Source organism: Amblyomma americanum, chromosome 10 (genome assembly GCF_052857255.1).
Source record: "Amblyomma americanum isolate KBUSLIRL-KWMA chromosome 10, ASM5285725v1, whole genome shotgun sequence".
Taxonomy (NCBI): Eukaryota; Metazoa; Arthropoda; class Arachnida; order Ixodida; family Ixodidae; genus Amblyomma; species Amblyomma americanum.
The window spans coordinates 74,233,288-74,305,376 of NC_135506.1; the positions used below are offsets into that span (position 1 = coordinate 74,233,288).

Genomic DNA, 72,089 nt, shown 5'->3' on the forward strand with positions numbered 1-72,089 from the left:
TGTTTCAATCCCAACGCCAGCGATTGAGAAATTCCTCACGCTTGCCGATCTTTGCATTCCTACAGTGCATTTTGAAGGCGAACATTCTGTACTAAAAATTCGCTTGCGAAGATTAGAAGCAGTGTGAGGTGGTCCTATTTCACCGTATGCTATTTCCACCGAATATTCATTCTCATCCAACTAACTGCTCTATATTAGAAAAAAAAAGAAAATGCTGTATATTTTCACTACTACCTTTGGAACAATTTTGCTTGAAACACAACAGCTCAATACAATCCTGCACGCGTGTCGGCGCAACCACCAGCACGCAGTCGGATAAAGTAAGAAGAGAAGAAAAACGTTAAAAATCTAAACCGGGAGTAAAATTCAAGTTATTGCTTTTTCCTTCCCTTCGATAAAATGTTGAGAAGAAGCCTGTTTCGGCAGCGGGCAAATTCGATAACTCGAGTTATTGATTCTAAATAACACGACATTCTTGGACATATTGACAAGAATAAAATAAAATCTCTGCAATGAACAGCACATAGGGGGTGTACTCGAAACGCTTTAAAATGTTCATCTTTCGTTGCTTTTAACTTTTACCCCGTGCGCCACATTATCTGGGAGTAAAAATAGGAACGCGCCCGCGTTGGAGCATTCCTAGCATCAGTAAATTGCGCTTAATGCGCCCGCGCGCTATATACCTGTGCGTGTCGTGCCAGGCCATACCAGAGTTTATTCGCTGCGATGTGGCATCGCTGCCCCAAAGCTATATGCTTAAATATTTAGGGTGACATTCACCGTGCGTCACGGGCTTTGCTCCGTGGCGCCCCGCTTGCTAACTGGGGGAAGCGCGTGAACGACCAGGCAAGCCTGCCAAGAATGGCGAAAAGGAAAAGCCCATAATCAGTGCGTCGAAGATAACCCAATGTCAGAAGGAGTCCGGCTAACGGGATTGGTCGGTCCGCATTTGTTTCATAAATTCTATCGCATGTGCACAGAAGTGAGGCTCGATCTTCTGCAATCGCTTAACAGCATAAGAGTGTTCAGGCTACTTTTTCATTGCCGAGTAATGGGATGTATCAATGCCAAAAGCAAAAATGTGAGATGTACCACATTAACCCGCATCTAAGCCCTCCGCGATTACGGACGCGGCTCACCTACTTGACACGTGTACCTGAGAAAAAAGGTGGTGTTTCGCAATGGGCGGCATTTCGAGCATAAGTAGTCAGAACAATGGCTCAAAATTTAGGCACAGCTCTGACAAATGCGACAAACCTCTCATTGATGAAAATACGGAGGGTAGTTAAAACAGCTTACGGGCTCTGATAGCGAAAGCATTGTCTCATCGTGAGCTCTTTGGCGAGGTTAATTAAAGATTCCTTCTCTTCCAATCACACACCAGTCATCTGCACACAGCCTTAAAGAAACGTATAAACTAGGTCCACCTTTATTTGCCTAGAATTGAATTAACGCTGTTTCGTAATACATACCAAGTTTAAAAATAAATAACAGCGAATTGGTGGTCTATCGGGTGCGTGCTCACCTTGCAGTTTGAAGTTATTTGGTTGAATTCCCGGCACCATGAGAAGAAATTTCATTATTTCTTCTTTGTTCTTGACGTCACTATATATCTTATGGACTACTGCTGACGTCACGTGAGGGCATGGTAACGTCACTGAGGAATTTCGGGCCATAGACGGCGACGAAAGCGGGCTTCTGGGCGGAATGCGTTCACATTTAAAAAAAAACGAGAACTGCCAGAATGTAAACAGAAGCTCTGCTGGTAGGTGCATAGCAAAGAATGTGAGATTCAACACGAGAACGAAAAAAAAAATCCTAGAGCTAAGCTTGCCGGCTAGTGCATTAATCAGCGACAGCTGAAGCTTGGTCTGGCCAATTAGGTTAATCAAGCCCTCCCATCCTGCCCGCCCTCTGTTTCTCTTCGAGTTCGTAGTTTTCCTCCCCCACCTGCTCCTCTATAGGTGGAGAGGGGAATTTTCTTCTCCTCACTTTTCCACCTAGCGATCATGACCGGTGGCGGCCATTGAATGGAGTGAAGTTCAATAAATGAAATTAGTGTATATTTAAAAATATTCAATTAATAAAGCTAGATTAAATTATTTCATCAAGTGCGTAGGTGTTACGTATGACGTAGTAGATATTTTTAGAAGTACTTCTCGTTAGGCGAGATAGAGTGAACACAAAAAAAAGAGCAGACGAGGGTGATGCGACGGGCGGGCAGCAAGAAGTGCTTTGATCAAATGTTTACGGTAATCCGCCAAATGGAGCAAATTTGTAATAAGTGAGCATTCACTCATTGGCATCTACCCGAGCGCAGCTATACGGCTACAAAAGAAAGCCATACAGCTTGTCGCCCAGTTAACCTCCCTGCCTTTCCGTTCGTATTTATCAATCTCTCTATATGCAGCTTGTGTGGACGCCGGTGAGTACTTACTCTATTATTACAAATTTACTTCACATTGGAGGATTCCCCTACACATCTGATCAACACTGTTACAACTTCGAGTTATTGATCAGTTCGGTTTCGCCCTACCATAGCCGTGCCGCGCCGGTTAGCTCAGTTGCTAGAGCGACTACTCCGGTAAATCGGTGGTCCCGGGTTGGAAGCCCGGACCAGGGCGAATTTTTCTTAAACTGCAAAGTTTGTGAGAGAGACGTATAGATTTCCTTTGTAGCTGTACGGCTCAACTTGGGTAGAGGCGAACGAGCAATTACTCCCTTATTAGGAAATTCTGTGCGCCCTTCCCGTCAACCTCGTCTCCTGTCTCGGTCTTTTGTGCAAGCTTTAAACGTTGTAGATTCCACAGTAGAACGCAGGGGAATATGGCTAATCCGAAACTATAATAGCTTTCGGTGTACAACACGAAGGAACTGAATGCGCCAAAGAGCTCAGCAACGGTCCTTCTGGAGCGATTTCACAGTTCAAACCAATAGACTTATTGCTGGCCGCAACGGCCAGTGTCAAAAACCAAAAGCAAGGCGGTGTATTCTAATAGCTCAAGAACATCATCTTCCTGTGTTTTACGTGAAGGCACTGCATGCCTGGACTACCGGGCGCACGCATTGACGAAGAAATTAGAAACAGTATTTCTCAGTGCAGGTTTACATCCGCACGAGTAGCAGTGTCTCTACTCATGGAATATTCTCCGTTACTGTGCGGTTCGATTCAAAACATCCTTTATTATTCTCTCATTTCTGTCGCTATGGTAAGAAACACAGAAAGAGAAAGAGAGTGGGCAAAGAAGAAATAGGGCGAGAAAAAGAGAGTAAGACAGAGAAAGAAAGAAAAAGGAAAGAAGGAAGAAAATCTGGGAAGCATAGAAAAGAGAAGACGAAAGAAAAAGAATGCATTTTAAAAAAGAAGGGAAGGAAGAAAAAAAGACAAGAAAGAATTAAAACCCACCGCGGTGGCTCAGCGGTTAGCGCGCCGCACTACTGAGCTGTAGTACTTAGGTTCGGACCCGGCCTTGGCGGCCGCGTTTCGATGGAGGCGAAACGCAAAGGAGCCTGTGTGCTGTGCGATATCAGCCCGCGTTAAAGATCCCCAGGCGGTCGAAATTTTTTCGAAGCCCTCCATTACGACACCTCTTTCTCTTTATCTTACACTCGCACGTTCTTTCCTTCCCTTGCGGCACGGTTCGGGTGTCCGCAGATATATGAGAAAAAAGTAGTAAGTAGTACGTGTTTATACAAAAATCAAAAATATAAAAAAGGAAGTTAAAAGATTTTTGCTCACCCCGGCATCTGCCATCACTTTATTGGCGGCAGCAGAAAAAAAAAACCAATTTTCAATTTTTAAAGAAAAAAAGAAAAAAGAAAGAAGGAAAGAAAGGAAGAAAAGAAGGAAAGAAAGAAGGAATGAATGAAAGAAAAGGAATAAAGAAAAGAAAGAAGGAAAGGAAAGGAATGAAAGGAAGGAAGAAAGAGAGAAAGAAAGAAAGAAAGAAGGAAAGAAGGAAGGAAAATATGTGTACCTTTCTCTGTACAGAACCATAATTTTCTGCTTCCCTCTATTCTTCTTGCTACGTCGTTTCGCAGTCGGGCGGGCGGGGTGTTAGACACCGCAATTTCTTATCGTCGCCGGCCACAGGCCTCATTGCGTGACGTGGCCGCCACGCATTTCTGTAGCGGAGCGCTGCTCACCACTTAAGGCAACGCTCTTAAACGTTGACCGCGACAAGTGGCCAAATCTTCGCGTCTAGACTCGAGCACGAAAGTGCAATTAAATGCTTCTCGACATAAACGCGGTCAAGTCTCCACGTCTCTTCACTTTTTGAGTTAGCGAGTTGGGCGTCGCACAACACAGAGGGTTAGTGGAAAGGCTACTCGGCGAGAGGCTAACTTCTCTAAAAACGACTCCTCTTGAGAGTTTCAAGCTCAAATATGAAGCTATGAAGCGTTACCGATTATCGACTTCGGCCGCATAAACTGTTCAGGATATTTTTGCGTATTTACTGCTCCAAAAATTTTGAATCAGAAATTTTTCTGCCACTCAATTCAGACTATGACGCCTACATTGAAGAGAACTCCGTGACCGACGCGTAATCACTAGCGATGTAATCTCTTTGATCCATGCGCATAAATATGTGCCAACGCGCCCAGAGTACAAAAGAAATGTGCTGGTGATGGTGACACCGGTATTTCATTTTTTGTTGTTCTCTAGCTTATGAAAGGTCATTTTTAGGCGAGAATGGTCTCTTTGCAGTTAGAATGCGGTATCCGATCGAAACAAGTGAACTTAAAGGTGTTCTCAGTGCACACATACCCAGAAAATTACCGACAAGCTCCTTTTTCAAAGAGAAAGTGTTAATGAACCGAATTTTTCGCATATCATAAGACCGCGCCATTAACAAAGAATATAATCTGCGCATCCGTCCTCGAGGCGCTTATAATTTTGTGCTATGTGTTGTTAAAAATCATCGCATTGTTTTTCTACGGCAGTCTTATTTACTCGCTGCAAGAGTAGGACAAACCTCAAAAGAAAAATTTCGCTACACATTAGAGGATTAATACATTCCCATCATTATTGCCATAACATGATCTTGCAATGCTGCACAGTTGCAGCGCAGTTAACGCTATGTCCAAGAAGGCTGGATCAGCTTAACGCCACGGTGCAATTTGCCTGTCAAGCTTCGCATACTTAGGATTTAAGTGACAGTCTTCTTTTTACAAAGAAGATTATGAAGTTGTTTAAATATTGAAGGATATAATTGCGCCTCAGCACTCTGTCCTAGCCATTCTCGTAATCAGGGACACCCCACTTCTTTTTGTAACAGTGGTGGAAGTAAAGCATGCTGGGCCTTCATTGAATCCGAGTGGGCTGGCAACAGACGCCCAGAGGAAACACTTATACCACCAAACGGACTGAAACAGACAGGTCGTCGTGCTCTATTGGGTCGCCAGCGACCAATGTCTGGAGATTTGTGGACCGCCGACGGAGTCGTTCGAGTCTGGAGCAAAAAGACGAAAAGAAGACAGCACACTGTTCAAGGCACCTCCTCGTCGAATACGTCTACGATCCCCTAGGAGCGAGATCCCGAAGCATATGCGGTCATTTCTGTGCCACCGACCCCAAGGACAATCTTAACCACCTCAACAGGCAAGCCAGGTGTGTGTCCTATGAGGTTCGCGTTCCGGCTCCACCAGTGACGTCTCGGACGAATGCGTGCGTAAAAGTTTGCGCAGCATCGAAACGCTTGTTGACACCAGCGTTCACTTGCATGTCTCTCAGACAGTGGCTCCACAGCCAGTGTCTTTATGACATATTCATGAGCATCTGTGGCAGAAAACGGCGTTACAGTACTAAAAACCCAGCCCTTTGGTAGAACAAAGTGCGTTAAATCAGCTTTTCTGAACGACTGTACTTCCTCTAGCGCACATGGAGGGTGGACACTTCCAACACATGGTTGGGCCTTTCATCACAATACTTCTTTATTGCCCAAAGTGAATAGAAATCGGTCGCGTGAATGGCGTGTGCAATTACTACATCGTGTGCCTAAGGCGTTGAGCTAAACAACGGCAACCCCTGTCGGACGAGTGTTTCAAGTTGAGCCCTTATGATGGTGTCTCGAAGAACTACCAGCGTCTAAAGAGAGCACAGGCAGTAATGAAAGAAATGGTGGGACACTATTAAACACGCAGGAAGGCCGCCACTACAGTGCAGACCTCATTATCAAGGGCGCAGCCGTCAAAGAAAGGTGGCGCCATCTGGTGTCTAGGCTGGCAACAACCGCCTGTTTGGAATATGCGGTCTCATTCGAGTAAGAGGACGCAAGTGGCACCAATCGGCATTGCTAAGCTTCCGTACACCATTTTTGAGTTATTAAAGTCCCTGACAGAGAGAAAAACCTTTGCAAGCAAAATTGAAGCGACTCGGTTGAAAAACGATAGCAAATTCGGCGGATGACGAGGCCAGATATGCCTCCTATGACTGACATAAGGACGAAAAAACACACTAGAGGAGTTGTGTGTTACCTATATATGCGGTGCAGAGCAGCGGTGCCGTAACCGCAGGCCTCGACGGAGATTAAGCGAGAAGTACAGAGCATGCTGTTAATCTGCTTTTCATGGTAGTTGACCAAGATCTAGAGATAGGCTCGCATAACGGTTCGTACGATTGGTAGTTAGCTATGGTGCATTTTTAGTCGTGCTACATTTGAGTAAAAGGATGGCGAGGTGGACTAGTCGGTATAAATCTATACTGAAGAAAAGCCGGCACACAAAACGGGACAAAAAAAAAGAAGCGACCCACCCATCGATTATGCACACACGATCAGTTTATGGTTCGACCCGCTGTGGCGTGGATTCTCCCGATACATCTCGTGCCAGTTATACCCTTAGTGGAAGTGGCTTTTATGAAGGCTTATATTTTAGTTAATGTGATGTGCATGAATTCGGGAATATTTCGGAATGGCTGCTGTTCACACAATTACATTATTACCTAGTATCGGTAGGAAAAAATTACGGGATGTGTCTTCACGAAAAAAAAACTGCGCTGCTTCCCTAAATAATAAGTATAAAATCACAAATTAGGTACTGTTACCAACGGGTAGATCGTGCATGTTCGTTCATACTTTCATGAACTTCAGGTGATTGTGCTAAAACAATTTTTTTCCGTCAAAAGGCACTTCGTGCAATTTTACTGCCGTTAGAACCTTCCACTCATTACCCAACTTAAGCATCCATGGGTATTACATTTTTGACCGCTCGTTCTCCACAAACCAAGTGGTCAGAGCACGCACGAAACGCTGCGGGTAGGACAGAACACCACTTAAGAATAACGGCCTGAGGGGCGAGTTGGCGCATGATGAAACGAACGGCGGCGCAATCAAGGACAAAAGAGACAGACACCACATGCGCAGAGTTGGCGTGTTGGTAGTGTGCGCATGTGGTGTATCTTTCTTGTTAGTGTCCTTGTTTGTGCCGCCATTCATTTCAGGACGGAACACTTTGGGTGGTGCTTACAACCCAAAAACGGCGCATGTCTTCGTCCGATGGAAAGCGTTGCAACTGAAACAAATTTTACCGGCACAAGCAGCGGTGGTGGTGGCTTCCGCTGCCGCCATAGCTCGTCCGACCATCGCCTTTTGGGCTTTCAGGTCGCAACAGGTGAGTAGGGTCGCCTCCCAGTCCTCCCGGGTGGGGTTTGGGTTTGGAGTAAAAGCAGGGTTGGAGGGGCACGCCCACACCATGTGGTAGAGGTCCGAGGACCTCTCCCCACAGTGCGGGCACTCCCCGGAGAAGGCAGGGTCAAAGTGCTTTAGCGAGGCCGGGCACATCATGGTGTTCGTGACAAGGCGGAGGAACAGGCGTTCCTCCGCTCTCGTTAATCCTTTACACGGGTGGTGGTACAGTTTATGTCTATCTTTGTATAATTGCGTTATTTCCTTGTAAGTGTAGGTCGGCGTGGCTTCCGCTACTTCTTCAGAGGAGGCGGGGGACGAGGTTGCCCGGTTAGAGAGCACGCGGGCGGCTGCATCTGCTGCCTCGTTTCCTCCTAGCCCCGAGTGGGCCGGAGCCCAGACTATGAAGCGGTGGGATGGACCTCCTACGTAGGAGCTGTTTTGCAGTAGCCGGTAGGCCAGGTACGGGACCCAGCCCTGTTGGACGTTCCGACACGCCCCTCGCGAGTCGGTTATGATTGTCTTGGAATCGGAGTGTGTTGCCGCTAATGCGATGGCGACTTCCTCTGCTTGAGTGACGCTTCGGGCTTTGAAGGTGAGCCCGTTCACCGTTTTGGACTCGTGGATCACTGCCGCCGTGTACCACCCGCCTTGGTGCGGGCCGGATGCGTCCACGTAGTATACCCCGGGTTTCCTTCCGTAGTGGTGAGCTAAGGCCTCTGCGCTGGCCCTGCGTCTACCCTCGTGGTCGTCCCTGGACATCTTAATTGGGAGTGGTCTTACGTGCAGGGCGTAACGCCACTCCTGAGAGAGTCTTACTCTCTCCTCGGTTAGAGTCGTGTGTTCTATGTGCAGACGGGCTAAAAGGCGGCGTCCTGACGGCGTCTGCGATAATCGCGTGTATTGACCTGTGAGGTGGGCTTCTCTAAGTTCATCGAAGGAGTTCGTCATACCCAGACCTTGGAGTCTCAGGTTAGACGTGGTTATCGGGAGGTCGAGGGCCTTCTTCGCCATTTTGCGTATTATCACCTCGATGATGTTCTGGTCGTGTTTGTTGAGGCGGAGATAGGGGGTCGAGTACAGGATTCTGCTTGTTACAAAGGCATTGGCCAGCCGCAAGGCGTCTTTGCTTCGCAATCCCCCTTTCTTGTTCGAGACTCTGTGGACCATTCGGCCCACCTGATCTCCCACCTTCTTTAGTTTGTCGAGCGTGGTCGTCGCCAGCCGACGCTGGTGGATGAAAAGACCTGGGACTCTAATTTCTTTTCTTTCGGGTATCGGTTCCGATCCAAGTCTCAATTCTATCTTGTTTGTGAATTTTTTGTTGTGGCGAATGTGCACGAATTCGGATTTTTGAAGGGAGCAATGAAGGCCACATCTTTTCGCGTACTCGTTCACCGCGGTGGCCGCCTCCTGCAGGCTGGCCTCCATTTCACCGAGAGAGCCCGGCGTGGCCCAAATGGAGATGTCGTCCGCGTACAGCGCGTGCTGCACACCCGGGACTTTCTCCAGGTGGACCGGCAGGTTCTTCATTGCCAAGTTGAAAAGCAAGGGGGATAGCACCGCTCCCTGTGGCGTCCCTCTCGTGCCTAATAGAAAGGGGCCGTGTTCCGCGTTCTGGATCCTAACGCAGGCCAGTCTGTCCGTGAGGAAGCGTTTTATGTACTCGAAAGCGTTCCTGCCGCATCCCGTCTCTGATAGGTGTGTGAGGATCGCCTCGTGTGTCACATTATCGAAGGCTCTCTTCAGATCTAGGGCCAGCACTATCTTATCCCCGTTCGGATGTTCGATCGGGTTTAGTACCTCCCTGCTGAGCTGCAGCAGGATGTCCTGAGCCGATTTATTTGGCCTGAAGCCGTACATCGAGTCGGCGAAGACTCGCTTGTTTTCTAGGTACTCAGATAGTCTATCTCTGTCCATAGCTTCCATCAGTTTGCCCACGCACAAGGTGAGAGAAATAGGTCTTAGGTTATCCGTATCTATGGCCTTGCCCGCCTTGGGAATGAAAGTTATCAGCGCCGTCTTCCACTCCGTGGGAAGTGGAGCTTCGCCCATCCAAACCGAATTAAAGTGTTTTAGGAGGGATTCGTATGCGCGGTCCGGCAGATTGGCTAGGAGTTTTACCGAGATCCCGTCCCTTCCTGGCGCGGTCCCGCGTTTCATCCTCGCTAGAGCGGCCTTGAGTTCGTATATTTTGAAAGGTTCGTTCAGCTCAGCATTTTGGGCTCCACTGTATCTGTAAGCTTCTCCCCTTGGATCTTGGGTCGTGCTCAGGTACTGGTCCCGAAGCTTCAGTGCGAGCTGTGCCGTATTTCCTTAAAATGCATGTACCGCTCTCTGCAGGTGCTTCTGCGTCTCGGTGCGCGTCTGGTTGGGATCTATGAGCGCCCGGAAGAGGCGCCACGTGTTTTTGCTAGACATCTGCCTAGCGGCCGCGTTGCACCTATCTACCCAGTTCGCGTCCGCGAGTTGCGCCACGTACGCCGCCGCTTCTTTAATGATTGCCGCGACCCGAGCTTTTAGCTTTCGGTTATGCTTCTGTCTATGCTATCTTTTGACCATGATGCGTCTGGCTGCCCAGAGGTGGAGGAGGTGGGTGTCCACGTCCGTCACCGCCTCTGAGAGCTTTACCTGCGTCTCCGTCGAACGCAGGTTGATCAGCAGCTGTTTTGTCCAGGCTTGATAACGCTGCTCATGGATGGAGCTTACCTCGTATTCCTTTCTAAATTTCGTCCAGTCCGGCAGCTTAGTGTGCCCCGTAGGCCTGGTAAGGGATTTCGTACGGATCGTTATGGTGATCAGGCAGTGGTCACTACCGAGAGTTTCCTCCGTATTCGTCCACTCCACTCGCCTCGCGTTTTTCGAGAAGGTTAAGTCGGGACACGAGTCCCTCTGCACCGAGTTCCCTATCCGCGTGGGGCACGCCGGGTCAGTGTGTAGGGTTAGACCTAACGCGGACGCCGCCTCCGCTAGCTTCCGTCCTTTTATGTCTTCTCGATGATAGCCCCATGAGGGACTCTGCGCATTGAAATCTCCCATTACTAGTAGCGGGTCTCGTCCTGCTTCCCTGATAGCTCTGCTCAGGAGTGTGGAGAAGGTTACGTTTTTTGCTTTAGGTGGGCAGTATACGTTAAGGATGTGTAGCGGCGAATCCTCCTTTTTCAGTGGCAGAAGAGTCCCCATCACGTACGAAAAGCTGGTTTGTAATTCCAGATCTACCAAATTTGCAGTGAAATTTTTGTGCACAAAGATGCACGTTAGGGGGTCGAGTTGGAACGTTTTGTAGTTTGTGAGGCTCACGTTCCCGCCAGGTTCCTGTACGGCCACTACTGCCGGAGTATGCTCGTACGTAGACAGGTGCATCCTAAGATCCGCTCTCTTAGTCCTCGATTTCAAGCCTCGACTATTCCACTGCGTTAATGTTATGGGACTCTCTTTAGTTTGTCTCGCCATGTTGTGTCTGGAGATTGTTGTTATTCTGGAGGGGAAATTGCTCCTGGTGGTCTTCCTCCTCGTCCTCGCTCAGCACCCTACGCATCCTGTAGGCTCGGGGATTCTGGAGTCTCCTCGTGTTAGCGTATTTGCGAACCGTCATCGCTTTCGCTATCTGTTGTGAGACTATGGTGGGAATGGATTCCTGGACCCTTCTCATCATAGCTTCTAGTTTATTTTCAAGACTAGGTTCTGTGTCGCTTTCCATCGCCTCCTCTTGCTGAGGTGGCTGGGGTTTAGCTAGCGCACTTTCTAGTTTGCTCGTTAGCACCGCGATCTGCGCTTTTAGGGCTGATATCTGGTTTCGTAACTCGGTTTCTACTGGGTTGGGTGTGGGTGGAGAGGAAGGTTTGGGAGGAGGAGGAGGAGGAGGAGGAGAGGCGGTCCCACTCACCTGCCGCTTCCCGGTCTGGACTATGCTGGCCCAGGTCCTCTTTTGCTTGGGTTGATCAGAAGTCGACTCCCTGCTAGGTGGAGGGGGCGGGAGATTCCCGCTTCCTCCCTTCTTCTTCTTGTTTTTTTTCTTCTTTTTCCTCCTCTTTTTCTCCTGATTGCTGGGTTGCTGCTGCGCGTTCGTGCGGAATTTCGCCGTGCAGTCTCTGGAGTTCGTGGCGTGTTCGCCGCAAAACACCGCACATTTTGGTTTGCACACGTGAGGGGACCGCACCCCCTCCACAAACGGGGCTAGCGTTCCGCAGAGTCAGCAGTTTTTTTTGTCTCGGTGTCGGGCAGGTATCTGGCCTATGTCCCACCGTGCCGCACAAGTTACACGCTGGTATGGTGCGGCGGTACGTTGCTACCGGTATGACTTGCGCGTTGTACAATACAGCTCTGGGCTTGTACATGCCTTCGAAGGTGATTCTGGCTTTGCTCGAAGTTCCGAACTTTCGGATCTCCAGGATGGTGCTTTCTCCGTGAAAGCTTTTCACCTTCCCTCGCAGGGACTCGGTGGTTTCCAGATTGGCCACTGTGATGACTCCGTGAACCACGTTGTCTTCGCTCTGTTTTACGTGCCCGTGCAAATGGAGGTCTGCTCCTTCTTGGATTTTTATCGCAACGTCCCCGACCAGTTTGTCTGCCGCGTGGATGCTCGACGTGCCCACAATGATCAGGGTTTGGTCCGGGGATATTGTGAAGTAAAAGTTGTCCGCTTCGGCCTCCCCGACTCGTTGTCGTAGGGCTAGGCCTAGCTCACCGTGTTGTAAGTTCTTCAAGCTTGTCGCCGTCAATGGTTTGATGATTAGCACCACATCGTCTGGTCTAAATCTGCAGAGAAACTTGGGTTTTCATGCAGCTTTGACTTGCCTTGGGCCTCCGGCTGCGCGCTCATCGGATGCCTTGTCGGGTTGCGCATGGTGGCCTCCGTGGGCTGACGTGGCCTTCCCTTGCGCGCAGGCTTGGAGTTTCTGGGCTCTTTCTTCAAAAGCCAGGATCACATTAGCGTTGCAGGCTTGGTCCCGACTGGTCTGCGGCACAGTTGACCATGCCATGCCTTCCGGGTCGTAGCCGCGTTGCTGGTTTGCGCTTGCCATGTTGGCCTGGAGCGGCCTCCCCGCCGCCGAACGCCGGCGTTCAGCCTTGAAGCTGCGTCGCGGCGCTATGGTGGATGGGAGGAAAAAACGCTAAAAAAGGTCAACAAATCAGCCCACCGGGTTGGGAGTGGTCTCCCTGCATGCCGGCTGACTTGCCGGTCCTGTCAAGTCTAAAATTGTCGGAATCCAACGCGTTGGTCCGCCGCCACGGTCGAAAATCGCCGTAGCCGATGTCCCATGCGTCCGCTCGCTACGCGCGCTGGTAGCGCCCCTTCTCAAGCGAGAAAACCCAACCGGAACCCTCAGGGGCAAGCTAGGCTTAGCTCGGCGCTGCCGAGCGAGGCCGCGCTACGCGTCTGCATGGATTCTGCGTTATCGACGACAGCTACGCGGATGCCCGCTGTGTTGCCACCTGACGCAGCCTCCACGTCCACGCAATCGTCAGCGCCTCTGGGCCTCCAGCCTGCGCCGTCTTCCGATGCTACGACTTTGGCCTGTGACATGGACTGCTCTACCGCCTCCGTGCCCGTGGCACTCCCTCAAGAAACTGTGCCTGTCGCGCCAATTCAGTATTCCCACCAAGGGCCGTCACCAGCGTCTGAGCCTCCTCCACAGATGCCTCCCGTGAGACAAGGCTCTCTTCCGCCTGCTGCGAACTCGTTCCGCGTTACCATCAAGCCTACATTGCGCTTTGATATGACTGTCATCCCTGCCCGGAATGTTCAAGCCACAATTGACCATGCCCTTGGCTCTTCGAACTACTGCGGGTTTGTCGTCCATCGCCCATCGAACACCATCACGGTAAACTTGTCATCCTTGATGGACGCCCAGAAACTTTGCGCAGTTACGCGGATCCCCCTGGATGACAGCAAGCATGTCCCGGTGCAAATATATTTTGCATCTGGTCCTGACACACTCCGCTGCATGGTTTATCATGTCGACAGCAGGAGCCCTCCCGAGGAGGTGCGCGAAAATATTCGCTGCTCAACTCATGTTATACTGCAAGCACGGCCTATGGGTCGCCGGGGCTCATACCTGCTCATCCTGCAAGGCCCGTGGACTCTCCCGAAGTACCTTACCTACTACGGTGCGATCGTCAAACCACAGCCCTTCCGACCTCGTCGTATTTTTTGCTATCACTGCCACAAAGAAGGACATATGCAAAATACCTGCCCTAATCCAGCAGCTGTGGCCGACATGAATGAACCAACAGCTCATTGTGCCTTGTGCAAATCGCCGGACCATGACATTCGCTCCCCGCTTGTCCAAAGAAGAAGCAAGCGAAGAAGTTTCACAAGTCGCCTGGAAAAATGGATGTTCCTACAAGTAATCGCTTTGCAGCTCTCGCATGTGACGACAACGAATTCCCTGAACTTCCATTATCTGAGCCTGCTGCTCACCATACGTCTCCTCGCCAGTGTACATATGCACAAGCGGCTCACCTTCCCGGATCAAATGGTACGCCAAAACGTCCAGTGCATCCATCACATGTGGATACCACAGATGAAGACACAGCTTTAGACAATGCTATCGCGGAGGCTCGCCGCCGACTAGCTGAACTCACCCAGCGCCTGGAACATCGTCGTTCTCAATGCTCTCGAAGAATTCTCATAACTCGGGAGCAATCATCAGAGGAATCACCTAGGGTAAGCATTGGCCACAAGCAGGTGCCGACCACCTGTTAGCCGTGACTACCCCGACAGTGGATAAGATATTAGTGCTGATGAATCAGGTGACATCCCTCATCGTGGAAGCTCTTCGGCCTCGTCATGGATAGCGCATCCTCGGTGGTGGTGCACTGGAACTGTCGAGGATTCGCTAGTAAGGCCTCTGAAGTGAACATCCGCCTTCGCAACGGAAAGCTGAGGGCATGGGCGTTACTACTGCAAGAGCATAATGTACTGCCACGCCTTTCAGGTTTCTGCGCATACCATTCACCATCTATCCCTGATCGCCGTTGCACCGTCTCCTCCCTCAGCCCAGGTAAATCTGCAATTTATATTAACAGTTCAGTTCCGCACACACCGCTCGACCTTTCACGGTGGTGCAACACACGTCAAGAGGTAGTCGCCCTTCTCGTAAAACCTGCACGCAAACCCCTTATTCTAGTTTCTTTTTATAGTCGTACTGGCTCCGCATCTCCCAATCTGGGATGGGTTCGTTTTCTACGTTCTACCAACTCGGGTATCCCTATTCTAGTTGGTGGCGACTTCAACGGCGCACACACTGCATGGGGTTACCCATCGGATTCATCAAGGGGTTCACACATCCAAGGGAGCTTTTCGGATCATTCCTTTCAACTTTTAAACCACCCGAATACTTCTACCCGCCCACGATGTGGCCCGTATTCACCTGATTTGACTTGGTGGTTAGGCCCCGGTAACCCTCGTTGGGCTGTTGATTCTGATACTTGGGGTAGCGATCACAGCCCTATTTTTATCTCCCTCACGCCTACGCGTCTACGGAAAATACGCCGCACTGTACGAATAACATCATGGGACTCTGTACGCGCAGACAATCATTTATCTACATTCAACCCCTCTTTAGGATTGTCTACTCTATCTGCTGTTCTCGCAACTCCCACTATTACCACTACTGTAAATGAAGACGACCCAAACCCGGACATACATCTCTTGAATCTGTGGGCTCTTCGTCGCCAGGCGGATCTTTACGCTACTCGTCACCCCGATGACCTTTTGGCTCTTCTTACTCTTCACCGCGCTACCGCACGGGCGCGGCGCTATGCAAAGCGGCTAGGCAGGCAACGCTGGGCTGCATGGTGTGCCCGCCTGTCCTCTACGCAGGGCAATCGACATCTTTGGAGAGTGTTTCACGCCATGGAGCGCCCTTCTCAGGTTGCAGATTACACAGAGAGCATTCGCCTCGCGCTAAATGTGGATGAGGACACATTTGCACAACAAGCGGCCCGTCAATTTTTTCCAAACCATGACTGCACCGCTACGTCTCCACCTGACTTATCGGTAAGAGAGCCCTCCGATGGGAGTACTTCTGACCTCACCATGGCAGAGCTGCTGGCCTCCATTTACCGTTTAAAAACTGCTACTACTCTCGGGCACGACGGCATACCTAACTCCTTATTCCGTAACTTGGAAGGGAGGGCTTTGGAAACCCTACTTGATACTTTTAACGAAGTGTGGCTTTCTGGCGTCATGCCGGGAGACTGGAAGCATTCTATCGTGGTTCCAATACCCAAGTCAGGTCAGCCTCCAGTATCTCTCTCGGCCCTTCGTCCAATTTCTCTTACCCCTACCATCTGCAAGCTTTATGAAAACATTCTAGCCGCACGCTTATCATGGTGGCTGGAATCCCATGATTGTTACCCAGATTCCCAAATTGGTTTCCGCCCACAAATTAGAACGGAGGACGGCTTTGCTTCTTTGGCTGCTGACGTGCTTGATCACTCTCCGCAGAGTCACCTTGTACGAACCGTAATCGCTACATATATAACAAAGGCATATGATAACATCCTTCACTCTCCATTCTTGCCTCCCTTCAAACTCTTGTTCTCCCTCACCGGTTCCTCCTCTCCATTCACGCCTTTTTAGCAAATCGAACCTTCAGCGTGCGTGTCCACGGAAAGCCCTTTGGTAATTTCACTTCCAATAGAGGAGTGCCGCAGGGCTCCGTTTTCGCCCCCACATTATTTATTGTGGCTTTAATTCCTCTCGTTCGAGCCCTAGAGACCATCCCTTCTATCCGCGTGCTTGCATATGCCGATGATATCAACTTGTGTAGCTGTCATCCAGATGCGTCTATTCATCAGTCGATCCTTCAACACACGCTGGATGTATTGACATCTCGCCTCCCACCTCTGGGTTAACACTCTCTCCTACTAAATCATGTTTCATTCGAATTGGAAATAAAGCCGCCTCACGGAAAGCTCCCGCTTTAAATTTTACGGTACATAATTCTGTGATTCCTCAGGTAGAAACTGTTCGTATTCTTGGTCTTCTCCTCCATACATCTGGGACTGGCACCCCGTGGCTGACAGCCACCCGTAAATCGGCTCACGCTACTCTAGGTCTGATTCGTCGCATAGCTATGCGCTCTGGTGGCGCACGTGCTCATACGGCCCGCCAGCTTGTGCGCTCTATCCTTCAGCCACGAATAGTATATCAGGCACAATTTCAACGTCTCACCCGCAGACAGTGGGACTCCCTTGAAGCTATCAATCGTGAGGCTATGCGCGTCATAACATATCTGCCTTGTTTAACACCCATACCTGTGCTACAGGAGTTCGCCCAACTTAATACACTCAGTGAAATCATCGACCAACGGGTGGCAAATAGAGCTCGAAAACAGTCTCTCAAACTTCATCGTTTAAAGACACTTCCACCGTGGTCCTATTGCCAGCTCACTGACAATCGCCCCACTTTTTCCCCGTCGGGATCAGCAGCGTATCTGCCTGAAGGGTGCATATTATACACGGATGCAATGATTGCGCCTTGGGTGAAATATCAGAGTAATTTAAAAGAAAAAGAAGAAAGAAAATATCGGGAGAGAATATGTGAGAATTAAATAATTAAATATATGATAATACCCAAACGCTCTTTCGAATGCGGAAATTTGGAAACAATTAGCAAGGGAATCTGTCGATAGCTCTTGTATAATTGTGGAGGTATTCGCAAACTTGATGCAATGCAAAACCCCTGGTGCTCGCGCCGAAAGAGAGGAGGAGGGGAACCGACAAAGTGAGACCGAACATCGTAAAGGGAATTTCTAGGTGTGCTCTCCTCTGATGTGCAAATCTCCGGCAAGATAGTTAGAAATGCCCCAATGTCTCTACTTCACCACAAGCCGCACAAAAGTTTGTGGCACTGAACCCGCATCTACATAAGTGAAGATTTAAACGGGCAAACCTGCACCGCATGAGTGTCATCGCTACCTCACACTGCCGGGTTTTACACGCACGAGTCTTCCATGGGTACATGAGATGTTGGTAGTCAACAGTAGTGAGTAAGGGACCGTTTCACGCGGTGGTTATAAAATGAAAACGCTGAAATCAAGTCATACCGAAAAGAACAAGATTAGGGATGCTACATGCAACTGGTGCATTTAGAGCTGATTTTGCTAAAAAGTCTGCTGCTTCATTTTGTTAAATACCGCAGTGACCTGGTATCCGAACGAAGCGCACCTCTTTCACCCATCCAGGAATAAAAAAAAAACCTTAATGAGCGCCTCAAAAATGCGTCTCGTGTGGACTCCAGCGCCAGAAAAACAGAGAGACAATCTGAGAGGAATACCACCCGAGAAACAGTAGTGGAAATTTTCAAAGCGGCCAGCCCCAGATCCATAAACTCTACTAGAAATACGGTTGTGTAATCCGAGACTCTAACGAAAAAGCGCCACGAGAGAGACTGAAAAAATACCAGCCCCTGCCTTCCGGTCGGCCCCAGACGCATCTGTAGCAATTACAGTATGTTGCGGGTACTGGGAAAGGTGATCAAAGAGGATTCCAGTTAATGTACTTGCAGTCAGATGCTTCGTATTATGTGGGAAAATATAATCAAAAGGAACATCCACAGGGAACGCTGCCCAACCAACTCTGCATACAAAATTGAGATCCACACCAATGTTGGATGAAAGGTTCTGAGTATATACAAACTGAGGGAGGCGGAACCTTGACCAATGAGGAATGAGAAAAAGTGCTGGGTGCGAGATGAAAATAGGTGTAGCCACACCAGGAGCCGACTCAAATGGCCGCAAAAAAGTCCTGACAGTTAAAAGGTGAAAACGGGAGTTAAGGTCGGGAATAAGAGCCCCCAGGTACAGAACTGCGGTAGAAACTGATTGAGCAAGACCTAGGCAGAGGCGCAGTGCGCGCCTTTCTAAGAGCAGCAACGGATGAAGCTTACATTTAGGGGAGAGAGAAAAACGTATGCAGCCAAACTCCAAAATGGGTCTGTCATAGGCTTTGTAGAGAAACACAAGCGTGTCCCGGCGCATGGCGAATTTCCTATTTCTTATCCGTTGTTGTCTACCTAGTGCACGCTCTCCTCTCTCAACGTTAGTCTTGATGTGCGGCCGCCAATCGAAATTGGCGTCATAAATGACGGCTAGATACCTCAAAGATTCTACCTGAGGTATGCTGTCCGAGCGATAGTGTAGCGATATACGTAGAGGCATGTTGGTTTTAAAAACCATCAGGCTGCTTTTGACCACATTTAATACCAAATTTAATGTATCCAGCCAAACCTCGAGCGCATTGAGGTAATCCTTGAGAGAACAATATAGGGCATGAATGTCTGCTGCAGAAGCAAAGAAGGCTATGTCGTCTGCACAAACATATCTGTAACATCAGGGTGCACAGGAATGTCGCACATCAGCAAATTGAATACAAGTAGCGAAAGTACAGAACCTTGTGGCACGCCTCTAATTTGGGCATGGGTGTCTGAGGTGAAGGAACCGTCAGAGCAAAAGAACTGTCGTCCGGTTAAAGATTCCCGGATCCATGCATAAATGTAGTACGTACGGCGGCTGTAATAATGCTTTTTTAGAGAGAAGGATCGAATATTCAACACTGTCATACGCTTTAGCAATGTCAAGCGTCACTAATGGTGACACTTCTTTCTTGCGCATAGCAAGGTGGACTCTGCTCTCTAAATCGACATGGGCAGACCAAATGGAGCATCCCCGGCGAAAGCCAATCTGGGCAGAGGTCAGTGCGTTCACTACTGAAACATGCGTTGATAGGGGGCTGCGCACAATTCTTTCTAAGAGCTTTACCAAATTGGATGTTAGAGCTATCGGCCGAATGTTAACAATATGGAAGCCTTCCTTTGAATCTTTTAAGAGCAATATTATTTTCGCCACCTTCCAGGAGTGCGGACACCATGCAGTTTCCTAAGGTGTATTGACCACGTCGAGGAGGTCCTGAGTGAAGTCTTGCGCTAATATTTTCAACGTACCGACCGTAACACCATCCCAACACGGAGCTGTGGATTGCATTAAAGAAACTGCAGTTGTTAACTCTGATTTGTAAACCACAACATAGTCTGAGCAGAGGTAGGGGGCGAACAAAGGGACCCTACTCTGCTCCTGAAAACGTGAAGCAAGCCCTTGAGCAACTCGCTCTAACTCATCTTTCGCCTAATGTGGGGAGAGCACCACCAGACTGGTTATCTGCATGGCTGAGGAGCAGAGGTGGGCAACCTCTGAGGTTTCGACCTCATGAGGTCGACCTCAACCTCAAAATGACCTCAACCTCACGTCTTGAGGTGAGGTCGGAGACGGCTTGAAATATTGTGAGTGAGGTCACCAAATCAGACCTTAACCTCACGAGTGAGTTTGAGGTTGAGTGATTTCGTTATTCAGTGAGGTCGAAATTTTGAGGTCGAGACTTATTGCAGTTGCCACACCTTACGCCGGCGAGTGCCGCTTCCGAAGCGGAGTTGCAGCGCATCACTGTAGTGTTCATGCAATGACGCTTGGTGTTAGGGTTCCCCTGTTCGGACAGCCGGATGCCACAGTTCCCCCTTAGCGGCTGGTGCTGCACCGTAATGTCCGTTCAGTCCGAGCATACAGGAAGACGCACCCCTCTGGACTTCCCGGAAGGGGTGTTGCTGTCACAGCACGTCACTCTCCCTCCTCCTTGCACCGCTGGCGTAGCACCTGGCTGCCTGCCGGTCGGCTCAACCGCCCGAGAGCGCGCAAAGCACGTAGCTCACGTTGACCCGCGGTAGCTTTGTTTGATGCCGCAAACAAATAATTTCAGTCCAACAAGCATGCAATAAATTCGTCGCAGCGCGGATGGCCCAAAGCAAGACTGCTTCGTCTTCATGCTCGTTGCCGGCGCTGACGTCATGGCTCTTGCCTTGTAGTCAAATAAAGGGGATTCTGCTGTACATTACAAGCTGACTTAACAGAAACTGGAGTATTCGGCACAGGAGAGAGAATGTGATTCAGGTGGTTCCTAACAAGGACACCTGCTGATTTGATTAAAGAAAGCACGAAGCAAGAAAAACCTGTATAACACCGTCGAAGATTTTGATCGGTGACTTCCCCTTTCGAATCTCGCACTAATTCCGTATACTCTCATTACGTAATGCAAGGAGATGCAAATATAACTTCGCTTATTTTGTATCTTTCGGAATAACCTCTCTTTGGTCTCCTGTTCCTTGCTCCGCGGAAATTCGCTTATTATGCCGAAACACCGCGATACGACGCGAACGCACCAGCATAGCGGTGTTGCAGTGGCGAAAAAGTCTGTGATGATGTTGTAGCTGATTGATTTCCTTTTTCTTAAAGAAGATGTGTGAAAGGAACTGATTACATACTCTCGATGCGCTGCTAAGTCATCGTTTGAAAGCTTCTAATATGACGCTTAATTTGGCACACTGTTGTTCGCTTCTGTTTTTAGTGTCCGATATTTGTTTGTATGTTTATAATCACTTTTTTTTATTCTCGTATGGGATCAGTTAGGTTGGCGGCCTGCCTTGCTGACGGCCAGGCACTACACGATATCTTTATTTTACCCATATTGCAGAGACACATCGTTCACCTTAAACGGCTTCACAGAATGCTCGCGCGGTGCTCGTGGGTAAAATAATAATAATATAATTGGTTTTGGGGGAAATGAAAATAGCGCAGTATCTGTCTCATATATCGTTGGACACCTGAACCGCGTCGTAAGGGAAGGGATAAAGGAGGGAGTGAAAGAAGAAAGGAAGAAGAGGTGCCGTGGTGGAGGGCACCGGAATAATTTCGACCACCTTGGGATCTTTAACGTGCACTGACATCGCACAGCAAACAGGCGCCTTAGCGTTTTTCCTCCATAAAAACGCAGCCGCCGCGGTCGGGTTAGAACACGGGAACTCCGGATCAGTAGTCGAGTGCCCTAACCCCTGAGCCACCGCGGCGGGGTGGGTAAAAAACGTCGAATATGCTTCTGTACCATTGGTTAGTTCAGTTTTGAAGGAAAACAAGTGATTGACTTAAAGCAGCTTGTCTGAGACTGGTTGACAAAATGGTACCCAGAATTCTGTTGAGGTGTATGAGTACTTAAGCGGCTTTTTTCCCCTGGGTGGGTCGGTAAGAGGAGGGGAGGGGGGGGGGGGGGGGGAGGCTCGGAAAAATATTCCGCTGCGGGCAAATTTTAGCGGAGAGCCATGGTGCTCTTGACAGAGAGCGGTTCACGCTGCCCATTCTATGGCAGTTATATTGACCCATGTGATTTTAACAGTTGGCACAGTGTTCGTAGACGTAATCTAGCCCTTTCAAAATGCCTCGGGTTCACCGAGTCATCGGAGAATTCCCAGGATTTCGAAACCATTGCCATCGCCTGCTGGAGGGAAGTAGCGGAAATGGGGGAGGGTCTTGACCTGCCAGGAACATCAACATCATCATCCTTAATTATTAGCTGCAGGTATTCCTATTTCCCCACACAATAATTGTCTTCGGTTGCTGGGAAATGTACAATATTTAATCAATATTCTGGCAACATTTAATTTGGTAGCGGTATATCAGACTTTTCCGGGCTCATAAGGATACACTGTTAGCATCATCATCATCATCACCATCTTCTCGAGAGTCAAAGGCATGTGTCGTTGCATGATCTTTGCTGTATGATATACATGAGAACTGGCGTGTTTACCTGCTGAACAATACGAATGTAGTTAATGTGGACCGAGTTGTGGGCACACCTTGAAATGCGTCATGCACGCATGTGTTCTTATGTGGGATCCATATGGATCTTGCAATGGGGGTGGAAGGGTGTGGATGGGGGCCTGGTATGACGAGAAATTACATTGTTGACACGTGAGCAGGTGTGATGTCATATTACAGCGTCGTCACGTGACTAGGTTTGACGGCACATTACATCGCTTTCCCGTGACTTGGTATGACGCAACACTCACATGGTGTTATCACTAATAATACTAATTAGTCTTAGCATTACCTGATTCTATTAATTAGCATTAATTGATTATGTGACGTAATTATCTTCTTTGCGTGACTCATCAGCTCGTGGCGTCGCATGGCGCCGTTTCTTGCGGACACTTTTTAGCGGATGTGACCTTTGGAAGTGAGCCATCTAATGCTTTCGCATTAACAAAAGCAGCCGCTCGCTTCTACACAGACATTAATGCAACGTGCCTCTGTTGGTGTATTACAGTCGCAGCTTGTTAAGTGTTTTCGAAGGCAACATACAGAGGACTGAAAAGGTCATTCTCGCTGTGCCGGATGGAGCTAGAAAATAGAAATATACTGATAAGCGTCTGCATAACCGTCGCATTAGAAAGTGCATCGACGACCAGTTTCTTTATATTCGGTAACTATTCTCAACCTGAAAAGAGTATGGTCAATACATCCCCCCTCCTCCCAATTTCTGGTAGATGGCGTAGAAGCGCTGTGTTTGACAATTGCCGGTTCATGCGTGAATGAGCGAGAGGCTTCCAATACGAACAAATATACACGAAGCAGGTTGCCAAATATTGGTACATATAAAGTACTCACCGGCGTACTGGTGGTAACCGCGTTTGGGACACCCCTGCCCGCAGGCCATATACTCTCTGAGGGTTCAACCAAGATTATAAGCTTCTCCTATTGCGTGCAAATCAATAGTGTCTGTACACACCTTAATAAATAATACCATCATCATTTTGGCTTTGCTGTCTCACAGGGTTCTTATAATTGTTTTGAACATAAAAGCTTCTTAATCGCTCTTAGTTTTGTTTTTCGTTCCTTTTCTGAGGTCGAGCAGCCGACCTCAATCTCACAATTTGAGTTTGAGGTAAGGTTCAGTGAGGTCAGCAGTGGCCTCAGGGAAAGTGAGGTGAGGGCGCCTAAGGAGACCTCAACCTCAACTGATGAGGTTGAGGTTGAGTGAGGCCGGCAAATTCTTTTTGAGGTTGAGGTGAGGTCCAGATTTTTTAGGTGAAATGCCCAGCTCTGCTGAAGAGTTCATATTCTGTTTCCTAAAGCGATACAAAGCCTTCCTATTTTTTGTATTTGAAAAATTATGTGTTCAAATTTTGATTGTAGTCATCCTTTGCCTTTGCTATGGTTATTTTAAACGAGGCCGAGAAAAATTTGTAGTTGACCCAATTTACCGGGCTCTGATTATGCGAAAGAGTTCTCCACGCTGCTTTCCTACGACGGACAGCTGTCTCACACGCGTCATTCCACCATGGGGATGGGGGTTTATTGCAAGCAGCGGAACTCACAGTGAACTGGGAGCTCTCCGTAGCCTTAAAAACAGAAGAAAACACTAGCTGAACCCTGTCGCTCCTACATGGACAAGGATCAGATGTAAAGGAGGCGCGCAAAGATGATTTGAAGGCTGCAAGATTAACTAATTTTCGGGCAGAACCATGATTTCGGAGGGGGCTCATCAATATGGTGAAAGTAATTGGCAGGTGGTCACTAGATGTGCCACAGTCAATTGTGGACCATGCCCCTACACCTACTCCTCTTCCTGCCAGGGACAAATCGAGAACTGAGCGCAAGTGTCTGCGGATGAAGGTTATGGCCATGCTCATAACATATGTTTGCGACTGTCACAGTAGAGCAGTGCGGCAAAGTGAGCTCTATAGGTAGAAGCTCGCAATCAGAATCCATTACTTTTTAGTCATTGAAACCCGGTGACAATATTTTGACGAAATCAGGGTCACCATCCCGCTGCCCCTACCACTTTTCCGGTCCGCACGGAAAACACGAAAACAGTTTAAAGAAAATGAGTTAATAGGGGAGAGCCAAGTTTCTCACAAGAACACAATATCTGGGTTCTCATAGAAGAATTTTTAAGTCAGGAAGAGAAGATGCAATAAAGCGGCAATTTAATTGGAGACCCCTTGCACTCGCCATGATAATTATTCGAGATGTGAGGCTGAAACAGCCTCTTGTAGCATATCTGACTTGGAAGACACTCTAGAAGGCCCTTTTTTGGTCTTGAGCTGGGGAACGGAGTACTTAGAAGGAGAGGTTGAAGCACTACGCTTCTGTGTAGGTCAAGCCATTTCTCCTTCATTAGTGCAAACAGTGTTGCGAGAAAGACTTACAGGGACGCTGTCGAGAGGCGACATGTGAGACTGCACATTGGGTAATGACATGGCAACGAAACTTTGAGCACAGGTTTGCTGTGATGTTGATGCTGGTGGAACTACGAGCTGAGGTTTAGAAATAGCCTGATTTGCAACAATATCAAACAACGCCTGCGTGAAGCCGCTTAGCATGCGCTCGACCAGAACTGAGAGTGCTTTTTCGACGGTTGAAACTATGGAGGCAGACAATGTGGCCTCGAGGTCAGGAGTAGAGGAACGCACAAGGCTGGCATAGGAATGGTTTCTGCGGTTAAGGAGTGCATAAGCGTCTGCCCGTGAGGAGCGATTCTGCTCAATTCCAATAAACATTGCTCCTGTGACCGACTTTCACAAGTGGCATCATCGGCGCTGTGACTGTTATTGCATAGACAACAGCTTGGTTGTTTAGCGGTGCAGCTGTCGGAAACGTGACCTTCGTCACACACCTTGCATCTGGTCGCCGACTTACAGGCTGTACCACTATGTCCAAATCTCCAACAGTTGGTACATATTGCAGGGGTCGAGGATGCAGCGGTTACACTCTGTAGACAATTGGCCCAATTTTCAACTCCGAGGGGCACGTGTGACCAGCAGAAGTTGTTATGACTGACTCCGTTGCAACATGTACTCCAGTCATATCGCGAGAGCAGCGGTATACAGAAATAATTCCCTCCACGGCTTCCTGCAACTCCTCCAAAATTTCTTGAATTGAAGATGACGGGTCCAGTCAACACACAATGCCCTTAGTGCACGCAAGCTGCTCAGGAATGAAGGTTTTAACCGGCAGAGAAGTTAAGGTATTACACCGGAGCAGATTAGACACACACTCAATGTTTGCCGACTTACAAACAATGCCACTCCTTCCAAAATGCCGCACTTCAGAGATATCGAGATAGTGACTGGTTAGACTTTTCAGTTCCTGTATTGTTTTAGGATTCTTCATTTTGAGAATTCCATCTCCAATCGGTACAAGCGCCACGGGAATTGAATCGACACCATTTTTTAGAAATGAATTAAAAGACAAGCTTTCGGCCGGCAGTCTGGTGAACCAGGCTGCCCAGCCTCCTCCCGGGGAGGTGAAAGAGATGCCTACACACAGCGCGCCGGCAACCTTACATCACGCGCCTCAGCAGAGCTACCCTGAACCCTGGCAAAAACTCCACGACCGCTGAACGGCCTCACCAAAAGAAACGCCCGGCACCACCAGGAAACGAAACAGGCAGGCATGGCGCGCGAAATGTGTGCAGGTTTAGTCCTCCTTTTGTAGCCACGGCCAGACGTCCTGTTAACTACAATGACACTCATAGGACAGCTTAGCGCAATAAATCCAATCATGAGCCCTATCATCGTTCTCTCACTGGGTACGCCTAATCCAGACAATCGAACAAAATCAAACATCACAACTGGTTCAGAAGTGGCCTTTTATTTTACCTTGGGTGATTGTAAAGCGACTGGTGCAGGTACTTAGCATTTGAGTGTCTCTCCATGGCACCGGTGATCGAAGCGACGGCGTTGAAGTCAGTTGGAGTTGCCCACTCTTCAACGCGTTGCCGAGTTTGTCTGCAATTAGAATTGCCTTAGCGTCGCGTACCTGAGCATCAAAAGACAAAAAATTTAAATATGTTTTTTGTTCACGCAACGAGTGGCGATTTATGTGAAAAAATGTGTCTGCTTGAGAAAAGGTAACTTGAACGCCATGGCGGTATTGGCGACGATACTCTCGAAAGTTGGCGGCTACTAGCTCCGCCCGGAAAGTGTACAACAGCTTTATCTTACCGGTACTCACCTATGGGACAAACATGGAGGCTAACGAAAAGGGTTCATCTTATGTTGAGGACAACGCGGCGAGCTATGGAAAGGAAAATGGTAGGTGTAACATTAAGGGATATGAAGAGGGCAGAGAGAAAAACCTTATTCCGCTCTAAATTTAGATGTCTTGTCCGGTGACTGTGGGTTGTGGTGAAAGCATTTATTTAAATATTGCAGAGAGGTTGCGTGCTGGTGCCATTGGCTGGAAGGCAGTCCTTTGACAGGGAAAAGCCGCTTTTTTCTTCAGTTGTATCTGAATTTCTTTGAACCTCAGCAACATGAATACAGCAATGCATCATTGAGTGTTGCAGCTAATATTCCAGTATATTCTTTGCGCTCACCGCAGCGATGGCCTAGTGCAATTGAGCATACGCCTCTCATGTGGGATGCACCGGGTTTGATCCTCGGTGCCACCGGGTATTCACCAGTACACTTTCCCCTGGCCTGGTGCTGGACTAATTTAGGGTAAAATGCTTGGGGAATGGGTCTTTGATCTCACCTTTAGTAGACTAAAACACCTTGTGCTGTGGCACACACTGGCCACAAATGCCCTTGCCGCATAAAAGTTCATATTCTTTGCACTTACAATAGTGAGTTTTCTTTAAAAAATTCGGTGATGTACAACTCATTTTTGAGTTCTTCGTAGCAGTAATATTTTCATTTTTGCAATGCATTCCTTGTGGGCTACATGATGTCCTGATTGGAGTTGTGGTATGTTAACCACGCGAGTTTTTCCTGAAACGATGGCTGCAAGGTGGTGACCAACCCCAGCTTTCTTGTTTATTTTTAAAACGAATGCCTTTCTTGGCTCATGAATGCCGTGCACGGAAGTTGTAGACAAAGGCTGTCTGCACTTGTATGGTAATTGAAATAAGAAAATTGGGGCCTATGTGGGAATCCAGCCTCGGCCGCCGTCTTGAGTCTAGTGAATGCACATCTTAAAACACATCTTCGAAATATGTACTGAGCCCTACATGAGTAATTATGAGCATGTTAATTGCAGATGTTGCAATCAAGCGAGTAACAAATTTTCTCCATTTCCGGTAAATTTCCTCCGTACTTGGCGTGCAGTCATAGCGCCATCTTCTGGCACCCACTGAAAAACCCCTCAATATACTGTGCTGGTTCCAGCAGATGGTGCAGATGGTGGACAGCACACACCTTTCGAATTTCTGCACTTAAAGAGAAGTGCACTTTATAATTTTTTACTTCTTTTTTATGAGTAGGAGGGAATTTCATTTGCATGTACCCCTAGCCGTGCACCTTTGTTCAGTGGTGTTAAGATCGACTTAGTGCCGACTTTGGCCTTCCAGGGTGTACGTCCTACAGTTGGGTGTACTCAAGGGTAGGTTTAAGCTTTGTAACCCCACCCCATTAGATTTTTCTTTATAAACAATCCCCCCCTTTTTCCCAGTCTTTTTGCTGCTATTAGTGTTAGAAAATGCATGGTTGTACGGGACCATACCCTCCAAATGGTGCACCCTCCAAGAGTTTCCTGTAAATCTATTCCAGACCAGAAAACGGCATTTTTGTCATGCAGGTTGCAAAACTGTGCCAACATATCAAAATCCTACACTCTGAATGGTCCAAAACTGGTGATCGGAAGGTGGGGGTTGGGGGGTTTGTACAGTCTTTGAAAAAATACTATTGATTTCCTCAAACTGTCCCCAATCCCATCTTAGTGTGTAGTATTTTCCTTATTTCAATCTTTGGCTACTACAGATATCGTTTAAATCACTGACGGATCTTTAGTGGGCATGTACGAATATTCGATAATTTCGGTCGAATGATAAATTATTTAAATTATATTTGATTCGAATGCTTTGTATCTGAAATATCGCAGTACTCGTCTCGAGCAAATCACGTTTCGTAACTCTTGCTGCGCGTGGTTTCGGTTCGGCGTGCCTCCTCCAGGACGGCATCACGGTGCGCGCGTAGTCAAAGTCCTGACTCATGGAGGGAGGAGAACTCAGAGGAGGCCCTCGGTATCCAAGCTGCACGCTAGAAATCGTGCCGGAAGTCACGCGCTTTCGCAAGGACTACTGGGAGTTTTGGCCGCTGGTGCAGCCAATAGTAATACTGGGTGCAGCAGCGTTGTCTGCTGCGCATACGCAAGCGCGCAGAGACGGCAGCCTAGTAGGAGATGGGGAGGGGGGCGTAGGGGGGATCCGGCTTGAAAACGTGTGACGTAGCCGTTGTTCCCGAGTTCTCTCCTTCTTCCATGTGTCAACTCCATGGACGCTTCCTAGGAGTTCGCGCCGCGTGCCTGCTCGCCCACGCGCTTGCCGGAGTAAATCTGCGCATGCTTGTGGCAACAGACGCGAGCAGGTGGCAGCACAGCTCCCAAATCTGTAGCTGCCAGGTGGTTGCGGCACGTACGCGCCGTAACCGGCACAGCGGCGTGCATCAATAGAGGAGGAGGAACAAACTTTTATTCGTCATGCATTTGACAAAGACGGCAGGGGTGAGGGATAGGTCAGGCAGGTGTGTGGGCCCTCTCGACCAACACTACTAGATTACCTTGTAACGTTGCTCTATACGGCCCTGGGTGGGTAATTAAGTCCATGCTTCATGGCAACCTCAAGGGCCCCACCCGTTTCCCACAGTTGGGCCTCCGTGGCAGGGCTGAGCAACGCAGTCTCCCTCTGACTTGCAGATTTGGAGGCTCACAGGTGGATTGGCCCTCTGGGCACTCGAATAGAATGTGATTGACGTTTGGTTTAGAATGATTCTAGCGGGAATTGTGTTCCACGGGATACACCAGGGAGTAGATGATGTAAGGATTTGGGATTGCTCCCGTTTGAAGTTGCCTACAGGCAACGTGCTCTACTTTGGTGAGGGATTTGTGCGTAGGTGGGTATTTGAGTCTCGATAGTGGAGAGTGATTTCACGATAGGTTACCAGGCGCTCCCTCCCGAACCAGGGGCACCGGTCACTATGTGCCCGGTTGACGAATCCTCGGGCACATTAATGGGCTGTCGTGTTCCCTGGGTGGGAGGTGTGTGCTAGCACTCATTTGAGCTGGAACCTTTGGTTGGTTGGTTTTTTTGGGGGAAGGAAATGGCGCGGGACACCTGAACCAGGCTGTAAGGGGAGGGGTAAAGGAAGGACTGAGAGAATAAAGAGGTGCCCTAGTGGAGGGCTCCGGAATAATTTCGACCTCCTGGGGATCTTTAACATGCACTGACACTGCACAGCACATGGGCACCTTTGCTTTTCTGTGGATAATTTGGCTCTTGCCAGGATGGAGTGAGCTGGGACATGAAACCTCTGAGCTAAGTTCCTGATTGCTGGGTTTAGATAAAGCACAGCACGATGCGCTTTCACACTCCGCCAGGGCACGCGCGCTGATTGGTCCAGACGGTACAGGCGTGCAAACAGCTGGCCGGCGTCTTGTGGCATCCTCAGGGCGAACTGCGCATGCGCAATGGCTTCCCCGGGAAGGAAATCGCGCTGTGCTAAATCTAATTGGAGAACATGCTGCACCCTTGACTTCCGAGGAACAAGTCTAAGCTGACTGCAGCTGCTACAGACGTGCAACAGACTCTACTACAGACTCATTAAAGGGACTACTGCAATAAATTAATTGAGGTTACGTAAAGCAGACGAGAGATAGGCATTCCATTACTCGTAAGGTAGACAGAAACGCCGACTCTGTCGCGCCGCAATGCATTCGACAGGCACGATTTTGCTTTTCGAATGCCCAGCGTGCATCCGGCGCTCAGCGTTGCGCTGTGTTCTCTTCATCCGCTTTCCGACGAGGCTTTTCGCATGCTTTCTCCTCACCCTATCCTCCTTGTAGAAGTAGCTATCCCAGACAACACAACTATATCCTCAGGACGACCTGAGGATTAATTTGTAAGGACATTGGGTTTTCCTGAGGATGTTCTCTACTGATCCTCATCAAGTCCTCAGGACATCTTCCTCTGAAGGACCGTATGAGTCTGTTTTCTGGACTTCAGATCACGATTTAGACCAAAGAATGTTGTTTGGTTGGCTGGTTTATGGGGGTTTAACGTCCCAAAGCGACTCGGGCTCTGAGAGACGCCGTAGTGAAGGGCTCCGGAAATTTCGACCACCTGGGGTTCTTTAAAACGTGCACTGACATCGCACAGCACACGGGCCTCTAGAATGTCGATGGTGGGCCTTTAGAATTTCGCCTCTATCGAAATTCGACCACCGCGGCCGGGATCGATCCCGCGTATTTCAGGCCAGCAGCCGAGCGCCATAACCACTCAGCCACCACGGCGGCTCCAAAGAATGCGGGTTATTATTTGTTTAATTGTAGGCAGTGTGCACAGGGGTTGTGAGATTTCTTTTTGCTTTTTTGTCTTGGATTTTGGCAAACAAACCTTGCAAAAGTTTTGCCATGCTCAACAACTGACCGCATATTTTTGTACCTACTGGCTGTTCTGCATGCAATCTTTCCGTTGAGCGATGACCATCTAACTCTCTCTGGAGTTTAATTCTGCCGTCGGAATGAAAAAGCCACTCATACGAATGGTCCATAAATCTAAAAACTCCAACTATATCGGAAGCATGCAATACACAAGGTCAGGCTTAAAAGACAAAGCATATTAAAATATCTCAAGGCATATTATTTCAGTTTAAATGGTTTCCTTCATTAAATCGCTACTGTACACTATTTTTTTTAAACCTGCACTTTTTAAGTAATGACTTCCAAGGGCCCGAGATAAAGCTGCTTTTATCTCAGTTCAGTGCCACAATATTGTTCAGCTGTGATAGGATGCAGCATGGATGGAACATGGCCGTTGGTCGTAACAGATTCAGCTGTCCGATGTGTGAACCTATAGGAGTCGTGAGTCAAGGTGAGACTGGCTGAGTCACGAGTTGAAATGGGGCGCGTGAGCCCAGATGAGTCGTGAGTTGAAATGAGTGAGACCAAATGAGTCGTGAGTTGAAATGAGTGTGTGAGCCCAGATGGGTCTGAGCGAGTTGTTAGTGGTTGACACTTGATGACTTCTGAGTTTGTGTGAACCCAAGTGAGTACTTGTAATTCTAATTGAGTTTATGATTTCGAGTGAACCCAGGCCTCTGAGTGTGTTTGAGTGAGCCCTTAGGGTGACCAAACTTTTGTGAGTGAGCACTCGTGATTTTGCCGAGGTATGAGTCGTCACCGAAACCTGACGCCTTCGTGTGCCGGCGCGGGTACAGCCAGGCCTCCTCGTGGATGGGGGCCTTTTTGCTCGTCCGGCACAAAAGCTCCCCCGTTTGGTGGTCATTTCCTCGCGCGTCTGACAACTTCGCGGTTGGGTGGGCAACGTTACTAGAAGTTTGGAACAAGCCTTATTGTAAGTCATATGAGGACATCAATAAGTGCTTCGAGGAAATAGACCTCTCCCGGCCTACGTCATTAGCCCAGGTGTCTCTGGTGAGAAAAGAAAGGTTGCGAGGCTCCTCGAATCGGAGCAGAAAGGCGGCTAGGGAGCCCTCGAGACCAGCAAAACCGGTTCAAGCGTGCAACACCTTGTGCTTAATTCGAGGAAACGGCGCGGAAGCCCGGGCACACGCGTTCTCGTCAGCGCGCACCGAACCTACATCTGTCGTCTAGCAACAGTGACATATCCCTCTCAGACTCCGCCTCATGTGTGAATGCGGGAGAGGCAGTGGGGCAACACCACTCTGGTCCCACGGTGGGAGCCTCGCTGGCCAGTGACGTCATGAGCTCTTCCCCTCTCGAGGTCCCCGGTGTGAATTTTTTTCCTCCTCCAGGACCCAATAAATTTGTTTTTATGTAACCATTTCGGTTGTCTTGTTCGCCTTCATTTGTTGCTGATATTGCATAGCTTGCAGCTCCGCAAAACACACGAAGGAAGCAGCCCGCTAATTTCGCTTGATGCCGGGCCGCCTGCACAACATGACACAACCCCAATTAATGGACCACCGGTGTCCCAAGAATGCACGAAGGACGTATATCCGTTGCTGGATATTCGTATGTCCGATGGACGTCGAGTTTGAACCTGGATAGGAACTGTGGACATCCCTGAGACCGTCCCGCGCAAAAAAAAAAATGCGGCCGAATGAACGTCCCTCGTACGTTCACACCGGACGTTCCGACGTCCTTAGGATGCCAGGATTAGGATGTAGTGCGAATTCAAGATGCTCAGACCTTTGTCGAACAACTCAGTGCCTACCTTGTCATCCTCTGGACGTTTGGAAACGGATATATCTTGGACCATTTGTGGCAGCTGCTAAAACAAATAAGTTTAAAGTGCTAATTCCTTGGCATTATCAGAAAACCGAAGGAACAATTAACATGCGTACAACTTTCTCAGAAATGGTCATACAATCCTGCAGGCAGGCAATCACGGAACTCTTGACAGCAGGTTAATCTTCATTATTAACAGCTTTAATTAATCTGATAACTCTAAGGCACAAAGAGGGCAACAGTGGAGCGCATGGACGCACCTCGTTACCTAACCTTTGAAGCCATGGGCTCATCCTTGTATGCCTCTGTGTGTGTTCATTGTGCTCTATTGGTGGGTGGTTAATAAGTGAAGTTTAATGAAATATTTGCGCCACGTATGCCAGCTAAGGCAGGCACAATTTAAGAAGTTCAAGTACAAAATTCTGTTAAGTTGAAAAGCATCATTACTGTATCGAGGGGAAAAAAATGTAGGATACAATGCTAGAAACATACTTCTGTTTCTGCTGGTATCACAGCTTTCATTAGACGTTCCCCCTCTCTCTGATCCTTACCTCTCGTCCCATCGATCGTACAGTAGCTGCTGTCTCACTGCCACCACGCAAAATAATTTTGTAATCAATTTTGTCTTTTTTACCGCATTTCAAAATCTCGGGAGAGGAAAGTGTATCCTGCAGACGTCCGGACTCGGCCGTCCGTGCCTGGGCGTATTTCGTACTTCCCGTGGATATCCGGATTTGGTACGGAACTACACGGATCTTAGTGGAGCGTCGATAGCTAATCGCTGGCCGTAGTTTCATGGGCAATGGCAACAGCATCAGTTATTGCCCGCCATTTGAAACTCTTGCCGTGGACACTGGTTTTTGCGAGTAGTAGGATGGCTTATATATCGTTGATGCCTGCTGTGTGCCTCTTGGATGAGCGCCGTAGTGAATTAAAATGATGAAGCAGCGATTATATTGCATTTCTCCATGCCTAACGTGACATGTATTCGGTCATTCCAGCTACTATAGGTGACGCGGCGGCAGTGCGACATGGCGGACGAGGCGGTGATGGCGCCGATGTTATAACGTGCGGCTCTATAAAGCAAAGCGGCTTCTTGATGTTGTGGCACCTTTGGTGCGATTTTTAGAGTCTGGATAAGCAGCAGTAAATGATTCTTGGTTATTAATAAGATCCTATGCTTAAGTTTGGCTGCATTACAGGCTCAAAATAAATTTCATGATTGTGAGCATGGAATCGCTAGTTCGCAAGTGCCGCGCGCGCAAAAACCCCGTCGGCGTTGAAACTTGCGAACTCAGCATGGTCAAGTGCGACGAGCATTTTAAAGTGTAATTTTCTGCGCGTTCACTTTTTTTTCTTTCGGCACTCACCCGAAAGCGCAAAGAAACTACTTTAATGACCCAGACAGTCTGACGCTATATTTCGCGCCTACACGAGTGCGGCCCTTACTCGCGTAAATACGGTATGCGTATTTATTGCGGGCTGATCTTATAAGGACACAACTAAAAAAAAAATCAGCAGTTGGTAATACTGGCTATGGTCCGCTGCGTAATATTAAAATTACAATAGTCATCAAAATCAACTTTTTAATGTTGGACTGCATCAAGCAAGCCAGAAACGTCAGAAGCCTTGAGCGTACAATTTCAACGCGTGATTGACTGATTGTTTACCTAAACAGAAAAGTTTCACCAGTGGTCTACATTTTCTAACGGAGGAATTCTGTTCGGTGGCCCTGAATGTGCACGGATCTTTACTGCACATTTAATTGTATCCGATTATAGCCAGTCTGCAGCGTGCGTTGGTCACATATGCGGTAATAGAAGAGGCAATGTAGCTGTTGTTTGAAGCGGCAGTCATGGGGCCATTCAAGCTTTATAATACAGTCGAAATTAGCGCTCAAAATGTGTTTTTTTATTAGCGGGGGAAAACGCTGTGATCGAGTGAGCAGACGGCAGTTTCCAAGAAGCGTTTGCAATTATTCATCCACTTTACGCACATATCCGAGGAATGAAGGTACAATTGTGAAGTTCTGGCCATTCATATCACTCTTTAGCAATCACGTCGTGGCCAGAAAACCGTGTTTAATCTAGACCAGAATGGACTGAAGCGTGATGGCAAAATCTGTTTGCTGCAAACGTCCGCCTTAAAATATAACCAATATACTCCATATCAGCTAAGTGTTTAAGCTCTGCACTGCTTTCATGCAGCTGTAATAGGCTCAGCTGGTAGCATGAACAAAACTCCGAATATGAATGCACTGACGACACCATGTCGTGGCGTCAACAGCGTACGTCGCTGATTAACAGACGGGTCATTGTGCTGAAACTCGTTACCAATCTGCAGAATGAACTTTTTTTTTAAAGCGAAATTTATTGCCCGAGGAATCAATGACGGGTGAAGGTGTGATGAATGATGTAGTAGAGATTAAATGAATGAAAAAAGGTTAGCTGATTTGATGAAGTCCAGTAGAGAACGATGGTACGGTCCCTGCGTCCAGGCAATGTATGAAGCAGGGTTGCTTGGTGAAAGACCTGTTACCATCAGGTGCCGGATCCTTGTAGGCTTGAGAGCTGGGCGCAGTCCCACAGTAAGTGATGAATGTCGGCCTCAATGTTCTCGTGTTTACATATCGGACAGCCTGGCCGAGGAAACAATTCTCGGTACTGAGGCCACTTCCGAGTGATGGATGGTGTGAGGGTAACCCCGACCCGTATCCTACTAAGCGCAACCTCCTCTGCACGGGTAAGACCGCGGGGGAGGGTTACCGCATACGGAGGGATGAGAGCACGTGTGCGGCGCCGGAGGAGTTCCTTTCTTGATGAAAGGAGGGTAAAATTGTCCAAATGAAGGAGCTGATGCGGTGATAAATTTGTATTCGCAAGGCGGGTCGCTAAATCTGCCTGGCTTTGATAGGTCAGAAGATCCCGTGGGACCCTCTCAATACGTACTGGCTGCGGGATGCGTGCCGCGAGCCGGTGGATGTCCTGACATATCGTTGGACAGCGGCTAACACGTCGTATCAACCGGACAACTTGAAGGGCGTCAGTGCGGATGACAACGCGGGCCTCAGAGAGCATAGTTATGTCGGCCACGGAGCAGAGTGCTTCTTGAGCTGCAACGAGCACAGCACAAAAGGACGAAGGGGGTTCCGTAAGCTGAAACCAAGAGGTTTGATTCAGGGCAGGTCTGCACGTGTAGTAGGTAGCTGTTGTTGCTTTGCAGTGTTGTATGCTTGCGTCTACGTAGACAACAATGGATCCTTCAGGCAGGCAAGCATCTTGTTCCTCAAATATCTGACGAAGCAACGATGCCGGACGAGCAGATGTTCGTCGGCGATTATCTGTTGGCTTGTTGTCGCTGAGCTGTACAAACTTCCATGGGGAAAGAACTGGCGTTGGCGGGTGAAGAATGGAGTGTGACGCTGCATAAGTCCTCAGTGCATGCGTGGAGTGCGATAGACTGGTCTTAAGGCTGCGCGCTTCACGGCGCTGCTGCACCAGATCATCAATGGTATTGAGCTGCGCATTTTCTTGTAAAGCTATGATCGGTGAGATGCGGAGAAGGCACGTAATGGTCCTCATAGCCTCTCGGTTCACGGCTTCAAGGCGATCCCATTGGGCTCTTGTAAGCATGTTGAAAATGGGCGTGATAAACAATACGTGGCTGCAGAACTGCCCTCACCAACTGCCGTGCAACGAACGAGCCTGCGCCACCAGTTTTAGGGGAAATTCTTCTAATCAATCCCAAAGTCTGAATAGCTTGCCTTTTTGCCTGAGAAAGCCATGCAGTCGCTGATCCTGTTTGATGAATCACTAAGCCAAGGACTTTTACACTCGGACTTTCCTGTAGTGGGGTGCCTGATAGACAAAGACGGATTGGAGTTGCAGCAAGTTTACGGCGTCCCCAGCTGTTGGCAACTGACGTGTATGTTGTTTTATGCATGGATAGCTGAAGTCCGATGGATGAAGCGTAATTACAGGTAACATCCAAGGCAGATTAAACGGCAGCCTCCTGAGTACGGAGATCTTGGTGAGTACCCCACACCGTGATGTCGTCAGCGTACTAAAGAAATTTTAGGTCACGGATGTCATGTAAGCGCCAAGCCAGCGGGATGAAAGCAATATTAAATAACGTCGGCGACAATACTGATCCCTGGGGCACGCCACAGAGAGGAACAAATGATCCGACCGCTTCGCCGCTGAGGCGTATTGCAAATTTTCTGCCTTCCAAAAATGATTGGACAAAAATACGCACTCTCAGAAGGAGATGAAGCATGTCAATGGAGTTTAGAATGGCTGCATGACTGATGTTGTCATATGCCTTTTCAACGTCCATTGCTAAAACAGTACGCACATTGCGGCTGCGGGTAGATGACAAAACTGCAGATGCTAAGACAGCCAACACGTTCTCTGTACCAACATATGGACGAAAGCCGATTTGTGCTGGGTGATAAAAACCGTGCTGCTCTAGCCACCATGACAATTGTGTGGCTAGAATTTTCGCCGCCAGCTTGCACAGCTTAGGAGTTAAGGAGATAGGTCGCAAGTTGGCAAGATCCGTCGGAGGCTTTCCTGGTTTCGGGATAGGAATCACGCCAGCGGATTTCCAGCTCTCGGGCACTACGCCATCCAACCATACTTTGTTTATGGCGTCAAGTAGTTGAGGGCGTGCAGCGCTACACAGGTTCTTGTACACCTTGTACTGAATATTGTCCGAGCCGGGCGCTGTTTTCCGTTTCGCATCATCTAGTGTAGCCAGCAACTCAGGCATAGAGAATGGACACGCAATTCCATCTACGCCGACATCAGATGGCATTTGATATACATGCGCTGGTATGCCTGCCATATTTAAACTAGCGGCTGAAGAAGGCACAGCATCGTATTTTGGGAAAACCTTTCGCGCAGCTTCTTTGGCGAAATCATCTGGCTACAAGTTAGCCGCGAAGCATACGGTTGCCGCTGCGTCAGTCGAACGGCGACCGTGTTCCATTGTACGGAATGTTCGCCAGAGAGAGGCATTCGAGGATCTTGCAGAAAATTCCTCGCACCACGCATGCCACTGCCGCCGAGAGAGGTCGCGTTCATATTTGCGTGCCTTAGCTGCAAGATAGTGCAATTGCGTACGTGCCTGCGACGAAGTAGGGTCTCGCGTAGCAGCCAGCTCGGCTTGACGGCGTGCCGCCCACAAGTTAAGAAGGCCGAGGCCAGGTGCCGGTCGACCAACATCAGTCCAGGTGGTAGTTGCAGCACTGTTGAGCGCTGTTTGTATGCGCTCGACAAGGATTGGCGAAGAATCTGAAGAGAGATTGTCCATACAGGAGCGAAAACTGTCCCAATTGACCACAGAACATTTGTAGCGTAAATGTCGGAAATGTGAACTGTGAACACCGATGATGATAGGGTGATGATCACTTCCCCAGCAGTCTGGCTCCGTGTGCCAGGAGGGAGTACCCGGATCCGACCACCACGTCAAGTCTGGATCATAGGAAGCACTGCGAGCTTGACGCACTGGCCGTGTTGCTGTCCCAGGATGGTTGAGAAGCACAAATTGGGCATCCGTGAAGGCGTTCCGCACACGCCTGCCATGAGGGCTTGAAGTGGGGTACCGCCAATCCTGGTGAGGGGCGTTAAAGTCGCCTCCGACTAAAATCGGACACCCGGGTTACTGCCGACGGACACTTGTTAACCAACCAAGATTAATACGGGAGGAAGCACCACCGGCTGGTCTAACATAAAATGAAACGACCACATAGGTTCCCTTCTGAAGTTTCGCAGCCACTGCCACTACCTCTTGATACGACGTGCACCAGTTTTCGAGAGCAAGGCGTACATGCGAAAAACGTTAGTCCACATACACCGCCGCCTTTCCCGGGGGAGCAGCAGTTTGTACACGATGGTCTATCATTGAAGGAGACATGTAAGCACTAAAGCCTGGAATCGATGGCAAGGCGTTTGTTTCCGGTAGCAGCATGGCCCATACCTGGAGCTTGTGAATTTGTAGTCGGGTCTTGAGCTCTCCCACCTTCGTGGAAATGCCTCTGCAGTTCCACTGCAGCACACCAGCACGACTGGAACTCGCCATTTCTAGTAACTAGCCCAAGCGCGGTAGAATCACGGACGTCAGGTTGGACAACTGGTTGACCATAAACCGGAGCAAAGAAGTCGCAGAGTTGTCCAGTGGCACTGCGGTAACCTGGGAAGAGGCGGCAGGAAATGACACTGGTGGGCGGCAGGGAGGCGATGTTGCTGCACCATTGATGGATGTGGCGTATGATTCCGCTGCCCGTCTACGTCGAGCGAGCAGTTCCCGGTGTTGCCGGAGCTTGGTGACCTCCGCTAAAAGACGTGCGATTTGTTCGTCGACTGCGGCCATATCGTCCTGCGGTAGCTCAGGCACACAGCGCTGTTTTGTCGGCTGTTTTCGGAGGCGTTCTTTTCGCACAGTACCTTTAGAAGGCTGCTGAGCTGAAGGATCATGCGAGGTGTGCTCAGAGCGCTCCGGCCACTCGTCGTCATTCCACTGGAGAGCTGCGAACCGATTGGATGTCTGCAATGAAGTTATACTGTCTTGTATTGGCCACTTTCAGTAGAACACGTTCCTGGGCAAGTTGGTTTATAGCTTTAGTAGATGAAGCGCACAAAAACACAGCACACAGGAAAGGAAGACACGATACAGGCGCTTCTGTCTTGTGTATTCCTTTCCTGTGTGCTGTGGTTTTGTGCGCTTCATCTACTAAAGGTATTGGTCAATGCTTAGTCATTCGACGACGAGCCTGTTGTGTTGGCTTTTGTTTTGTCGGACAGCTTGGAGATGTTATCTCGTGGTCGTCGGATTTACAAAGACCGCATCGATAAGCCACTTTCCCTTCCGATGTACTTTCACCGTCAGCAGTGAAGGGGCAGGATTTGCGCATATGTCCAGTACGGAAGCAGTTATAGCAATATACCGCACTAGGTTTATATGGCCTAGGTCGTAAAATACAGCCATAATAGTACAGACGGGCTGGTAGTGTCAGAGGGCCTTGCAAGGTGACTATGCAAGAGCGCCCCTTTCCCATGCGTCGGGCCTGGATGACACGGTGCGTAGGACAGTACAGCTCACGCTGGAGTGCAGTTTGATCCTCAGTGGTATCGACGTTGTAGACGACGCAGCGCTGCAAGTCGGAGCCTTCAACTAAATACACTTGTACTGGCACTGAGATTTCGCTTGTCAGTGAAATACTGGTGAGCGTTTGCAGACGTTCTACGGCAGTCAGAGTCGGAAGCCACACTGCAGTGGTGTTGGACTTTGTCCTGTTTGTGAAGCACCGAAAACCTTTGGTTCCGAGGCACGCGTCAAAGTTAGCTTGTAAAATCTTGTTTGGTATATTCGTGAGGCTTTTGTTGGCCAGTGATTTAATGGTCACTTTGTAAGAAGACGATCCGTGTGTAGGGTCCACCGAGTTCTCGATCGTAAGGCAAGTGCGCTTACCTTGCACCGCCCTATGCTCTAGGTTTTGTCGCATCTGTCTCTAGGTCCTTTTGTGTTTCCTCCTTTGCCCATAATTCTCAGCCCTTGAGCCTCGAGGAATTGGTCTGCAGTGTCGGCGAACTCTTCCAATGAACACAACTTTCTGTCGCGAATAGCGCTAGCTTTGAGCTGCAACATGCTAAAAATTGCCCTGTGACAAGCTTGTCACGCATCCCTTCAAAACTCTTTTCGTGTTTGCCATATCAAGCCACCTATAGAAATAGTTGGTCAGCCTGCAGGAAAACCGCTTAGCGGTTTCAGAGTCCTCAGGTTTGGCGGTGCGAAATCGCTCACGAAAACCCTCTGCCATAAGCCTGAATCTTTGTAGAAGTGCCTTCTTGACTTTCTCGTAGTTTATAGAACCAGCAGCAGGCATTCTCCCGAACACATTCAGTGCCTCTCCGACTAAACACATGCTCAATGCCGTGGCCCATACACTACGCTCCCAGCCTTGCCCCAAAGCTATCCGCTCGAAGCGTTGCAGATATACGTCCAGATCATCTCTTAATTTTGTCATCAAAAGGAGCCATCAGCTTTCTTGGACAAGCTCTGGCCGGTCTAGGAGATTCTGTACTCGCTAAGGAACGCTGATCATTTTCCGTGATCTCAACATATCCTCCCACGACATGCGCATGATATGGCCCCTTTAATGGAGAATACCTAAGTAATCTGCTATTTACTGATGACATTGCCTTGCTAAGTCACTCAGGATATGAACTGCAAAGCATTATAAATTAGTTAGACAGGCATATCAGAACGGTGGGTCTAAAAGTTAACATGCAGAAAACCAACGTAATGTTCAACAGTCTAGCAAGGGAACACCGGTTCACAATTGGTAGCGAGCTACTGGAAGCGGTAAGGGAATAGATCTGCTTAGGGCAGGTAGTGACAGCTATACTCCGTTTCAAACGCCATGTGCAACGCTGTCAGAGCTAGCGCTATTGTTTACGCTGCCTACATCCGCGACCAAAAAGTAGTCATTTGTGGTGAGCCAAACATAGTAAATACTTTGCCTGTAGGCTTACCACATGACACATTTATTATAATTTAATAAAACGCTGTCATTAATTTATTATCATTTATTAAAACGCTGTCGCTTTTTCGTGCCATAGACCACTCGGGCACAGAACAAGCGCGGAGTAACACGCCTTTCTTTTGAAGCGAAAAGCTTCACTACGCTAGTCAACACCGCGCTTCGCTCGAGCCGGCGTATGTCGGAGCACGAGTGACGTCACGCACGACGCAGGTGGCCGCCGCGGACTCCGTCGCATTTTCGCTCTCTCTCGCTCCCCAGTCACACCGAGCCACAGGTGTTTCGCCACTATGCAGTGTCGCGCGTTTCCTCAAAATGCAACTTTCAGTTTTCTCTTTCCTTACCTCTTTTATTCCTTCCTTTACGGCATGGTTAGGGTGAGCCGACGGCGTTCATAGAATTCATTTGCATTGACAACTTTGCAAAGGCTGTTCATTTTCACAAAATGAAAGACGCACAACCGGCTCCGTGGTCAGTGGAGACCTCAATCTTGCTTTCATGTACATGGCGTTGGCGTCAAATGCCTGCTTTGATTGCTTTCCGTACACTGGATAGGCAGTGCGCCCTCCCTGCCACCCTGGGAGGTCGCGTGCAGGTTATGGTTGATCGCGAGAGATTATACGCCAAATGAACGCTGCGGCCAGATGCCGCATGTCAGCCACAACGCTGTCAACACTAATTCATTCATTCCACATCTCTATCTCTCTCACCACGAATCAAAGCACGAATGAGGCGTCCACGTATCCAGGGGGCCAGTTATGAACCCTTCCTTTGCTCAAAGCCATCGCCGTCTAGAACATTGTCAACGCCAACGAACGCAGTGAACGCCAATATCTTTCGCTTTGGATATCCTGGATTAGCTCAGCTAATCTAGATTAATTTTTTTTTCCCGTCCGGACTATTTCCGTACCTTTCACAGCGTTGCGCCTGATGTATAAAACGGAGTATAATCCGGATCATACTAAAAGGATAAGAATAGGGTGGAGCGCATATGGCAGGTTCACTCAGATACGAATGGCAGTTTACCAATATTCCTCAAGAGGAAAGTGTAAAAATTGAAAATTCGTTTTTGGGGAAAGGAAATGGCGCAGTATCTGTCTCACATCGGCAGACACCTGAACCGCTCCGTAAGGGAAGGGAGTGAAAGAAGGAAGAGGCGCAGTAGTGGAGGGCTCAGGAATATATTCGACCACCTGGGGGATCCTGGAACTTTCCTGTCCATCTGCTTGGTCTGCTGTCGCACTCGGCACATCACTCACGTGACCTTTTCGTCCGCGCTCCGGTCTAGTAGACCGTGGTTACCGCTCCAAACAAGATGTTCAGACAAGACACCCCACCGAGGTACGGCCTCTTGGTGGGTACACGAATAATGGCACGGTTTCACCGCGAGATTTTAGGCGATTTTCAGTGACTAGTTAAAATTAGATTCTTGTTTCCTCCGATATCGCACTGCTTCCTTCTTACAATATGGCATTTTCTTTTCGAATATGATCTCACGACACGAGTTTCGGTCAGTTAAAAACGTCGAGGCAGGGTATACAAGGCACGGGTATCCTTTTCAGAAGCTGCTGTTTCTCTGAAAAGGGGACTGGAGTCTCATTAGCTCCTGAACTCCGTAGCTCCTGCAATGCGCGACTAAGTCCTCGCACAGCAGCAAACACGAAAGGGTTCGCGCAAGTGCCAGGGAGGAGTACACAGAACGCAAAGAAATAAGTTTTATTTGGAACATAACGACGCTTGGCAGCTTGCTCGTGGAAACCAACGTCCACCTGCACGGGCCACAGCACCTGCACACACGCCACCCCCAACAAGGGACACCCACCTATACCACACTGCTGCTACGTGTGTAGAGGGTTCGCGTGCAATGTGTTCTATGGCCAAATCCACCAGTCATTGACACCAAGCGCAAGCCTGGCAATCGAGCCGAACTAATGACTAGTGAAGCTGGCCGCTTGAGTGAAATTATTGTTCCGAGTCTCATAGAGTTATGTTTTACGTTGTGACTTATTTTTGAGTGTAAATGTTGGCATGCTGTTGACAACCGCTATTCCCCGTGTAGTGAAGTGTATAGAGACGAGCAATGAAATTATTCGTGTTGGGTATCTTGCAGCCATGCGCTCTCTCTCTCTCTCACACACACACACACGCACACAGACAGGCACACAAGCATCCATTCACATTTGCTGACCCCGTGTCAAAATCGTGTAAAAACACTAGAAACCCCACCAATTCCCCATTTATTTCATGTTGTACACGGCAAATACAGAGCAATACAAGCACATTTAGAACGCACAGTTAAGATTAAAACCCTAATAACCGAGCAGTTAACCTACAGAAATTTAAAAAAAAAGCTTTGAACTTCGAAGGCCACTGAGCGAAACTGGCCATCGAAGAGGAGTCTTCACTGATGCTTGACCCAACAGCACGATGCAAAAATTGCGCGCGACGCGAAAACCGAACGAGTGAAGACCGCAAGCTAGAAGTAACGTGGCCAGGCACCCTCAGAAAATCAGGACGCGAACTCACCTTGTTCAGGGCGGCTCCAGGATCCAGAAAACCGAAAGCGGATCGCGACTAAGCGCCGACGATTGAACGACACATGACACCCGACAAATGACTGGACGTCTTCTGGGAAGCCTCCGTGCGGGAAGCAGCAGGCGAAATTAACTTTACTGCTGTCTAATTTGTACAGAGTATGGCGATACAGACAAATGCAAAACATTGCGTCTCACAGCTCCCTAGCAGAGTATACAAAATAAAAGGTGGTCTCGGAACAAAGGGAGAACAAAGCGTTGCACAGTGAAATTACAGCCCAAAGACAGGGCAGCTTAACCAGAGACCGGCTTTCAAAGGGGCCCGATGCAAACGTAGCATGTGCACAGCCCCCGGCGTTGCAAGAAAAGCTGAACCCCGAATCACCACAGAGGCTAGGATCACCGTGGGGCAAACGTGACACAGAAAAAAAATGTGCAGGTGGGTTGGGTGGTCAGGGACGGGATACGTACCATGAGATGGTGTCGACTGCTGATAACCGGACGGGCCGGCGATAGCAGGAACGCCGGACGCGTCCGTGGCTGCCATGGCGGTGGACGCGCTGTCCCCGGATAGCGCGGCGGCTGGGGAGGCGGCGACCACAGGTGCTATGGTCTTGTCATCGTATGGTGTTAAACTATTTGGTGACGGCTTGATGTCTACTGCAAATGACAAGTTACGAGGCGGTGTCAGCAACAGGGCCGAGAAACTTGAGCAAAACTTTGTTTACCTTGACTTATGATAGACATGTCTGAAGGCAGTGAAGGTTGAGCAGGAAGAAGGGCAGAGTTGTCGGATGTGGACCCTGTGTAAGCAGACAGCTGTGACTCGTCCCCTACAGCTTGTAACGATGAGGCAACATCTGGGAACACTGGAACCTGAGAAGAAATAAAAAAGGCGTATCGCAAGAACTCAGAACATGTTTGGCAATTGTTACGGGCACAGACTTTTAAACGGGGAGCACAGCAGCAAGGGGCCACCTACGTTCTCGGTCGACGTAGATTCCTCCATAACGTCCAAAGGCTGCACATCGAAGTCCGCATCGTCGCCTTCAACCGCGTTGTCCACAATCGAGTCCTGAGTATGCTGAGAGATGCTGGCCTGAACACTTGAACCGTGACGAGCGCCTGAAGGCACGGCAGTAGACGACGCCACATTGGAAGGCCGACTCGAAGGAGACGTGGCGGGAGGGTTGGTCATGTGATCACTAGACATTCTACCGTCCTCAATAATTTCGGGACTGTCGGGCACCTTGATACGCGTCGCCGGCGGAGCGTCTTCAGAGTCGCTCTTGTTGGAGTCGCTAGATGAGCGCCGCCGAGGCCGGCGGCTTCTCTTCCTTTTACTGAGCGGCGGAGATTCGGCACGCGGCGAACCCACGGGTCCAGCGTCTGCAGCACCGTCCACACAGGTCAAGAATTCACCATTTTTGTTCTCGTTGGTGTCCTCCACGAGACCCTTGACCTTCAGAATCTCGGCAGTCTTGAAAAGCGCCATGAGATCCTCCTGCGACACGTCCACCTCACCGCGGTACATGAACTCGACTATCGCCCTCAAGTCCGTGTAGCGCATGTCCTTCAGTATCACAATAGGATGCTTGCAGGGATTCTCGGCAAAAAGCGCTTGAAAAAAAGGGCTGCAGGCGGAGAGGACCATCTTGTGTGCCTTCAGCGATAGACCTTCGCACGCCAGCGTAACGTCCACCAGAGCTTCGTTAGACAGCATTTGATAGAACACGGCCAGCATGTTGGACTGGTGGTTGTTCCACTTCAGGCAGAACTGTTGGGATCCCATCGTCGTCCGAAGTGGATGCGCGGCTGCAAAGGAAAAAAATTGCTATACGCTCCCGTAGAACAGCCATGCGGCACTCAAATCTACAACGACGCGGATCAAGCTGTAAAACTGGCTGAAAGCACAAAATCCTCAAATTCACGTCAAAAACGCAAAGAAGCCAACAAAAACGCCAGTGTCGGCGTCAAAAATTATAAACCCACTCGTAATAGAAATGGGCCTAATACTTTTGTCGCAAGTCCGTGCGGCCTGGGGATAATTAAGAATGGCGAACGCCAGGTTGACAAGACGCCACGCCTGTCTTCCGTCATTAAGCTGGCCTCCCCGCCTCCCTCATGCAAATGTTCACTCGAATGGCCATATTGGCTTCCGCAGAAAATATTTCCACCGGGCAAGTTAACGTACAAAATTTTACATAGCCGCAAAACTCGCGCCTAAAGACCTGGAACAATGAACCCCACCACTCTAGATATTGCCTAAAATCTTGTAACTGGCGTATCAAACGCGAACTCCGCAATCCAGACGCGGCGAAGGGCACGGAACTTACTAAAAATATGGAACGAGGCCAAATTTCTTTGAATATTACAAAACGGCCGCTCAGGAAAGCTGAAAACTCGGCATTTACCGCACGGAACAGTTGCGGCGAGGAGCGTCAGTCAACGCTCGGCACGAACGCAGTTGTCGGGAAAGTGTCGTAGAACTAAAAAATATATACCTCATTGAGACCAGAACGGTATTCCACTTCGCGGAATTGTTGAAAATGCTTCAGAACGGCAGTCTAGCTTCAAAAAAAAAAAAACCAAGGCGTAAAACTATCAACGGTCTTCCCGAGGAACAAAGCGCAGGACTGAAAAAAAATTCATGCAAAAGTGCCACAAAAACCCATCTAAAATAGAGAAATAGTTGACTAAAGCAAGAATGATAATTGTACTAAGGCAAAATTTGTTGAAGTTAACAATGAACACTTCCCAAGAGGAATCGAACATTTAAGCCTAACATACCCATACAGGACTAGGCGTTCGCGTTGCAGCGGCTCACCGCAGATGCGGCCTCACAGCACGGCGCCTTCGGGTCTACTCACGACGCAAGGGCTGCCCGCCGGCGGGTAGTAAGCAAATACAAGTGGCGCCAATAACCGCATCGGCCAATAAGCGCCCTCGACGTGCTGTCCTCTAATGGCGGAAACCTCAATAAACGCTAAAAAAAGGCGACCAAACGCGACGTCAGCGAACAATCTTCTTAACGGTGATACTTTGTGTAGTTATGATGAATTTGCGCTATTATAGATCAATAAAGAGAGTAGTTATAGCCGCAAAACTCGCGCCTAAAAAGCTGAAACAATGAACCCCACCATTCTAGATATTCCCAAAATTTTGTAACATGCCTATCAAACGCGAACTCCGCAAGCCAGACGCGGCGAAGGGCACGGAACAGATTAAAAAGATTGAATGCTGCAAATTAACGAGTCGAACGCGACGAGGCAAAATTTCTTTGAATATTCCAAAACGGTCACTCGAACCTCCAAGAAAAAAAAAAACGAATATCCGTAAGCAGAATTTTTGAACTGTCAGAAGAGCGCTCACAATTATATGCAGAAAACGCGTATACATGCTATCAATGGCAGAAAGCAGAAGTAAATCAGGAATGCAATTTTACTAGCCTGGAACTCCCTAAAACGGAACCGCAAAGCTCCCGCCCGCGCAAATACGGTCGAATATGGCGGACGCTTCTCCCCAGAACAAAGGCTCTACAGCGAGGCCTAGCAACGGGCGAGGCACGGCGTCTGGCCGCCATTAGACAGGGCCTCACCAACTACACCTCAAATATTTTAGAACGCCCCTCAAAATTGGTATGGAACCTGAAAACGCAGCACCTACCCCCGAAGGACGCCAGGAACGCGGAAAAACTCGGCATGTACCCCACGGTACAGTCACGGCAAGGAGCCTCATTCAACGGCCTGCACGAACGCAGATATCAGGAAAGTGTCGTAGAACTAAAAAAAATACCTCACTGACACGAGAACGGCACTCCACTAAGCGGAATTTGCTGAAAATACTTCGGAACGGCAGTCTAGCTTCAAAAAACCAAGGCGTAAAACTATCAACGGTCTTCTCGAGGAGGAAAGCGCCCGACTGAAAAAAGTCCCGCAAAAATGCCAAAAACCCAAATAAATGAACAATAGTTGACTAAAGCAAGAGTTATAATTATACTAAGGCAAAATTTGTGAAAATTAGCTATGACCGAGTCCCAAAAGGAATCGAACATTTAAGCTTTACATACCCGTACAAGACTAGGCGTTCGCGTTGCAGCAGCTCAGCGCAGATGCGGCCTCACAGCACGGTGTCTTCGAGTGAAGTGACGGGCAGCCGGCGGGAGGCAATCAAACGCCAGTGGCGCCAGCAAGCGCCTCGGCCAATCAGCGTCCTCGCCGTGGTGCCCTCTAATGACGGAAACCTTAATCAACACTAAAAAATTGGAGGATAATATTTCGTTTTTTGAGGAAAGGAAATGGCGCAGTATCTGTCTCACATATCGTTGGACGCCTGAACCGCGCCGTAGGGGAAGGAAAAAAGGAGGGAGTTCAAGAAGAAAGGAAGAAAGAGGGGCCGTAGTGGAGGGCTCCGGAATAATTTCGACCACCTGGGGATCTTTAACGTGCATTGACATCGCGCGGCACACGGGCGCCTTCGCGTTTTGCCTCCGTAAAAACGCAGCCATCGTGGTCGGGTCCGAACCCGGGAACTCCGGATCAGTAGCCGAGCGCCCTCACCACTTAGGCTTCGTCTTTAAGAGAGACGCGACCGGGTGTCGCAGCGTTGCCGAAGGGTACACGGAGCGCCAACGCCTGTTCAGCGCGACGCGTGACCCGATGGACAATTTAAGGAAACGACGCCTGTCTCACATATCTCCGTGGACACCCGAACCGGGCCTTAAGGGAAGGAAATTGAAATGAAAATTGGTTTTAGGGGAAGGAAAGGACGCCCTTTCTCAAAATTCTATTCCCTTACGGCGCGTTCAGGTGTCCACCGAGATGTGCCATTTTTAGCTCACGGCCAAAGACGCCGACGACACCGCCTTCTCGGCGACACGAGTTCCTTAACGCTGTCGCGTTAATACGCCAGTCCCTTTAACGGGTACCGACATCGATGTTCGATCAAAGCTGCACTTATCTCCCCGCATCCAGCGTCCTAGTACCAAGCGTCCATTGCCAGTGAGCCTGCGTTCATGCCAACACTGCTTCGTTTACCAGATAATGCACGTGGTGACTTGGTCCGATTTGCTCTTGGTTTGTGAATAGCGGTATACTGACCAATATCAATGAGCAGTGCCAGAAATTAAGACACCAAGGCTGACAATGCAAAAGATGCTCTATTTCGAAAAAAAAAAACGCTCGAGCAAGTCTTGACATACTGTAAGGAGTACAGTCACTCTAGACGCAACGTTGACACAGCTAGTGCAATTCATCAGGATATTCTAGCCCTCCATTCTCCGTTGGTCAGACGTGAAGGCATGCTGGTGTCCTGCTCGATCTGGACGGCGGCCCAGTCCTGATACAGCTCATGTTGTCGCGTGACCCATGACGGGTATCGGGGACCTGATCACGGCGCATACCTTGAGAGCCATCCCAAAGGTCATGCCCATGGTATTATGTGGTAGTCCTCAGTAAGCACTCGCAAAGCATTCCTGTCGGTTTCCTGGGCACTGAATTCTTCGACACATTGTGTGCAGCTTTGACTTGTCGTGATGTAGGCAATAGCACTCGCAACCGTACAGCCACGCGTGTTCTCGGCAGCCAGCAACGCTAGATGCTCCAGCACTTGCTCCTGATTCAGTTCCTCGTGGTTAACCATGTCCGCCTCTGGATTAGGCTCAGCAGTGTCGATCCTGACAGCTGCCGGCGTAAGATTCCTCACGCCCGAGTCCTCCTGCATAGAGTAAATATGCTGACTCTAGAGCAAAAGCTCCACATTCTTACAACAGCAGTGGCAGCCATTATGGCAACGCATCAGTAGCCAAATTTAGTGCCTGTATATTCGAGGCACTATGGCCAAACATTAAAATGCAGACTAAATACAGGGCGTACTTAATAGCGTTAATTCTGCAAATAACAGCGCCAGTTTTTATAATCTAAGCACTATGGCCGAATATTTTCTGCAGACAAAATACAGCGCGTGCTCACCCGCGTCCTACGTCTCCGATCACGCGACCACGTGATTATAACTAGTACCTCGATAGCAGCATTGAAACCCTTTTAAGATCCCGTGGTGCTCAAATGGGCAAAAAAATATTTTCCTTAATAATCCTTAAGCGGAAACGCAGCCACACAATTTTTACTTGGAAGGTGGTGGTGGCGGTGGTTTTTATTAAAATAATAGCAAAAAGGAAGGAAAAGATTTTTGCTAACCCCGGCATCTGCGGTCGATACTGACGCACCTGAGCTGCGGGCAGCGGAAATAAAGGATAGCAGGCAGAATGGAGAAATGAAGTGAAAGAGGTGGGGGACAGGAAGAGAGGATATGGGGAGAAGCAATATATACAAACTATTTACACAATAAAAAATGTGTCCAGGTTGTGCGCGTGATTAGTTCATGTTGGAGGAATTAAAACACGCACAACACTCTGTTGTCTACAACTGGACTGGGGCGTCCAGTTATCAATCGTTCAATGTAGAACTCGCGGAGCTTTCGGTCACTGCGTGTAACTACCTGACAGAGAACAGACGGGACGTCAAGCCCGTTTGTTCGAGGAATGCACAGAGGCTCACCAAGGTTCGCTCACGAGTGAGCCCACTGCCCTGTGGCCACATTAGCGTCTTGAGGGAGTCTGGTAGTATGCCCAGTGCCCTATATGCCGCAAGCATATCGCGACGAGCATCGGCGAGCGCGGCACAGTGAAGGAGCAGGTATACTAGCGTTTCCACTGTACCGCATTCGTCACACACATCACTCATCGCGATTCCGTGACGCTCCCGTCGTTCCCCGGATCACACGCAGCCAATGCGCGCGCGGAGGATCATTACACGTTGCGACCGTGTAAGTGGGCGACAGCCGGTGATGCTGTCGATGCGGTCGCCTCCTACGATGCATGGGTCGGAAGGCTGCTTTCGGAGATGGTCGTGGATGGCCGCACGCACGTCTTCCAGCGCATCAGGCAGACCGCTGGCAGATAGTTGATGTGCAGCGGTCGCGAGGTCGTCAGCTTCTTCGTTGTCGGCGATGCTGCAGTGACCGGGCACCCACTGTGCACGCACGACACATCCTCTCTGCTGCGGAAGGCGCAGAGAATTAATTTTTTGTACAGGCATGATGCCGGGGGAATATTTTTCGCCGCTGCCCGTCGTTCGAACCCGACCGCGGCGGCTGTGTTTTTATGGAGTAAAAACGCTAAGGCGCCCGTGTGCTGTGCGATGTCAGTGAACGTTAAAGATCCCCAGGTTGTCGAAATTATTCCGGAGCCCTCCACTACGGCACCTATTCTTCCTTTCTTCTTTCACTCCCTCCTTTATCCATTACCTTACGGCGCGGTTCAGGTGTCCAAAGATATATGAGACAGATACTGCGCCATTTCCTTTCCCAAAAAACCAATTATTATTATTGCTGCCCGTCGCGTCCCCTTGAAGAAATAATAATAATAATTTGTTTTGGGGGAAAGGAAATGGCGTGGTATCTGACGTGGTGTTCTTGCTGACGTGTTCTTGCTGGTGCTTGGCTTCGAGCTCAACTGTGGTTCCCTGGTGGTGCCTACGTGGTCATCTCTGGTGAGGCCGTTCTCTGTGGGGGATTTGGCCAGGTCTCAGGTTAGGTCTGTAGGCCAGGTTAATGTGCATTTGAGGGTGCGTTTGGCTTAGGTATGTCGCTGACCTCCCCGGGTGGAGGGACGGCAACCTGGTTTGCCAGCTTGCCCACCCAAAGCTTGCCGCTAGAAAATTTTCGTAAAAATGGAATTGACATCATCCCTGTGGCTTTCGTGCCGATCGGTGAGGGAACGATCAAGATGAAAAGCCCCAAGGTCCTTCAGCAGGAGCTAAGATCTCTCACTACCCACTACCTCCAGATCTCTGAGGTGCGACCGTTCGGCCGGAGAGGCATTGTTTGCAGGTCCGCTGACATTGATTGTGTCACAGACCTGCTCCAGTGCAAAATATTTCAGTCCTTAGCGGTTAAAGCCTTCATACCGGAACAGCTCGCATGTTCCAAAGGTATTGTTCGTGGCGTGGACCCAGCATCTTCCCCGCAGGATATACTGAAGGAGTTTCAGGATGCAGGTGTGGGGGTTCTTTCTGTCTACCGGTGCAGTAGAGAATTCAATGGTGTGCGTGTTGCGACAGAGTCAGTTATCACTACGTTTGCTGGTTCCTCCTGTCCTTCTGAACTCAAGGTTTGGCCGATAGTGTATCGTGTGGACCCTCTGCAGCCCCGTCCTCTTCAGTGCAACAACTGTTGGCGTTTCGGTCACAGTGGTAAAGCGTGTAAGTCGGCGACCCGCTGCCGGGTTTGTGGAGAAGGGCATTCAGATGACAGCTGCGCCTCTGATCAGCCCCAGTGTTGCCTATGCAAGGGCACCCACTCAGCTGATGATGTCAACTGCTCGAAACGAGCCGACGAACAAAGCCTGCTCGATATCATTCAAGCGAAACGATGTTCGAGAGCAGATGCTTATGCACTTCTGGATCGGAGGGGTAATACATATGCCAGCCGTGCGCGAAGCTCTGTTGCTGATATACCGTCAAGTTTGACTACTTCAATAGTGTCCTCAGTAGAACAGGCTCTTTCTGTGGTGGTCGAGCGAATGCTGGGCAGTTTCACCGAGGCTCTATCTCAACTTGTTGCTGGCCAATCTCTGCCTACTGAATCACATGTTTCGGCGGCTACGCCGGCATCACTCCCGAGTGCTGCTAGTAAGAATCATTCCATGTCGCCTCCTACCGTGCCCCAAGTACCGCCTGCCAACAGCGCTCCTGACAGTGTCGCTCACGTAGATCCTTGTAGTATGGACGTTGAAATGCTCACCACTTCCCAGAAGTGTCGAGCTTCTTCCTCACCCTCGAAGTCAGCTGTTCCGCAAGTCAAAGCAAAGAAAGGACCCCCCAAATTAATTCCCCAGACTGATGTGCTGAAGGAGGCTGTTGATGCCTCTTTAACCAGTCGATAATCATGGCGGGTCTAAAAGTTATGCAGTGGAATTGTCGCTCCGTACTTTCTTCTTTACCGGATCTTGAATTACTTCTTCATAAACATAATCCAGATATTGTGATTTTACAAGAAACGTGGCTCTCACCACTTAAATCATTCACATTTAAAAAATTTCGTGTTTTCAGGGTAGATCGCGTTAATGGCAGGGGTGGTGGGTTAATAACTATGATCTCTACGAAAATATGTCACCGGGCATCAATCTCGCAGACAGTTATGCGCCCTGACTGTGAGTTGTTGGCGGTTGAAATCTCCCTTCCACAGTGCGCCAAAGTCACTATTGCTAACGTCTACTTCCCAATCGGTGTTCACAGGACAGACTGTTTGGACACCTTACTGAGCGGCGCAAACAGCACAGTCATCGCAGGAGATTTTAATTCGCACCACAGTGCCTGGGATAGTCGCTCTGACTCCTGCGGCCAGCTTCTGTGGTCCTGGATGTCAATGAATGCAGTGCGCTGCTGTAATTCCGAAGCAGTAACCTTTATGCGTGGAGGATCCCGTTCAATCATAGATTTAACATTAGCATCTCGTGGGGTTGGCGTATCTGCATGGTCAACTGAAGAATCAGGTACATCTAGTGACCACTTTCCAATAACCTTTTCTATTATATCCTCGCCTATCAGAAAAGGTGGTGCAACCATGAAATTTCTAAACCACATTATGTACAAAAAATTGATATCTGCCTCACTCCCCTCCATAGTTAGCTCAGGTCGAGCACAAAGAGCTCAGCGGACAATTACCTTTCTGCAAGATGCTGCTGAGAGTTCTGTATTCTCGGTGTGCACTACTGCTCCTGCCAGACAGCCGTCTCCTTGGTGGACGGAGGAGTGCGAGAAAGCTTATCGTCGTAGAAAAGCAGCCTGGAAAAGCCTTTCCTATAATCAGAGCCCAGCTAATTGGATAAATTATAAGTTCTTCTCTGCATGTTTCAAACGAACTGTTAAAAAGGCAAAGGAGGATTATAATCAAAACTTAAACACGTATCTCTCAAAACCCCAGAATAAGAAGGCTCTCTATAGATTCATGGCGCAGAATAACAGCTCTCCGGCCTCCAATCGCATAAGGTCAATGGTAATGTCTCCGCAGGAGGCTAAGCAAAACCTTGAACGCATCGCGCAGGGGCTGGCCTTACGTTTCCAGGTACAGAAAGCAGAACCTTTGCACACTCTCACCCCCAGCTCGGACTATCCTGAGGTCGACGTGTCGGAGCTCCTGCAAATTGTTTCCTCGATGCACTCTGCTGCTCCGGGATCTGACGGGATTACTGTGGGCATGTTAAAGATTTTAGCGCACGACTTTCCAACTCACCTTCTAGATATTGTAAATGCGTCATTGGAAACCTCTTGGATTCCTCACAGTTGGAAAATTGCGAAAATAATTTTACTTTTAAAAAATGCAGACAATGGATTTCAATTAGACAATATTCGGCCGATTGCTTTAACCTCAAATTTAGTAAAGCTAATAGAAAGAGTAGTACACAGTCGCCTCACAAAGCATGTTCATCATATTAACGGCCTCAGCCCCGCACAGATTGGCTTTCGTCGCGGTTGTTCCATATGGTCCGCGCATGTGGATCTCGAGAGCCGAATACGACTCTCAATGCGCCAGAGAGAAGTTTCGGCCTTGGTGACGCTTGACGTTGCGAAGGCCTATGACAGCGTGGAGCACACAGTCCTCATTAACAAGCTTGCTCAACTACAACCACCGCATTACCTCTACGCCTGGATTTGTGAATTTCTAAAAGATAGATTTTTCTTCTGTACAGACGGATCTTTTTGTTCTAATACCTATGGTCAATCAAGAGGTGTGCCGCAAGGCTCTGTTCTTTCTCCGCTGCTTTTCAACATATTAGTTCGGGACATCCCCATTCATCCTAACGTTACAGTTTATGTATACGCAGATGATATAGCTTTTTTCGCATCAGCAAATGATATTCATGTGCTCTACGGGTATTTGCAGGCATATCTGAATGCTCTTGAAGTCTGGTTGGACCAAATCAATTTATCACTTAATGTCAGCAAATGCGGCGTGCTGGTATTTCCACCCGACGCTCCTATGTACATCTCGCTAGCCTACCGCTCCACTCCAATTCCGCAGGTGGAGTCGGTTAAATACCTAGGTGTTACTTATGACCAAAATTTGGACTGGCGACACCATATTAAGAATAATGTTATTAAAGGGGAACGTGCACTGGGCCGTTTGACCCGAGTTGGCAATAAAAAGTTTGGCATGCGTCGTGACACGCTACTGTTGCTCTATAAGGCTTATATGAGACCGATTCTGGAATTTGGTTGCCCCTTGTTCTCTCGTAGCGCGAACTACAAGCTGCAGCCATTAGCCTTACTGGAAAGACGTGCCCTACGGCTATGCCTCGGGCTCCCAAAATCAGCTTCCAACGCTGTCCTTTATCTGGAAGCGCGTATCCCCAACCTCTATTCCCGCTTCCAACTTCTAACAGTGCGTACTTTCCTCAAGTCTTTTGACCCGGCCCCAGGCGTTAGTGTTCCAATTTTTGTATCCCAACCACACCTTTTTTTGACTAATCACTGGCCACGTTATCAGCTTCCGCAAGTTAGGTTCACGCAGAATCTGTTAGCTCCGCTTCAGGTTGATCTGATCTCCTTGCAACGAGTTGCTGACACGCAGGCTGATCCCGTCTTCTATTACGACTTTATTTTCCCGTCCCATGCGAAGCATATGCCCGCACATACCCTAAATGGTCTTCTTTCTGAACACCTACAGAATTTTCCACATCATACTGTTCTCTCCACTGATGCCTCCGGCAGCTGTGAGAAGGCGGCGATTGGCATATATTCGCAGGATCTAGATTGGAGCTACTCCGTTCGTATCCCTGATTATACTCCTATATTCTTCGCAGAGTTTTTGGCCATTGGTTTGGCTCTTCTCAAAATTCCCAGACATGTCGCACGGGTTCTTATTCTCACAGACTGCCTTTCAGTTATTGTCTCTCTCCAAAATTCGGAAAAATCTTTCTTGACTCGTTCACTTCGGTTTTTTGTTCCGAGCACAGTGCGCGAGATCCGTTTGGTCTGGGTACCTGGGCATTCAGGCGTCTATTTTAACGAGGTGGCTGATTTATTGGCAAGGTCAGCTCTCAGCGCACCTGTAATATATCCCGTCCCTCACCTCATTCTGTTAGCAGCTTCACGTTTCCAGCGGTTCCAACATATTTCAGCCACTTTGAGTGATCCGTTGCTGAATACCGTGGACTTTCAACACCTAAAGTACCCATGGAATATCCGGTGGTGTAAGTCAAGGCTTTGTGAAGTGTCCATGACGCTCCTGCGATGTAGAATACCTCACTTAAACTTGTACTTATGCAGGTGCGGGTTCGCTGCGACAAACCTTTGTGTATCATGTGGGCAAGTTGAATCAATCGATCATTTTCTCCTCTCTTGCCGGCGGTTCGCGGTTCAGAGAAAGCAATATCTGGAGGTTCCTCTTTCGAGACTAGGACTGCCTCTGTCTCTTACAGTTCTTCTATCGTTCGGTGCGAGTGCCAAGGGATTCCCGTTAAGCAGTGTATGCGGCTACCTTCACGATTACATAAGTGCAACTAATCGATTATCCTGTTAGCTATACACAAAATTCTTTCGCATGTCCAAAAAGGCTAGATTGATTCTATTCCGGATGACTCATACCTCTTTAATTCATTTTATTTTTCCAAATTTTTTTTTATCTTGATTCAGTCTTCTGACGTTTCCTTCCCCGCGCAAATGCTTCATTGGCATTCTACCCTATACCTTGGCCAATCCCCCCACGTGGGTATGTGCCATATTACTTGAGGAGAAGAAGAAGAAGAAGAAGAAGAGGGCTCCGGAATAATTTCGACCACCTGGGGATCTTTAACGTGCACTGACATCGCACAGCACACGGGCGCCTTAGCGTTTTTCCTCCATAAAAACGCAGCCGCCCCTTGAATAATTGAAAATTGGTTTCGTGGGGAAAGGAAATTGCGCCGTATCTCTCACATTTCGGCGGACATCTCAACCGCGCCGTAAGGGAAGGGAAAAAGGAGGGAGTGAATGAAGAAAGAGGGGCCGCAATGGAGGGCTCCGGAATAATTTCGACCACTTGGAGACCTTTAACGTGCACTGACATCGCACAGCACACGGGCGCCTTAGCGTTTTTCCTCCATAAAAACGCAGCCGCCGCGGTCGGGTTCGAACCCGGGAACTCCTGATCAGTAGCCGTGCGCCCAAACCAGTGAGCCACCGCGGCAGGTGCGTCCCCTTGGCGCCACCACTGAAGTTCAACGCTTCTTGAACCTGGTTTTGAGAAAATATCGTAGGGGTTAATTACAAAGTGTCCTTTACGCACTTTACCACCCTTCCTTCTGGGACGCACTGGTATCGACCGTATTGTTCCACTCCCCCCCCCCACCCTTAAGTACTGACTCCAGTGTAGGACTCACCGGCTTGGTCCGCGCCGATCGAGCAGTGGCTTCGGACGCGGGAGGATGTGACACGTAGTCTTTTTTTTTTTATTCGAGAAGTGTGCCATGAGGCATAAGTTGAAAAAGGAAAGGGGGGAAGGAATGCACGGGATTGAAAGTTAAAAGAAGGAGTGAAGAACCGTTGCGCTGAGGTAGTCGCAGAGGTTGTAAATGAAGCGGTTGTCCATTGTCCACTTCACGTAGTCACTTTCGCGGTTCCACCCCAGGCCCACCTCCCTGAGGAGCCGTTTTCTGATAGCAGCCGTCGCTGGGCACGTCCACAAGTGCCACACATCACATATGTCTGGTGCAGCGCTACAGTGAGGGCACCTGTCAGGTACTGGCAGATCTTTGGCACGCCACCGATGACGGACAGATCGTGTCAGAGGCGCCCCTGCCAGAATCCGGCGCACGGATACCTCCTCCTGCCGAGTAAGACTACGGGGGAGAGGGTGCGAACACGGAGGAATTAGAGCACGTGTTCGCTGGCGCAGAACTTCGGAATCGGAAACGTGGGACAGGAACGGATCTGGGGGAAAAGGGGAAGGTGGCGGATCGTCTAATGTATGATGATGAGTCATAGCATCCGCTTGAATGTTATGTGGATCCTGGGCATGGCCGCGAATCCAGTGTATGCGCACAGGACATGGATACTTTGCGCAGAGCACATGAATAGATTGTGAAATCTGGAACGTTCGTCGAACAGCCTTAAGCTGTTTAAGGGCGGCGCGGGAGTCGGTGTAAATGTGAACTGTATTGAATGTTGGAACGAGCGGAAGGGAAGCAATGGCATTATAAATGGCTCGAAGTTTCAATGCCAGGGGAGTGCACGTATCCGCAGTATACGTCGCGCGAGAGTTGAGATGCGGATGAGATAGACTATACACAGCAGTAACTCCCCTCTCTGCAGAATGAGATGCATCCGTGTATAATATGCACCCTTCAGGCAGATACGCTGCTGATCCCGACGGGGAAAAAGTGGGGCGATTGTCACTGAGCTGGCAATAGAACCACGGTGGAAGTGTCTTTAAACGATGAAGTTTGAGAGACTGTTTTCGAGCTCTATTTGCCACCCGTTGGTCGATGATTTCACTGAGTGTATTAAGTTGGGCGAACTCCTGTAGCACAGGTATGGGTGTTAAACAAGGCAGATATGTTATGACGCGCATAGCCTCACGATTGATAGCTTCAAGGGAGTCCCACTGTCTGCGGGTGAGACGTTGAAATTGTGCCTGATATACTATCCGTGGCTGAAGGATAGAGCGCACAAGCTGGCGGGCCGTATGAGCACGTGCGCCACCAGAGCGCATAGCTATGCGACGAATCAGACCTAGAGTAGCGTGAGCCGATTTACGGGTGGCTGTCAGCCACGGGGTGCCAGTCCCAGATGTATGGAGGAGAAGACCAAGAATACGAACAGTTTCTACCTGAGGAATCACAGAATTATGTACCGTAAAATTTAAAGCGGGAGCTTTCCGTAAGGCGGCTTTATTTCCAATTCGAATGAAAGATGATTTAGTAGGAGAGAGTGTTAACCCAGAGGTGTGAGGCGAGATGTCAATACATCCAGCGCGTGTTGAAGGACCGACTGATGAATAGACGCATCTGGATGACAGCTACACAAGTTGATATTGCTACGGTTGTGCTTGTGCTTGGAACGCTCGTGCTTGGTGCGCTCGCGCTTGGAACGCGAAGAGGACGAAGTGCGTTTCTGCTGCTGGGCTTCGCGTGCCCGGTTGTTCGGCTGCGTGGCTGTAAGCTGTTTCCCTGTAAATATATTTTTCCCTTTTGGTGTGCACATCTTCACGTTACATTATTGGTGTGAGGTGCTGGGTACAGCCACAGCAAGCACGGAACTTCGCAGCGGTCGTCAGCTCGCCGGCTCTTCAACCATGACCAGCGAAGGGGCCGCTCCGTCGGCGTCCGCCAACCCAGCGTTCATCATTGCCCATCCGAGAGATCCTGGGACCTTCAACGGAACGGACGGCGTCGACGTGGAGGACTGGCTCGCAATGTACGAGCGCGTGAGCACACACAACAGGTGGGACCCGACCCTAAAGTTGGCCAACGTCATCTTCTACCTGACGGGCACTGCCAGGGTATGGTTCGAGACCCACGAGGATGAACTCACCAGCTGGGATCTCTGCAAGCGCAAGCTTTGTGACCTGTTTGGTAAGCCATTCGGGCGTCAGCTCGCTGCGAAGAAGGAGCTCGCATGCCGTGCACAAACGTCCACAGAGTCCTATGTATCATACATTCAGGACATATTAGCTCTCTGCATGAAAGTCGACGCCACTATGTCAGAGTGCGACAAAGTAGGTCACGTGCTCAAAGGCATCGCAGATGACGCCTTTAACCTTCTTGTATACAAGGACTGCGGAACGGTTGACGCAATCATCAAGGAATGCCGCCGGTTCGAACAAGCGAAGAGCCGCCGAATTTCTCCGCAGTTCACGCGGTTGCCGAATACGACTGCGACGTCGTCCTGTGTAGACTCGACTCCACCGAGCCGTCTGCCGACATCTGAGAGCCTGACACGACTTGTGCGCCAAGAAGTAGAGGCAATGTCCCCCGTTGCGTTTCATCCACCCGCAACAGACAGTACTCCAGCAGTATCCCTTATACAGGCTGTCGTTCGCAAAGAATTTGCCAATCTTGGGATTCAACCTGTTTGCTCAGTTAGTGCCCCATATGCTCGCCGCATGTCCCCGGAGCTCGGTTCTGAACGTGCATACTACCCTCGACGCAGCCGCAATCCAGATGAATGGAGAACACCTGATGACAGGCCCATCTGCTTTAACTGCTCCCGAGTTGGCCACATATCTCGACACTGCCGAAGCCGTCCGTCCTCGACCTACAGCCGCTACCCGCCGGGTTCTGCATATTCCCGCCGCTCTCCCTCGCCCTCGGAAACGACCTCTTCTGGCCACAACGCTCAGACCCCGCTTACCAACCGTTCGTCGTCACCTCAGCGCCGTCGATCTCCATCGCCCCGACCTCGCCGCCCTTCGTCGCCGGCCCCATATGCCCGCTCCCGGTCGGAAAACTGATGACTGCAGCGTCTGGGGGTGATGCTGCTCTGACGACCCGACCAGAAAACCCTCCTTTAACTCTTCATGCTCATCGGAACATCCTTAACGTCGACGTGGACGGGGTCCCTGTTACCGCTCTGATCGACACTGGAGCGCACGTCTCAGTCATGAATGCTCGTCTTCGCCGTCGCCTAAGGAAAGTGCTCACTCCTGCCCCCTCAACTGTGGTCCGTGTTGCAGATGGCGGTATGTCTATTGTCGTCGGAATGTGTACTGCTCGTGTTTCAATAGCCGGCCGCCATACTTCTGTGCTCTTCACTGTCCTCGAACACTGCCCTCATGACATCATTCTCGGCCTTGACTTTCTCACCGACCATTCCGCCCTTATAGATTGCGCCACAAGCATCGTTCAACTCGCTCTACCTGTTCCTTCAGAGCCACCGGATCCAATTGTTCACCGACTGTGCACCGCCGACTTTGTCCGCCTGGACCCCGATGCCGCCACTTATGTCCGTTTCTCCTCGGTCCCGCCAGTTCCCGATGGTGACTACATCATTACTCCGGTTCCTGATGTGCCCTTTACACGCAGTGTTGCCCTTGCGCATACAGTTGTCACCATGTCGGCAAATCAAGCGTCCCTTCCGGTTCTCAACTTTGCCTCTTACGTTCAGCCGCTCCCACAAGGTATGTCGCTCGCCACGCTGTGCCCTGCTGCCGAATGCGTCGTATCGGCGGTGAGAAGCGTCCCACCCTCGTCGAACTGCCGCGACTCTGACGTCCCACCACCTGATGAATATGCAAAAATGATTGCTGCTGACCTCTTACCAGGGCAAGCTCACGACCTTCGGTATCTTCTGTCGTCTTTTCGCGACATCTTTGACTTCGATGACCGCCCTTTGGCTCGAACATCTGTGGTCACGCATCGCATCAACACCGGTGACGCAGCTCCTATTCACAGACGACCCTACAGAGTGTCCAGTACAGAACGCACCATCATACAGCAAGAGGTGGACAAGATGCTCAGTAAAGACATCATAGAGCCCTCGTCGAGCCCTTGGGCCTCACCAGTTGTGCTGGTTAAAAAGAAGGACGGCAGCTGGCACTTTTGCGTTGATTACCGGCACCTAAACAACATAACAAAAAAAGACGTCTATCCACTCCCAAGAATAGACGATGCTTTGGACTGCCTTCACGGAGCCAAATTTTTCTCTTCAATTGACCTTCGGTCCGGGTATTGGCAAATCTCTGTTGACGACAATGACCGCGAAAAGACGGCATTCGTCACACCGGACGGCTTATATCAGTTTAAAGTTATGCCATTCGGTCTCTGTAATGCGCCAGCTACCTTCGAAAGAATGATGGACTCCTTGCTTCGCGGCTTTAAATGGTCCACATGTCTATGGTACCTCGACGATGTTGTGGTTTTTTCGCCCACGTTTACCACGCACCTCGAAAGACTGGCGAGCATTCTTTCTGTCTTCCGTCGAGCCGGGCTACAGCTCAATTCGTCGAAATGTCAATTCGGTCGCCGCCAACTCACCATTCTCGGACATCTAGTCGACGCTTCTGGTGTCCGCCCGGATCCTGTTAAAGTTAAAGCCGTCAAGGACTTCCCTATTCCCCAGTCGTCTACGGATGTGCGCAGCTTCGTCGGCCTCTGCTCGTACTTCCGCCGTTTCAACAAACATTTTGCTGGCACCGCTCGCCCCCTGACCGACCTTCTAAAGAAAGACACCCCTTTTACCTGGGGCCCTGCCCAAGAGGAGGCCTTTTCTTCTCTAGTCGACTTACTCACCTCCCCACCTATTCTGGCCCATTTTGATCCGTCGGCTCCGACTGAAGTTCGCACAGACGCCTGCGGTTATGGGATTGGCGCCGTGCTAGCCCAACGTCACCAAGGGCAAGAACGCGTTATTGCATATGCCAGCCGCCTCCTTTCTACAGCTGAGCGAAATTACTCAATTACAGAGCGCGAGTGTCTAGCTCTTGTTTGGGCCGTAGCTAAGTTCCGACCGTACCTGTTTGGCCGTCCATTCTCCGTAGTGACCGATCACCACGCCCTTTGTTGGCTGTCTTCACTGAAAGACCCCACAGGCCGGCTCGGACGTTGGACGTTGCGCCTCCAAGAGTATTCTTACACTGTTCATTACAAGTCAGGGCGTCTCCATCAAGACGCCGACTGCCTGTCTCGGCACCCTGTAGAGCCGCCTGATCCTGGAGACAACGACCTCGGCCCGTGCCTCTTCGCTATCTCCGATCTGGTTAACATCGCGGACGAGCAGCGACAAGACTGTTCCTTGCGTATTCTCATTGATCGCCTCAACTGTGCCAGCCGAGATCCTTCATTGCAACTGTTCGTCATTCAGGATGGCGTCCTATACCGCCGCAACCTTCGTCCTGACGGACCTCCGCTCCTGCTAGTCGTTCCCCAGTGTCTCCGTTCATCTGTCCTAGCGGAACTACACGACCTACCGACCGCAGGCCACCTCGGCGTCTCCCGCACATACGATCGGGTCCGACGCCGCTTCTTTTGGCCTGGTCTGTACCGCTCTGTTCGGCGTTACGTTGCCTCCTGCGACCTCTGTCAACGCAGGAAGAGACCATCAACGTTGCCTGCTGGCCTTCTACAGCCTATTGACGTACCTCTCGAACCATTCTACCGTGTTGGACTCGACCTTCTCGGACCTTTCCCGACGTCCTGCTCCGGCAACCGTTGTATTGCTGTCGCGACCGACTATGCGACCCGGTACGCTATCACGCGTGCGTTACCAACAAGTTGCGCAACCGATGTCGCCGACTTCCTCTTGCAGAACGTAATCCTCCACCACGGCGCTCCACACCGATTGCTGACGGACCGCGGCCGCTACTTTTTGTCCCGAGTTGTTGACGATATCCTCCAGTCCTGTGGCACGCAGCATAAGCTCACTACAGCTTACCATCCCCAGACGAACGGGCTTACCGAGCGCCTCAACAGGACTCTGACCGATATGCTATCCATGTATGTCTCGCCCGACCACCGCGATTGGGACGTTGCCTTGCCTTATGTAACATTTGCTTATAATTCGTCGCGGCATGATACCACCGGCTATTCTCCTTTCTACCTTCTGTTTGGTCGGCATCCTGCGCTGCCATTGGATACATTACTACCGAGTTCTACTGCCTCGACCACAGAGTATGCACGTGACGCCATCTCCCGAGCAACTATGGCCCGTGAAATCGCCCGAGACCGGCTCACCGCATCTCAGACCTACCAGAAGTCAGTTTACGACCGCCGGCATCGCCCAGTACACTATCCGCCGGGCTCACTCGTCCTCCTTTGGTCTCCTTCTCGCCATGTCGGTCTATCTGAGAAACTTCTACGTCAGTACAGTGGCCCTTATCGAGTTCTCCGTCAGGTGACCGACGTGACCTACGAGATTACACCTCTTCATGCTCCGACATCGTCCACTAGCCCTTTGACTGACGTCGTTCATGTAGTCCGTCTCAAACCGTACCACACGCCTGCTACATCATCCACTTAGCACCGGGACGGTGCTTTTGCCGCCTGGAGTTATGCTACGGTTGTGCTTGTGCTTGGAACGCTCGTGCTTGGTGCGCTCGCGCTTGGAACGCGAAGAGGACGAAGTGCGTTTCTGCTGCTGGGCTTCGCGTGCCTGGTTGTTCGGCTGCGTGGCTGTAAGCTGTTTCCCTGTAAATATATTTTTCTCTTTTGGTGTGCACATCTTCACGTTACAATATCATCGGCATGTGCAAGCACTCTGATAGAAGGAATGGTCTCTAGGGCTCGAACAAGAGGAATTAAAGCCACATTAAATAATGTGGGGGCGAGAACGGAGCCCTGCGGCACTCCTCTATTGGAAGTGAAATTACCAAAGGGCTTTCCGTGGACACGCACGCTGAAGGTTCGATTTGCTAAAAAGGCGTGAATGGAGAGGAGGAACCGGTGAGGGAGACCAAGAGTTTGAAGGGAGGCAAGAATGGCAGAGTGAAGGATGTTATCATATGCCTTTGTTATATATGTAGCGATTACGGTTCGTACAAGGTGACTCTGCGGAGAGTGGTCAAGCACGTCAGCAGCCAAAGAAGCAAGGCCGTCCTCCGTTCTAATTTGTGGGCGGCAACCAATTTGGGAATCTGGGTAACAATCATGGGATTCCAGCCACCATGATAAGCGTGCGGCTAGAATGTTTTCATAAAGCTTGCAGATGGTAGGGGTAAGAGAAATTGGACGAAGGGCCGAGAGAGATACTGGAGGCTGACCTGACTTGGGTATTGGAACCACAATAGAATGCTTCCAGTCTCCCGGCATGACGCCAGAAAGCCACACTTCGTTAAAAGTATCAAGTAGGGATTCCAAAGCCCTCCCTTCCAAGTTACGGAATAAGGAGTTAGGTATGCCGTCGTGCCCGGGAGTAGTAGCAGTTTTTAAACGGTCAATGGAGGCCAGCAGCTCTGCCATGGTGAGGTCAGAAGTACTCCCATCGGGGGGCTCTGTTACCGATAAGTCAGGTGGAGACGTAGCGGTGCAGTCATGGTTTGGAAAAAATTGACGGGCCGCTTGTTGTGCAAATGTGTCCTCATCCACATTTAGCGCGAGGCGAATGCTCTCTGTGTAATCTGCAACCTGAGAAGGGCGCTTCATGGCGTGAAACACTCTCCAAAGATGTCGATTGCCCTGCGTAGAGGACAGACGGGCACACCATGCAGCCCAGCGTTGCCTGCCTAGCCGCTTTGCATAGCGCCGCGCCCGTGCGGTAGCGCGGTGAAGAGTAGGAAGAGCCGAAGGGTCATCTGGGTGACGAGTAGCGTAAAGATCCGCCTGGCGACGAAGAGCCCACAGATTCAAGAGATGTATGTCCGGGTTTGGGTCGTCTTCATTTACAGTAGTGGTAATAGCGGGAGTTGCGAGAACAGCAGATAGAGTAGACAATCCTGAAGAGGGGTTGAATGTAGATAAATGATTGTCTGCGCGTATAGAGTCCCATGATGTTATTCGTACAGTGCGGCGTATTTTCCGTAGACGCGTAGGCGTGAGGGAGATAAAAATAGGGCTGTGATCACTACCCCCAGTATAAGAATCAACAGCCCAACGAGGGTTACCGGGGCCTAACCACCAAGTCAAATCAGGTGAATACGGGCCACCTCGTGGGCGGGTAGAAGTATTCGGGTGGTTTAAATGTTGAAAGGAATGATCCGAAAAGCTCCCTTGGATGTGTGAACCGCTTGATGTATCCGATGGGTAACCCCACGCAGTGTGTGCGCCGTTGAAGTCGCCACCAATTAGAATAGGGATACCCGAGTTGGTAGAACGTAGAAAACGAACCCATTCAAGATTGGGAGATACGGAGCCAGTACGACTATAAAAAGAAACTAGAATAAGGGGTTTGCGGGCAGGTTTTACGAGAAGGGCGACTACCTCTTGACGTGTGTTGCACCACCGTGAAAGGTCGAGCGGTTTGTGCGGAACTGAACTGTGAATATAAATTGCAGATTTACCTGGGCTGAGGGAGGAGGCGGTGCAACGGCGATCAGGGATAGATGGTGAATGGTATGCGCAGAAACCTGAAAGGCGTGGCAGTGCATTATGCTCTTGCAGTAGTAACGCCCATGCCCTCAGCTTTCCGTTGCGAAGGCGGATGTTCACTTCAGAGGCCTTACTAGCGAATCCTCGACAGTTCCAATGCACCACCACCGATGATGCGCTATCCATGACGAGGCCGAAGAGCTTCCACGATGAGGGATGTCACCTGCTTCATCAGCGCTGATATCTTATCCACTGTCGGGGTAGTCACGGCTAACAGGTGGTCGGCACCTGCTTGTGGCCAATGCTTACCCTAGGTGATTCCTCTGATGATTGCTCCCGAGTTATGAGAATTCTTCGAGAGGATTGAGAACGACGATGTTCCCGGCGCTGGGTGAGTTCAGCTAGTCGGCGGCGAGCCTCCGCGATTGCATTGTCTAAAGCTGTGTCTTCATCTGTGGTATCCACATGTGATGGATGCACTGGACGTTTTGGCGTACCATTTGATCCGGGAAGGTGAGCCGCTTGTGCATATGTACACTGGCGAGGAGACGTATGGTGAGCAGCAGGCTCAGATAATGGAAGTTCAGGGAAGTCGTTGTCGTCACATGCGAGAGCTGCAAAGCGATTACTTGTAGGAACATCCATTTTTCCAGGCGACTTGTGAAACTTCTTCGCTTGCTTCTTCTTTGGACAAGCGGGGAGCGAATGTCATGGTCCGGCGATTTGCACAAGGCACAATGAGCTGTTGGTTCATTCATGTCGGCCACAGCTGCTGGATTAGGGCAGGTATTTTGCATATGTCCTTCTTTGTGGCAGTGATAGCAAAAAATACGACGAGGTCGGAAGGGCTGTGGTTTGACGATCGCACCGTAGTAGGTAAGGTACTTCGGGAGAGTCCACGGGCCTTGCAGGATGAGCAGGTATGAGCCCCGGCGACCCATAGGCCGTGCTTGCAGTATAACATGAGTTGAGCAGCGAATATTTTCGCGCACCTCCTCGGGAGGGCTCCTGCTGTCGACATGATAAACCATGCAGCGGAGTGTGTCAGGACCAGATGCAAAATATATTTGCACCGGGACATGCTTGCTGTCATCCAGGGGGATCCGCGTAACTGCGCAAAGTTTCTGGGCGTCCATCAAGGATGACAAGTTTACCGTGATGGTGTTCGATGGGCGATGGACGACAAACCCGCAGTAGTGCGAAGAGCCAAGGGCATGGTCAATTGTGGCGTGAACATTCCGGGCAGGGATGGCAGTCATATCAAAGCGCAATGTAGGCTTGATGGTAACGCGGAACGAGTTCGCAGCAGGCGGAAGAGAGCCTTGACTCACGGGATGCATCTGTGGAGGAGGCTCAGACGCTGGTGACGGCCCTTGGTGGGAATACTGAATTGGCGCGACAGGCACAGTTTCTTGAGGGAGTGCCACGGGCACGGAGGCGGTAGAGCAGTAAATATTACAGGCCAAAGTCGTAGCATCGGAAGACGGACCAGGCTGGAGGCCCAGAGGCGCTGACGATTGCGTGGACGTGGAGGCTGCGTCAGGTGGCAACACAGCGGGCATCCGGTAGCTGTCGTCGACAACGCAGAATCCATGCAGACGCGTAGCGCGGCCTCGCTCGGCAGCTCCGAGCTAAGCCTAGCTTGCCCCTGAGGGTTCCGGTTGGGTTTTCTCGCTTGAGAAGGGGGCGCTACCAGCGCGCGTAGCGTGCGGACGCATGGGACATCGGCTCCGGCGATTTTCGACCGTGGCGGCGGACCAACGCGTTGGATCCCGACAATTTTGGACTTGACAGGACCAGCAAGTCAGCCGGCACGCAGGGAGACCACTCCCAACCCGGTGGGCCGATTTGTTGACCTTTTTTTAGCGTTTTTCCTCCCATCCATTATAGCGCCGCGACGCAGCTTCAAGGCTGAACGCCGGCGTTCGGCGGCGGGGAGGCCGCTCCAGGCCAACATGGCAAGCGCAAACCAGCAACGCGGCTACGACCCGGAAGGCATGGCATGGTCAACTGTGCCGCAGACCAGTCGGGACCAAGCCTGCAACGCTAATGTGATCCTGGCTTTTGAAAAAAGAGCCCAGAAACTCCAAGCCTGCGCGCAAGGGAAGGCCACGTCAGCCCACGGAGGCCACCATGCGCAACCCGACAAGGCATCCGATGAGCGCGCAGCCGGAGGCCCAAGGCAAGTCAAAGCTGCATGGAAACCCAAGTTTCTCTGCAGATTTAGACCAGACGATGTGGTGCTAATCATCAAACCATTGACGGCGACAAGCTTGAAGAACTTACAACACGGTGAGCTAGGCCTAGCCCTACGACAACGAGTCGGGGAGGCCGAAGCGGTCCACTTTTACTTCACAATATCCCCGGACCAAAACCTGATCATCGTGGGCACGTCGAGCATCCACGCGGCAGACAAACTGGTCGGGGACTTTGCGATAAAAATCCAAGAAGGAGCAGACCTCCATTTGCACGGGCACGTAAAACAGAGCGAAGACAACGTGGTTCACGGAGTCATCACAGTGGCCAATCTGGAAACCACCGAGTCCCTGCGAGGGAAGGTGAAAAGCTTTCACGGAGAAAGCACCATCCTGGAGATCCGAAAGTTCGGAACTTCGAACAAAGCAAGAATCACCTTCGAAGGCAAGTACAAGCCCAGAGCTGTATTGTACAACGCGCAAGTCATACCGGTAGCAACGTACCGCCGCACCATACCAGCGTGTAACTTGTGCGGCACGGTGGGACATAGGCCAGATACTTGCCCGACACCGAGACAAGAAAACTGCGGACTCTGCGGAACGCAAGCCCCGTTTGTGGAGGGGGTGCGGTCCCCTCACGTGTGCAAACCAAAATGTGCGGTGTGTGGCGGCGAACACGCCACGAACTCCACAGACTGCACGGCGAAATTCCGCACGAACGCGCAGCAACAACCCAGCAATCAGGAGAAAAAGAGGAGGAAAAAGAAGAAAAAAAACAAGAAGAAGAAGGGAGGAAGCGGGAATCTCCCGCCCCCTCCACCTAGCAGGGAGTCGACTTCTGATCAACCCAAGCAAAAGAGGACCTGGGCCAGCATAGTCCAGACCGGGAAGCGGCAGGTGAGTGGGACCGCCTCTCCTCCTCCTCCTCCCAAACCTTCCTCTCCACCCACACCCAACCCAGTAGAAACCGAGTTACGAAACCAGATATCAGCCCTAAAAGCGCAGATCGCGGTGCTAACGAGCAAACTAGAAAGTGCGCTAGCTAAACCCCAGCCACCTCAGCAAGAGGAGGCGATGGAAAGCGACACAGAACCTAGTCTTGAAAATGAACTAGAAGCTATGATGAGAAGGGCCCAGGAATCCATTCCCACCATAGTCTCACAACAGATAGCGAAAGCGATGACGGTGCGCAAATACGCTAACACGAGGAGACTCCAGAATCCCCGAGCCTACAGGATGCGTAGGGTGCTGAGCGAGGACGAGGAGGAAGACAACCAGGAGCAATTTCCCCTCCAGAATAACAACAATCTCCAGATACAACATGGCGAGACAAACTAAAGAGAGTCCCATAACATTAACGCAGTGGAATAATCGAAGCTTGAAATCGAGGACTAAAGAGCGGATCTTAGGATGCACCTGTCTACGTACGAGCATACTCCGGCAGTAGTGGCCGTACAGGAACCTGGCGGGAACGTGAGCCTCACAAACTACAAAACGTTCCAACTCGACCCCCTAACGTGCATCTTTGTGCACAAAAATTTCACTGCAAATTTGGTAGATCTGGAATTACAAACCAGCTTTTCGCACGTGATGGTGACTCTTCTGCCACTGAAAAAGGAGGATTCGCCGCTACACATCCTTAACGTATACTGCCCACCTAAAGCAAAAAAGGTAACCTTCTCCACACTCCTGAGCAGAGCTATCAGGGAAGCAGGACGAGACCCGCTACTAGTAATGGGAGATTTCAACGCGCAGAGTCCCTCATGGGGCTATCATCGAGAAGACATACGAGGACGGAAGCTAGCGGAGGTGGCGTCCGCGTTAGGTCTAACGCTACACACTGACCCGGCGTGCCCCACGCGGATAGGGAACTCGGTGTAGAGGGACACGTGTCCCGACTTAACCTTCACGAAAAACGCGAGGCGAGTGGAGTGGACGAATACGGAGGAAACGAGGAAACTCTCGGTAGTGACCACTGCCTGATCACCATAACGATCCGTACGAAACCCTTTACCAGGCCTACGGGGCACACTAAGCTGCCGGACTGGACGAAATTTAGAAAGGAATACGAGGTAAGCTCCATCCAGGAGCACGGTTATCAAGCCTGGACAAAACAGCTGCTGATCAACCTGCGTTCGACGGAGACGCAGGTAAAGCTCTCAGAGGCGGTGACGGACGTGGACACCCACCTCCTCCACCTCTGGGCAGCCAGACGCAGCATGGTCAAAAGATGGCGTAGACAGAAGCATAACCGAAAGCTAAGAGCTCGGATCGCGGCAATCACTAAAGAAGCGGCGGAGTACGCGGCGCAACTCGCGGACGCGAACTGGGTAGATAGGTGCAACGCGGCCGCTAGGCAGATGTCGAGCAAAAACACGTGGCGCCTCTTCCGGGCGCTCATAGATCCCAACCAGACGCGCACCGAGACGCAGAAGCACTTGCAGAGAGCGGTACATGCATTACAAGGAAATACGGCCCAGCTCGCACTGAAGCTTCGGGACCAGCACCTGAGCACGACCCAAGATCCAAGGGGAGAAGCTTACAGATACAGTGGAGCCCAAAATGCTGAGCTGGACGAACCTTTAAAAATATACGAACTCAAGGCCGCTCTAGCGAGGATGAAACGCGGGACCGCGCCAGGAAGGGACGGGATCTCGGTAAAACTCCTAGCCAATCTGCCGGACCGCGCATACGAATCGCTCCTAAAACACTTTAATTCGGTTTGGATGGGCGAAGCTCCACTTCCCACGGAGTGGAAGACGGCGCTGATAACTTTCATCCCCAAGGCGGGCAAGGCCATAGATACGGATAACCTAAGACCTATTTCTCTCACCTCGTGCGTGGGCAAACTGATGGAAGCTATGGTCAGAGATAGACTATCTGAGTACCTAGAAAACAAGCGAGTCTTCGCCGACTCGATGTACGGCTTCAGGCCAAATAAATCGGCTCAGGACATCCTGCTGCAGCTCAGCAGGGAGGTACTAAACCCGATCGAACATCCGAACGGGGATAAGATAGTGCTGGCCCTAGATCTGAAGGGAGCCTTCGATAATGTGACACACGAGGCGATCCTCACACACCTATCAGAGACGGGATGCGGCAGGAACGCTTTCGAGTACATAAAACGCTTCCTCAGGGACAGACAGGCCTACGTGAGGATCCAGAACGCGGAACACGGCCCCTTTCTATTAGGCACGAGAGGGACGCCACAGGGAGCGGTGCTATCCCCCTTGCTTTTAAACTTGGCAATGAAGAACCTGCCGGTCCACCTAGAGAAAGTCCCGGGTGTGCAGCACGCGCTGTACGCGGGCGACATCTCCATTTGGGCCACGCAGGGCTCTCTCGGTGAAATGGAGGCCAGCCTGCAGGAGGCGGCCACCGCGGTGAACGAGTACGCGAAAAGATGTGGCCTTCATTGCTCCCCTCAAAAATAAGAATTCGTGCACATTCGCCCATACAAAAAAGCACAAACAAGATAGAATTGAGACTTGGATCGGAACCGATATCCGAATGAAAAGAAATTAGAGTCCTAAGTCTTTTCATCCACCATCGTCGGCTGGCGACGACCACGCTCGACAAACTAAAGAAGGTGGGAGATCAGGTGGGCCGAATGGTCCGCAGAGTCTCGAACAAGAAAGGGGGATTGCGAAGCAAAGACGCCTTGCGGCTGGCCAATGCCTTTGTAACAAGCAGACTCCTGTACTCGACCCCTATCTCCGCCTCAACAAACACGATCAGAACATCATCGAGGTGATAATACGCAAAATGGCGAAGAAGGCCCTCGACCTCCCGATAACCACGTCTAACCTGAGACTCCAAGGCCTGGGTATGACGAACTCCTTCGATGAACTTAGAGAAGCCCACCTCACAGGTCAATACACGCGATTATCGCAGACGCTGTCAGAACGCCGCCTTTTAGCCCGTCTGCACATAGAACACACGACTCTAACCGAGGAGAGAGTAAGACTCTCTCAGGAGTGGCGTTACGCCCTGCACGTAAGACCACTCCCAATTAAGATGTCCAGGGACGACCACGAGGGTAGACGCAGGGCCAGGGGAGAGGCCTTAGCTCACCACTACGGAAGGAAACCCGGGGTATATACTACGTGGACGCATCCGGCCCGCACCAAGGCGGGTGGTACACGGCGGCAGTGATCCA

General features: G+C 50.0%; 1 protein-coding gene across 1 annotated transcript; it reads right to left on the reverse strand.

The window, feature by feature from the left end:
* Positions 1-11,061: 11,061 nt before the first annotated feature.
* LOC144108419 (uncharacterized) lies at positions 11,062-47,879 on the reverse strand. Its single transcript, XM_077641661.1, has 6 exons — positions 47,811-47,879; positions 44,724-45,556; positions 44,470-44,617; positions 44,075-44,401; positions 12,423-12,714; positions 11,062-11,716 (listed from the first exon to the last, which is right to left on the reverse strand). Exons 2-6 carry the CDS (start codon positions 45,531-45,533, stop codon positions 11,062-11,064), a joined length of 2,232 nt encoding a protein of 743 aa, XP_077497787.1. The 5' UTR covers positions 45,534-45,556; positions 47,811-47,879.
* Between the last annotated feature and the right edge of the window lie 24,210 nt (positions 47,880-72,089).

Excerpts from the sequence above, each read along its gene's own strand:
- LOC144108419 (XM_077641661.1), bottom strand. The coding sequence starts at position 45,533 with ATGGGATCCCAACAGTTCTGCCTGAAGTGGAACAACCACCAGTCCAAC. Across the intron at positions 44,618-44,723 it reads AATCTACGTCGACCGAGAAC|GTTCCAGTGTTCCCAGATGT; the intron begins GTAGGTGGCCCC and ends ATTTCTTCTCAG. Across the intron at positions 44,402-44,469 it reads CATGTCTATCATAAGTCAAG|TAGACATCAAGCCGTCACCA; the intron begins GTAAACAAAGTT and ends TGTCATTTGCAG.